Source organism: Mercenaria mercenaria, chromosome 18 (assembly GCF_021730395.1).
Source record: "Mercenaria mercenaria strain notata chromosome 18, MADL_Memer_1, whole genome shotgun sequence".
Taxonomy (NCBI): domain Eukaryota; kingdom Metazoa; phylum Mollusca; class Bivalvia; order Venerida; family Veneridae; genus Mercenaria; species Mercenaria mercenaria.
Window position 1 is genome coordinate 32,007,989 of NC_069378.1, and position 72,089 is coordinate 32,080,077.

A 72,089-nucleotide genomic window follows, 5' to 3' on the forward strand; every position below is an offset into this window, starting at 1 on the left:
AAAAATAATATAAAATTATTGTGTTCCATCTATACTCAATTTTCATCTTCAGTTTGTTGCCAAAAGTGACTTTCTTCATGCTTTGCTTTGTAACTTTGAAATGCACATACTGTTTCCAATTTAAGATAAATGTTATCTACAGTATTCTGCCAGCTTTAGATGAGTGAAAGTCACATTTTTCTGAAATATCACAATTCTCCAGACAGAATTTGAAAAAAAATAAAAACTTGCATATTTCTGTAAGAAAGTTTCTCATTATTTTATTATTGTGAAAATAAGTTTATGATTAATTTATTATTGTGCTTGATCAACAATATTTTTCTTTACATAGAAATCCAAAAAAAAAAAAAAAAAAAACCCTCGTATAACTTTAAATCTTATTAATTATTCATTAATTTAAAATAAATTACTTTGTTTCCCCTTCTCACTAATTGATACACTTGAAAGGTAGACTGACTCTCCAATAAACAATGACCCTTGTTTATTGGAACCATACTGTGATGGTCATTAGCCCCCAGCTGTGCTGGTGAAGACAGAAATCCCTTGGCCCATTGCCAAAATCTAGGCCTTTAACACTCTAGAGACCGCATTTATGACCATATCTTGTTGAAACTTGGTAGGAATATTAATCTTGATGTTCTTTAGGTTAAGTTTAAATCTGCATTAGTAGGGGTCAAAAACTAGGTCACCAGGTCAATTCAAAGGAAAGGCTTACTAGTTAACACTCTAGAGGCCTCATTTATGACCATATCTTTATGAAACTTTGTCAGAATGTTAATCTTGATGATCTTTAGGCCAAATTCAGATCTGGGTCATGTGGGTTCAAAAACAAGATCACCAGCCTGAGGTCAAAAACTCAAAGGACACGTTTGTTAACACTTTAGATGCCACATTTATGACTGTATCTTCATGAAACGTGGTCAGAATATTAACCTTGATGATCTTTAGTTCAAATTTGAATCTAGGTCAGGTGGGGTCAAAATTTAGGTCAGCTGGTAAAATCAAAAGTAACATTTTTAAAGTTTGAAACTCATGAGAATTAATCGGAATGTTTGTCTTGATGACCTCAATGTCAAGTTTGAATTTGGGTCGCGTAGGATCATAAACTAGGTCACCAGGTCAAATCAACGGAAAAACTTGTTAGCACTTTAGAGGTCGCATTTATGTTTGTATCTTCTTGAAACTTGGTCTGAATGTTAATATTGATGATCTTTAAATCAAGTTGTAATCTGGGTCTTGTGGGTTCAAAAACCAGGTCACCAGATCAAATCAAATGAGAAGCTATATAACACTTTAGAGACCAAATTTATGACCACATCATAATGATACTTGACCAGAATGTTTATCTTAAAGCCCTACTCCGAGGCTGTTCAAACTCTGTTGTAGTATGCAACCCATGATTACAATAGGTAACAGTTAACGGCCACACGCCAAACTTTAGCATCTAAATCCAAAGGTGTTTTATAAAGAATTTTATATAAAATAAACCCTATTTTGACAGGCACTGTTCATAGTCAGGACTTCCGTGCTTTTTCAATGACAAGTTAAGGTTAAAAGGTAGGACTGGAGCAGGTCTTTAACGATCTTAAGGTCAAGATCATCTGGGTCAGGTGGGGTAAAAAACAAGGCCGCCAGGTCAAATCAAAGATAAAGCTTGTTAACAATCTAGAGGCCACATTATGACCAAATCTTGAATTATCTTCATGAAACATGGTCATAATGTTAATCTTTATGATCTTTAGTTCGAATCTGGGTCACTGAATAAAATCAAAGGAAAAGCTAGTTTACACTCTAGAGGCCATATTTATGACCATATATATCATAATAAAACTTGGTCAGAATGTTAATCTTGATAATTTTTAAACCTGTCTATCTTCAATCTTGGTCAGGTGTGGTCAGAAAATAGGTCATCAGGTCAAATCAAAGATAAAGCTTGTTAACATTCTAGAGGCCACATTGGGCTATTATCACCTTGCCAGGGCCATTATCACTCAAATGCACCGCTCTCCCATTTATTAACCAATACGTAATAACAAAACTTTGCAGTTGCTTTATTTCACACTCACGACATCAAATATGTGAAAATGGCAATTTGACAAAGAATCTTACATGCATTTGACATTTGGATGGTTGGTGCATTGGAGAGGATCAAAGAAAGTACAGGGGTCAACTTTACAGTTCACGTTGTAGCAGCCCGCCGCAGATGTCACAGCTGGAAACATAGATGGAAAGCAGTCAAAATTAAGGTAAGAAGAACATCACTACAATCAGAAAGTGTTAAATGGCACCACAGAATTAAAATCCTTGATGAATTAAGAAATAATTTATAGCAAAGCGTGCTTTAACACTATGCATACACGATGGGCGGTTATACGTCGGGCGTAATAATTTCACGAGGGCATAGCCCGAGTGAAATTATTTGTACGACGTATAACAACCCGAGTGTTAAATAGTGTTAAAACATGGGTTTGCTATAAATTAGTTCGATTCTAATACGCCCGTAATCTAAAATAGTAGATAAAATAGTAGATAAAATATAGTAGCGCTCTTTCTTGGTCGCAACAAAACATTGACGTCACCGCATGTTAATGTGACGTCATTCTAGCGTAATGGTGTTTTAACAGAAAAAAAGCATATTATAATAATGATTAAAGGCTACAAGAGTATACCCTACAGCTTTAAGTGTTATGTGGCAAATTCAAGTGGCAGTTAAGCATTCAAACTATGGATGAAGGAAATATGGGCTGAGCAAAAACTGTGCGTTTACTACTTTGACATGTTTCATCTAAGACGTTTTGTTGGATTTGACTGATATTACTGGAGATTCATTGAAGGAAATGACGAAATCAATGTTGATCCACTGAAGATGTAGCGTAAGTCATGTACTTACGCCATTTACAATTGTTTCATCTCACCGTGCCTAGAAAAACCTTGACCTTTTAACCTGGATTCTGAGTTTATGTGACTCTGTAACACTACAGTGAACATTTCCACTCAGTGTCTATACATTTTCGGACCTCTTAATTAAGGACAGAGTCATGTTCTGGATACGAACAGACCCATGAAGCCTATGTGTTTTTCTTTAGGTCGGACATTGACACTGGAGTTACGGATTTGGGACTTGTTAATGGCATTCCGGCTGGGTTCTTACAATTTTAATTTCATAAACTCTTGTAAAACTACAATGGGAGTATTAGAAGTCCATAAAATTGGTAACAATGTGTACGATTACCATAAACTCGTCTACATGTAGCAACTTCAACAAATCTTAAGTTAGTGCATAATTTATATACACAATATACCATTAAACTACACCCCCCCCCCCACACACACATACAAAAAACCCGAATGACACACCAAGGTACTAGCAAACACATACTATATAAATAAGCAAACGTCAAGCTTCATTTTCATTATATTAGTAAAATCATTGTTATTTCAAAACATTAGTTAAATTATCCACGTGAGATCATTGAAGGGAAATTAGAATGTTTAAATAAAGGGAGAACAATCAATAGTGTTTGTCAATCAAACCCAGTATGCCATTATTTACTTGGTTGCGTTCTATCCTTTCAATGGATCTTCCTAACTATTCTATTAACTATCACAACAACAGTCTTTAAGTGTCGTGTAGTGGCCCGTATTAACATGATTGCTTATTCACCCCTTTAAAGTATAACTTAATTATATAATCTCCGAACTGAAATAACGTCAGATCATCATTTGAGTTAATGTTAAATAGATACTTACATGTATAACTAAACAAAAGTATAAGAATGCCAGTAAACAACGCTTATTTCATATTTTCCGTAATAAAATACACCACAACATTGCAGAAAAATAATAAGAAAGACTTGTATTGAGGTGATGATTTTCATTATCTATCGGTGAACGAGAACAAATTGATCTAATATGGAAATAAAGGGCAACATATACATGTAAATGATTGCACTTTAGTTTACCAATGTTGAAAAGTAAAATGCAATAACTTAGGCATAACAAAAAATGTTTGTTTCCGCTAACATGCAAACAAAATAAGTGTAGGTAGGTCAGTAATTTTTTATTGTTTTTTTATTTTTAAAATTATTTTTGTGTCAAAAAATGAATACAAATAAGGGGGTAACAATGCCTTTAGAGCACCAGTAAGTTGATTTTAACATCACTGCCCATATTTAAAGCATAAAAAGTGCAGTTTTGCAACTTTTTGTTAAACAAACAATTTTTAGGCCTTAGGGAAAAATCATCGGACCGATACTTGAATATAATATTCACATCTTCTGTTGGGAGTGAAGCTTTGTATGAAGTTTCACTGAATTCAAGCAAGTGGTTGCTGAAAAATATTCCGGAATGGGGTGGCACTAATTTTTAGAAATTGAATGGGCAATATTTCAGTGAAAAAAATATAATCCGAACAAAACATGAAGATAATTTTACCTTTTCCGCGTTACGTAGTATAGCGGAAAAGTTATGTCTGCAAGTTACGGTTCATTAAACCGCTTCAGTAAGAGGTATTGAAAGGGTAGCCAATGGTTCATTGTTTTGTCTAAAATTTGTCCAATAGAAATCATTTGTATCGGGTATGTGATTTGTTGATGTAAAATTGGTCAGTTCTAGCGTGCACCTCAGTAGTACGTTTAATACGGACATTAAGTTTTTGGAAATGGCTACGGGAAACGAAACAGAGAGAATGGACTATAGGAGTAGCGAGAACGCCATGATGGATCGTTTGGAGGAGTTAATGTCTTCAAAACTAGAATCGTTCGAGGAAAAATTACTGAGCAATCAGAAATCTATTGCGGACAGTCAGTTGTGCAAAATTCAACAGGATATTTTGAAAAATGACAGCTACGTTTTCAAGAGGAAAAGTTGCGAAGACCAGTTTAAATTTAACGCAAAAGTAACAAACACGTTGAAGGAAGCAGACACGAAGGTTCGGGACATGGACTTGAGCGGAGCGTCAACAAGCATTTCAGAAGGTTTGAGCTTAATTCATAATCGTCAAAAGCTTATAAGAATAGCTGATTCTTCAGACCTAGGATGGTCGGTTGTCAAAGAGTATCAAAGCAACCCACTTGCATCAGACTCCGAAGATGAAAAGAAGATCGCTCGTGCAGAAGCCAGAGCAAATCGTAAAATGAAGAGCAAACGTCCATATTCCGGTTCCAAGAGATTTTCACCGTTTGCACGTTTCACGCAAACGGAGTCGAATGCACCTAAGCCAGCGCCAACATGGGGAAGTATTCCAACGGTCACCACCAGCAGACCAAACAGACCAGAGCTGTGTTTCTCGTGTGGCAAGCCAGGACACTGGGAATTCGAGTGTAGAGTACCAAGCAGTGACAAGTCGAATGATAAGATACAGTCCCTGGCTCGCGGAATTTTCAAAGTCCGCGCTTCCCCGCGATTGGACCCTAGCGCGGACAATTTCCTGAGCCGCGGGGATGCGCGTTTTTTCATGCATCTCCGCAATACATTTAACAGCGTCCGCCGCGACCAAATGCAATAAAATCGATTGCGGTGTCCCGCGATGACGGTCGCGGCGCATCGCGATGAAGTGCCGGTGGTTCGCCGCGATTTACAGGTAAATGCAGTGGCTTGTTGTTATGTATACAATTAATTTAAAATTTCAACACTATGATGGGATAAGAAATGGAGAAATTAAACAATGTTTTATATTTTTGAATCATTTCTTTCTTTCTACTTCTCTATTTCAGGTGTTATTTCCATTAACTTACATAATTTAATAAATGAAAGGATTATATTTTTAAAACATCAGGGTTATGAAATTTAATGTCATTATGTCTTTGAACTTGTATAATACATGTATATTTACATGTACTACTGTATTATTTGTTAATTTATTTAGACAAGATGAAAATAAATAGTATTTTGTATTTTGCAAGCATTTATATATTCTAACTATTCTATTTCAAGTATAATTTCCATTAAATTCTATAATTTCATAAATGCACAAAAGACTGTCACTGCTTTTAAAATTCCGGCGTTATGTAATTTCATTGGACTCGTATACTATAATTAGCTAATTCATTTTAACCAGATGATTTTGGTTTTGAATAATATTGCAACAATATTTAATAAAACACTATTTATGTTGAAGTAATTGAATATGTTGATGGCTGAGTTGCGAAAATACATCACACATCCAAAATTCGATTTCATTCATCAACGTATTGTGGTCGATAATTGCCCCAAGTGCAATGATGCCCATTTGTTTTAATTCCGAGATATGAATTTAATTATGATTGATACTTATTTGAGTGTTTCATGCTATGTTCTAAATTTTCCACTGATCAGTTCGTTAACCAATAAAAATGTTACTAGTCAAGCATTAAGTACACGTGAAAATTAAAGACATGAAAACAGTCATTGTTCATCATAGTTGTGATATTGTGTTTAACTTAAAAGTTACAGAATTACGCTGGAATTAAAAAGTAACCTATAATGACATTTCGTCAACGGACGAATCAAATTTCGCATTTTCTTGTAAAATACATGTGTGACGACAAGAAACAGATCAGGAATTAAAGGACTTATTAGAACTAACGATGAGGTAATTGAAGATTTCACTTCGTTATCTTATATCTTATTATTTTCCAGGAGTTTTGCATAATAAGAGCCGCGCCTTGAGAAAACCAACAAAGTAGCTTTGCGACCTGCATGGATCCTGACCAGCCTGCGCATCCGCGCGGTCTGACCAGGATCTGTGTTGTTCGCTAACTGTTTCTCTTACTGCAGTAGGTTATGAAAGCGAACAGCTTGGATCCTGTCTAGACTGCGCGGTAACAAAGCCACTATGTTGATTTTCTCATGGCGCGGCTCAATTATATAGTGAATTAATTTTTATCAGATATTATCAGATTACGAGTTTAAAAATCATATATTTACAGCTTTCTGTAATATTTAGTGACCAAGTCTGCTACATGTAAATAAGGCGTTGAAGGTGTTACATAGTGAAATTAATAATATCGAAAATGATTTTATAATGTTTATAAAATATCTGCATTTAAAACGGAATTGATTTTCACCCGATAATGTTCATGAAACTTTTGCAATAAAAATGATTGATTTAATAAAAACTAGAAATATATATCATGATAACAGATAAATTTTCCATGGATGCAAAATAAATATCATAAAAATATTTTTAAGTCAGTGCTTTAAACTCCAACAGAAATACGTATGTTTTCATTATATAAACTAACTTTTACACATTTATAACAACAATGTATTTACGTCCGATACCTTCCATTCAGATTACACGCCACGTCTATATGTCATATCGATAAATATGTTACTCCATGTACTTTACTATTCGCATAATGGTTAACAATTTCGCTTTACTGTATGTTTTTAAATTGACGGCATTTTGTTATTATTAAAGATTTTTTAATTCTGTTTTTTGCCTTTCCTAGCCGAAAGTCCAAATTAAATATCCGCATTAATTTCAATTTATTGACTTTTTAGACATAATAGCTATTTACGACCGCGCTGTATGAAATTTTACCGGTAATTTTACTGAAAATAGGCCGTTTTTAAGTAATTGTGTTTAGTTTAATGTTGATATCTTAATGAAAATGCCCTGTCAATGTAGCTGTATCTATCTTTTATCGATGTGGAAAGTTGGAAGCAAATCTATTGGATAATAAAAGATCTACACGCATTTCCTGAGTACGGGACACCTCAATTTCGCGGTATAATTCTTAGCCAAAAATTACCTGTTTACCTGTTGCCTGCTTTCGGTTGCCTGTCGTCGTCTGCTTGTTTTTAATGTACTTCCTCTCTTCTGGATTTTCCTATGTCATTCCTACTGGATTTCTTAAAGTTATTTGAGCCGTGCCATGAGAAAACCAACATAGTGGGTTTGCGACCAGCATCCGCGCAGTCTGGTCAGGATCCATGCTGTTCGCTTTTAAAGCCTATTGGCATTGGAGAAACTGTAACGGAACAGCATGAATCCTGACCAGACAGATTGGATGCGCAGGCTGGTCTGGATCCATGCTGGTCGCAAACCCATTATGTTGGTTTTCTCATGGCACGGCTCATTTCTTATTAAAGTTTTATTACCTTTGTTTCTTTTCTATGTAAAACATGTAAAAATTGTGTAAATTTGGTTAAAACTGTTAAAACTAGCTACAATTGGATAAAATAAGAGTCGGCCTTTGCCGAAAACGAAAATACAAAGACTCTTAATTCTGATTTTTATTGTGCCTAAAGATTTAATAAAATTTTATTATAAAATTATATTTAAAACTAAGTTGGTAAAAACAGGTGACCATCCTTGCCGAAATGTAAAGTGGTTTACTTAGAAAGTACTTAAACAACGATTTCTTTATATATTTTATATAATATTCTATAACAAAAAGGCCTGATATAATTAATGTATGTTCATAATACATATCACATTGTGCAACTGTTTCTTTACAAAAATAGAAAAGTGTCAAGTGTCAAGTACGTGTATTATACAGTATTTGACTATGCTTAAAATATTGATGACAATAAACAGTATGAAAAGTGACACTTCCTGCAAGTGTTAAACGGGTCATTTTTTGTTTCTCCAACTTCGGTACTCCACAATGACATGAGACAGTTTATGCTATATATTGCTTATATTTCTGTTTTATTTTGCGAATGAATATAAACATTAATCCTCAACAGGAAATCATTAAATTTCAAATTAAAACTACAGAATTCCAACGCCAAGCCCTACGTGTAAATTTTGAAATTTATCCAAAAGGTAAGATAGGAATAAATTTTAATTTGTTAAATACTATAGATATTTACTAATCTAATGGAATGGCATATCAACATAAATTTTATTTATTTGTTCTTAAACCCTATTATTTGTCCAATTTAACAGAAAAAACTAATGCAATTATACATGTAACAACAGTAGAGAGTTTATATGTATTTAACCTACAAAATTTACCTGGATTTCGCGGTGATTGCCGGTGGTTCACCGCGATCCATCGCAATTCACATTATCAATCACTGCGACCCGCTGAGATTATTCCTCGTGACTCGCCGCGGGCATTTATTGATACTTCTATTGCGGTGTATTATATAATCACCGCGATTTTTTGCTCTTGTCAACAGCCGTTCAATGTGAAAAAATCATCGCAATTTTTCACTCAAGGCAAATATTTGTGCCGGTGGTAACGCGGAAAAAGCAAAATCCGCGAGCCAGGGACTGTAAGTACAGTTTCTTATTCTGTTTGTACTGAAAATGTTTGCATGAATGATGTAAAATGTAGCAATGAAACGGCTGAAAATAGTTTGGTGAGAAATAGTTCTAAAAACAGAACTGATTTTTCCACAGCGCCAGAAGGCGCGTCGCCAGTTGGGCGACTGAAAAGTTGTATACATAAGTGGGAAAATATCGAAATTGATTGTTACATGAAAAATATTATTACAGAAGGGTATAAATTACCGTTTAAAACTTTACCAACTCATTGTACGCTGAAAAATAACAAATCGGCTGGGGAAAATCCAGATTTCGTTAAAAGAGAGATTTCAAAATTATTGGAAAAAAGCTGTATTACAAAATTAAACAGAATTCCGACCGTTGTAAATCCTTTGACAGTAGCTTTCGGAAAATCAGGCAAGCCTAGGTTAGTTTTAGACTGTCGCCATATTAATCCGCATTTGGTAAAATTTAAGTATAAATATGAAGACGTTTCAGTGGCTTCAGACATTTTCAAAAAAGGAGATTTTGTTTTCACTTTTGATTTAAAGTCTGCCTACCATATAATAGAAATATTTCAAGATCAGATCATAGAGAATACTTGGGTTTCTCGTGAGAAGATGAAAGTGGCAAAAATTTCTATATTTATAACGTGCTTCCGTCCGGGATATCCACAGCAGGTTTTATTTTTTCCAAGCTTATGAGAGTACCAGTAAGGCATGTTAGATCCAGGGGTCAGAAAATAGTAATGTTTCTAGACGATGGTATGGGGGGACACGGTGACTTCACTTATGCAAAATCCCTTAGTTCGTATGTACACGACCTATTGCTTAAACTAGGTTTACTCACACTAAAGCTGTGAGTAAATCAATTATTCTCTAATCTCAATTATCAGAACAAAAACAGATTCAGTATAGGTTTAGACTATGTATTTTGACAGCAAATATCAAGTTCAACAAAGAGGGAAAAATTACCAAGAAATACCAAATAACATACGATACCATCTTATCATCTGGTGCTAATTTGAAGACTTGTAACTATAACATTCTTAACCTCAACTGCAGTTATTGTGCCCTCCTGTACATCCAGCATCCAATCCAGGTTCGTACTATTTTATATCAAATCTGCCCATTCAGTTCTAAAATATTCAAATGTCATTCAGTATGATGTCATCAGAAAGTACGAGTGTAATAAAATAATCATCAGTATATTCTAAAAGCTATAAAGAAAGCATTACTTTCATACTAATATTACTATCGAAACAAATGTATTCTTATTGTTATATCATGATACTTCTATTATTCGTACGAACAATATATCTCAAGAGAAATTAATAATTAGATATTTTAGTCTAAAACAGTTCAGTGAAAGCAAAAAGAAGCTAACTAACTGTGTACTAAACAGTTTAAGTAAAATATAGAAATATATGGATGAATAGAAGCAAAATTGTAAGACAACCGATTCAGGTATACTTTCCTCGCCACAAACAAGAAGTTAACATTACTTATCTCGAACAGTCAGCAGTGGACATGACATCACACCATAACCAAGCCACAATCACTATTCTATCGACAACATCAGATCCATGCATCTCCAAAACCCTCTTGTCAACTGGACATGTCATCAATTTGTTTTTTCCATGTAACACAGCCTGGGCACATAACCAGATGGCTATCACCCGTGTGCTCCACATAATGCAGCCTGGGCACATAACCAGATGGCTATCACCCGTGCGAACCAACTAATACAACCTGGGCACATAACCCAAAAGTTATCACCCGTGTATTAAACATAACGCAGCCTGGGCACATAACTCGAAGGATATCACCCGTGCGTAAAACATAACGCAGCCTGGGCACATAACTCGAAGGATATCACCCGTGCGCACAACAAGTTTTAATACAACGCAGCCTGGGCACATAACTCGAAGGATATCACCCGTGCGTACAACAAGTTTTAATACAACGCAGCCTGGGCACATAACTCCGAAAGATATCACCCGTGCGTTCCACATAGAGCAACCTGGGCACATAACATGAGGATATCACCCGTGCGTACAACATAATGTAAACTGGGCACATAACTCCGAAGGATATCATCCGTACGTTCCACATAAAGCAACCTGTTCCGCATTAAGTGACCGATGAACATAACACTTCATTTCCCCTTTGTATTCTACATTAAGGGAAGTATGTACCAAACATCTCATTATCACCGTGCATTCTGCATAAAACCTGTGAACATTAGATATTGCCCTGTATTCTGCATAAAATGACCTGTGAACATAACACTATCACCTTGTATTCTACATAAAGTGACCTGTAAACATAATATTGTGTTTCCACACTGTATTCTATATAAAGTATAGTGACCTGTGAACATAACATTACATTATCACTCTGTATCCTGCATAAACTGACCTCTCATATAAGACTGCAATATCGCCTTGTATTCTGCAAACAGCGACCTGTGTACATAACACTTCATTATCTCCCTGTAGTATGCATAAGTGACCTGAGAAATTAAAATTTATCACATTGTATGCGCATAAAGTGACCAATAAATTATCACCAATGTATTATGTTTGATGGTAAACCACTTCAAATCATGCAAATGCAATGAAGGTTTTACTATGCCACATATTTGTGTCCTGTTTGAATAAAACTAATTTCTTAAACTTGAATCTCATTTTAATAATTCAAACAGTAAATGACAACAAAATAGTTCTTGATAAACAAGCATAAGTATAATAATAAACCACATATACAGCATGTGTAATTATATTAACGTTCCAAAACTGTCTCTATTCATATTCGGAAATACTGTGCAGAGAAGAATCTGCGCTGATAGTACGTCACACAACTATATCACATAGTTCATTAGATAGTCTATCATATTAATAATGCAAAAACGAGTATTTGAAAAAGATTTGTATACAAGATCAAATAAAATACTTCAACGTTATATTTTCAAATACTGAAATATACATGTAAGTAAATTATAAATCTAAATTTGAAGAGACTGACAAACGATCCGGTAAAGAGTCTTTAACATATCCGTCTCTAGCAGAGACAGATTTCCACCTGCCATGCCGTTGCCAAAGTCTTTCACATGTTTTATTGTTAGCGCTTACTGATGCTGCACCGGATCTGAATGAGTGTAAACCATAAGAGCCAGGATTCAAACCTAATATTTCAAGTTTAGACTTGAACAAATCATTTACTCCAGTATAGGAGAGAGGTTTATCTTTCTTCCTTAAAACGTACTTTTTTGACTGTTTACAGTATTGAACCGATCTAAAAACATACTTTGACGACTTTGAATTTATGCCAGCTTCAGACAAGTATCTTTCGAGTAAACGAACTGGACAGGAAAATGTACCTGTCCGGGCAATTACAACAGTATTGCCGTCTCTTAAGACATCCGTTTTAGATTTTGAAACAAATATTTGACAGTACGTGTCAAAAAATGTAATGTCAGATCTCCTTAAATTTAGAACTTCACTGATCCTAAAAAATCCAGCATACATAAGAACAAACAAAGATACAATTCTTAAATCTGCCAAAGAACTGCTCTCAGAGGCAAAACGTAAAATAAGCGTTTTAATTATATCTGAAGTCATTGGTTCTTTCTTATGAACTGGTCTTGAAACCTTTCTGATACAACCGGACAAAGATAATTTCAGCCAGTCATCTTTACAAGGATTTTCCACATGAGAAATTATATGAGCCCAGTTTATAGCGTAAATTGTTCTTTTCCGCTTGAAACAGTACTTTTTACTTCTGAGAACAATTCCTCAGGCTGGTCCGAAATCAAAAAACAATGATTTTTAACATCTGTCCATCTCTGAGTACTATAGAGGCCTGTAATATTAATACACAACAATATACATAAAGTTGTCCAGTTCACGTGCTAAAATACTACAAATTTAGTAATATGATTATGTATGAAATATTACATATTACATTCAAGCCTTACAACTAAAACGTTGCTTGTAAATCTGTCAGAACCAAATATCGACTGCTTATTTCTACCTTGCACGTAAATTCCTTGTGTAGTCTTAAAAAGCAAGGTTTCAACAATATGCACATGTAAAATAGAATCTTTCCCAAATAACATAGGGTAAAACGGGCTAGACGGCCAGTTCGGTGCTACTAAAGTCCCTTTTGCGCGGCAATGAATCAAATGATTCAAAGCTTCTGGAATTAAATAAACTGGTGGAACCAACCAATTATTGTCACTTTTCCAATTAACTGTAAAAGCATCAATAGCTTCAGTGTCCGGGGTCCAGAACATTGAATTATATCGTTTTAACTTTGTGTTGTGTTCATTTGCAAAACGATCACTGTCATGAGGACCGTACAAACTGTCTATGTAACAGAAAAACTCTTTGCTTACTCCGTAATCATCGTAATCAATCACTCTACTTATTTCGTCTGCTTGTTTATTATTGTCCCTACTGATCCATTTCATTTCTAAAGAAATACAATGAGCCGCACACAGAGAAAATATTTCTAAAGCCATTTGATTTAAACACGTTTTCATGCTACCCTTTTCAATGATAGTTACACAGTTCTTACTGTCTGTATGCCAAATAACGTTTTTTCCAGAAAGCTTCTGGAGAAAACTTGAAAGCGAAAATCTTATTGCTAATAATTCCCTGTAAGTCGAACTCTGTTCTTTTTCAAATTCAGACCACGTTTTATGAGCAACAGAATTATCATATTCAATGTAAGCAGCACCAGCAACTGCTGAAGCATCAGAATAAACAAAAATAGCTGGTAAATAATCCTGAAAAAGAGGTTTACTGAAAGGCTTAGACAGTGTTTTGTCCCAAAAGTGTAAACACTGTAGACAACTTGAAATATTTTGAGCCTTATCCCAGTTTAATCTATTTTCTATCAATCGATAGAAGGGTTTTGTTTGTAACAAACAAACATTACCCAATACAGGAGAAACAGATACAATTTTCCCGGCGAGCTGTGCCAGCCTCCTTGGGGTAACATAAGGATAGAATCGAAAAATTTCCCGTAAACAATTTTGAATATTTTCGATTCTTCTACTGGGGATTTTAAAGGTTCCAGATTCTAGATCCCAAAGATAACCTAACCATTCTAACTGTTGTGTAGGAATAAAAATGGACTTTTCTATGTTCACTAAAAAACCAGCATTATCAAGAGTGCTACGTACAAAAACGGCGTCTTTTAAAGCCAGTTCATACGTTGCGTTAACACCCCACCCGCCATCAAGAAAAAGAACTATCCTTAAGCCACACGATCTCCAATATTTAACCAATGGCCTCAAGCATTTTGTAAACAAATGTGGTCCTGATGATAAACCAAAAGGTAAAACTGAGAAAACGAAATGCTTGACCTTTCCCTGTAAGCACCATGAAAATCCTAGAAAAGTATGATGTGATGGATTTATCGAAAAATGGTGGTAACCGCTAGATAAATCAAATTTAAACATGTATCCATTAGGTACAATATACTGTTTAGCTATTTTAAAATCCTCGAATTTAACACTTTCTTTTTTAACGTAAGTATTTAAAATACTCAAATCCAAAATGAGGCGCTTCTTGCCAGATGAGTTAACAGCTACAGAGAGAGGGTTAACGTTATGCGGAATAAACGGTACCTCATATATACAATGTTTTTCCAGTAATTCCGTAACTGCCGAATCAACAAATTTCTGATTTTCTATTGCTGACTTGTTATTTTTCATAACATATGTCGGCGGTTTGATAATAAATGGAATGACGTAGCCATTTTGAATGACTGACATGACATCACTGTCCGGCTGAATAACATCTGACCAAAACTTTTCTGCATTTTTAATTCTACCTTTAACTGAACAATCAGATACTTTAAAGGTGGTTTCCAAATGTTCACAAAATAAAGTTTGAAAACTATAGTCTGTGAATTCTACATAAGGATCAGATAAAAGCCAATACTTATCATGATGGTCGCAATGCAAGCTTTCACTTCTTGGATTGTTCTGCCACAGTTGTTGCCGAACCGGAAGTTGGTGCTGGCGTGGAGCCCATGGATCCTGATTGGGAAATGTCTGTTGCGCAGCCGGAAGCGAAATGTCCTCCCAATCCGCATTTGAAGCAGACGACTTCTCCTCTCTGAACGAATCTTCCCGTCATTGGAGTTCTGGCGCCGTTGTTTTTACCACGAAAGCTTCTTTCTCGTGTTTTCTGCTATCCACTCAGAATCTGCTGTCAAATCCCTCTTGAGCTGTGGAAATTTGCTGTCGAAAAGCTGCTCTAAATCTGAAACAACCTGTTTCCTCAGTTCAACACTCGATTCATCTGTCATCCTGATGTGTATTGCTGTCAAGCCTCAAGTGACGACTACACCTGTGTAACGCTTAAATACCCCCGCATTACCACGAAAACCCCGTTCTAAATTCCCGCCAAACAAAATCAATAAATTACCGTACAGCCTGATAATTTCGAAACGAGAATAATTTCACGTTTTGATAGCAGAAGAAAAATGTAGCTGGGATCCTACGCAAAACGCAGTCTGGCTTGGCCTTATTTGGTTAATGAAACAAGGCACTTTGCATGCAACAGATGAAAGAATATGTAGATTGGAGAATACAATAGATTCTTTGTTTTTTCAAATTCGAAAAGATAAGTTGAACATAGTTCCAGCTAGGTTTTTAGCTTCAGTAATCGGTCAGATTATTTCGCTACATCATGCACTAGGAAAGAACGTTTATTTTAAGACAAGATCTCTGTATTATTGTTTAGATACACGATATAGTTGGGATTCATACATAGTGGTTGATGAAAAAGCTCAAAACGAGCTAAGGTTTTGGAGACAAAATGCCAGAAAACTAAACGTAAATGGTAGAGAAATCCGCAGGGAAATCATATGTGATATAGAATGTTTTTCTGATGCCTCGGTATCTGGATACGGAGGTTATGTGGCCCTTTGTTGGGGCGCCTTAATTGAAGGCAGTGAAGTGTTGGAAAAACTGGAATGATATAGAAGCAGCACAAAGTTCTACATGGAGAGAACTTCAGTCTATAGAAAGAATTTTGAAAAGTAACACAAACCTTTTGACCGAAAAGAATGTCAAGGTTTATTGTGATAACAAAAATGTTGTATCTATATTACAGAAAGGTAGCAGAAAACAGAAGCTGCATGTAGTTGCAGAAGAAGTTCAGTTATTCTGCAACACAAATAATATGTGTCTTTTTTCAGAATGGATTCCAAGACAAAACAATTTGGTAGCGGACGATTTTAGTCGTATGTACGACAATGACGACTGGAGCATTAAGTCATGGGTTTTTATTATGTTGGATAAAGTGTGGGGGCCACACTTCGTAGACAGATTTTCATTAAACCATAACGCACAGTGTAAACGTTTTAATTGTAGGTGGTGGTGTCCGGGCTGTGAAGCAGTAGACGCTTTCGAGCAGAATTGGAAAGATGACTTAAATTGGTTGGTACCGCCGTCAAGATTAGCATGTAAAGTTTTAGACAAAATTGTAAATGAGAAAGTATCTGGTACATTGATCGTTCCCATGTGGAAATCCGCTCCATTTTGGCCAAAGTTGTGTAAAGACGATGGCAATTTCAGACATTTCGTTACACAATTCAAAATATTACCAAAAGAAAATATTATCTCAGTCGGCTTTGGAAATAACGGTATTTTTGGGAAAAATCCCTTAACATTCCAGATGCTAGCTCTTAAAATAAGACATTAAAATGTTTTCAGGTTCTTTTGCAAGATGACAGTTGCAGAACGAAATGAAAAATAGAATGATGACAATTAGCATTCGTGTTAGTTTAGCATAATGTATTAGCTGAATACAGTTTTTGTTCACCTTTATGTTATTTTTCAGGTATAGGATTGAGAAACAATATAATGGGACAGTTACGGGAGGCCGGTTGTTACGATTACACTATGGTTGACAGTATGTGCCATCGATTACTTGACTCGAAGAGTGAAAACACAAACAAAAAGTATAGTAACGGTTTTAATAGATGGAAGGGATATTGTTTAAGAAAAGGATATTTAGCGTTACCCGCACGACCAATATTGGTTGCGCAGTATTTAACTGAGCTTTTAGATTCCGGAAGTTCGTATCATACTGTGTCAACTGCCTTTTATGGAATAAAATGGCGCATGAACTAAACGGTGTAGAAGATCCAACTAAAAATGCTTTCGTGAAAAACTTACTGGAATCATCAAAACGTACCGCAAAGAAGCCTACACAGAAGAAAGAACCAGTATCAGCTGAACTTATTGTGAAACTTTGTGACAAATTCAAAATGTCAAATGACTTATGTGTTGTTAGAAATTTGTGTATGATAACATTAGCTTATGCAGGATTTTTATGTTTCGACGAACTGAGTAATATCAAATGTAAAGATATATCCATTGAAAGCAATCATATAAAAATTATTATAAGAAAGAGTAAAACAGATCAATACAGATTTGGAAATGAAGTTTTAGTAAGCAGTGGTACTACTTCAGCCTGTCCTGTTAATATGTTAAGAAGTATATAGGATTAGGAGGTATAGATATCTCTTCAGATTGTTTTTTATTCAAACCTGTGTTTAAATCTAAGTCCGGTTTAAAATTAGTACAAAAAGACAAAAAGTTAAGTTACACCAGAACAAGAGAATGTATTGTATCGCTTTTTAAGTCTGTAGCTCCAGAACTCAATATTGGTCTTCATTCTTTAAGGTCAGGTGGCGCATCCGTAGCAGCAAACAACAATGTAAATGACCGGTATCTGAAAAGGCACGGACGGTGGAAGTCAGATTTTGCTATAGATATGTACGTCGCTGATTCATTAGAGAAAAGACTTAATATTTCTAGATCTTTAAATATATAAGTACAAAATTTCAAATGTTTTGTTGTTTTTCCGTCGTATAAAAAGAACATTTTTCAAGGAGCTGAGGATTTGATGTTGGTTTAGACATACAGACATAGATTTCTTGTTTTTAAAACATGTTGATCGCATTCGTAAGCAAAGCAGATCATTTTTTTTCTCCTTTTTCTCCTTTTCTAACTTTAAAAGGTTCTAGCCAGGGTGCATCGCTACAAGGCGAAATGTATATATTTGTTGAGTTTATTTGTAGTAAAGAGAAGACTTTTACCTTTTCCGCGTTACGTAGTATAGCGGAAAAGTTATGTCTGCAAGTTACGGTTCATTAAACCGCTTCAGTAAGAGGTATTGAAAGGGTAGCCAATGGTTCATTGTTTTGTCTAAAATTTGTCCAATAGAAATCATTTGTATCGGGTATGTGATATGTTGATGTAAAATTGGTCAGTTCTAGCGTGCACCTCAGTAGTACGTTTAATACGGACATTAGGTTTTCAAACGTTAGAAATTTTAAGATTAAAATTTCATCTGTGATTTACATACATGAAAAAAGCTTTAGTTTTCAATATGCTCATGTTAGCAATTGTTTAAAAACTGTATAACATTTTTAAATACTGTTGTATTGTACTATTTAGTTGTCCTGTCGGGGCATGTTTCTGGCGTTCATGTTATTCTTATGCATGCATGAACAGAATTTGGTGGGGGCCGGGAGCAGTTTTTGTCAGGTCAAATAAATTTTACAATATATGTGTGAAGTCCACACACACCACTGAGGAAGGCACTGAACTTGTTGCTTTTTTGGACACAGGTTTTCAGAGCTAAATTCTCTGTCTTTTCCTGGACGTCGTGTTTTCCGGTGAGGTGGAAAATTGAGAGAGCCACAATGAGTTATAGTATCATTTGTATAACACTGTATAGTTGTATAATGTGTATCGTAATAAACGGCCTCTCGTAGCCAGGGTGCATCGCTACAAGGCGAAATGTATATATTTGTTGAGTTTATTTGTAGTAAAGAGAAGACTATACGCATCTTTTCTTGGGAGTGAAGCTTTCTACGAAGTTTCGTTGAATTCCAAGGAATACTCTGGACAAGAAATGGTGCTATACAATATTACAGTTGAATAATCAAAGGGCAGTAACCCGGTTAAACCCATTGGGCATCCGTAAGAGTGAAGATTCCTATGATTTTCAGCCGAATTTCAGTTAAAGTTAGTTAGGAAATACTCCTTACAAATATATCACTATGGTTTACTTATGTTGAATAATGAAAGGGAAATCACTCAGTGAAATCATCTAACCAGAACGTGAAGATAATATGCGCATTTCCCCTTTGGAGTGAAATTTCCTAACAAACATCAAAGGGCAGTTATTCAGTGAAAAATCATCCCACTGCAACATGAAGATAATATGCGGGCCTCTATATGGAAGTTAGCTTTCTTCGAAGTTTCGCTTAATTCCAGCGGGTGGTTGATACTCCAGACAAGAATTGCGACTACTGATGTGTCGGATGTTTCTTACAGTTGCCCAAAATGGTCTATAAGCAGTGAAATTAGCAGATATCATACAAAATTATCTTCTGTGATGGTATTGACAGAATGCTGTACCTGATACAACACTCGATGTGGATAGGCACTAGGAAGCGGTTCATTTACAGATACTCTGAAAAGGCTTAACTAATTATATAAACTAACCGTGTTTGTATTCGTGATGAAATGTCATGTATACATAACAAGCATTTGTAAAATAAATACAGATTTAAATGGTAGTACACATTCATCCTACACCTAACTATACCTTACATGTATTAGGTGTGTACTGTTTTAAAGGCGTACGCTAGAATTCCCTGTATATGAGATGGGCGAAAATTTTCCCAATAACAGAATATCTTTAAACTTTCGATATTGAAGGACAATCATCTAAGAAACAAAAAAAAATGCAATAAAAATCATAGGTCACTGGATTCGAAAAAGAGTTATCTGCCCTTGAAAACGTCATTTTTGGGGAAAATGCCGTTTTCAAGGGCAGATAACTCTTTTTCAATAGAGGTGACCTATGATTTTTATTGCATTTTTTGTTTCTTAGATGATTGTCCTTCAATATCCAAAGTTTGAAGAAATTCTGTTATTGGGAAAATTTTCGCACGAAATTCTAGCATACGTCCTTAAACAGAACATATGATACTGCTTAACTTGTTGAAAATTTATATCATATTTACACTGCTTCTATGTGTACGTATTAGGGTCTAATACTTCCTTAAGACAAGAAAGGGAAAGCTTGTAATTATAAACGATTTCCAAAAAAGACGATCAAGAGATAATATGAACGTACGCAACTTTTTATAGCATACAACACTAACAAAATTAGAATTTTAACAAAATGGTGAAGTTTTAAAGGAGCAGCATCAGTAAGTTCTTCCTGTCTAAACTGCTTAAAAGAGTAGACACATTTCGCTGCGTTTCTAACACTTTTGTTTTTTACTCCATGATGATATTCTAGTAAATCAATATAAATAGGCCAACGAGTTGTTACCACAATATGTTTTTCCCGAAGGTTTCTATAAAGCCGACAGCATGACAAGAAATAATATTCAGTTTCTAGATTTTGTGAATATAGATTGTATATTTGTAATATCTTTCATGTATTTGTAAATAGCCAAATGTCTTTTCTGTATGCCGATATGCCAATAGATCTAAAATCTGAAACTGATGATTAAAAACAGTATAAACAGTATATCATATAAATTACAAACTTCCGACTAATGATGTGCTCTGACGGATTTTCTATAAAATGTATAAAGTATTCAAAAGTTACATAAGTGAGCATTGTTTTCCTTGAACCCGATTTGACTCGATCCTAGACCTGCTTGTCTTTACAACTTGAGGGTTTCCCAGACCATCAAAAGTTGCTAGAAACAATGCATGACCGTTGCCAGAACGGATTGAGTACACATCAAAATTGTCATCATATATTTTCACTTCCGCATTCTTCCAGATGTCTGGCTTTTCCTGTTCAAGATGTGAAATGACAGCTTGCATAAGTCTCCTTAGGGTAGCTTTATTGGAGTCATTTTGTGTACCTTCATTTCCACAGAATTTGATGATAGCACGGCCGATCGAACGCTTATTTATCTCATCACATTTGAAGGTGATTTCTTGTTGCTGAAAAAATAAAATAAAACTCAAAGCATTGTAAATACTGGAGGACGGATTGTTTTGAAATGTATTGATTCTGTCAGGTCCGAGATCAGCAATGTCCCTTTTCTGTTGAGAGTATTGAACTAGTAAATGTCTTTTTCGCTTGGTTTTTACAACAGTGTAACCATTTCCTTGCCAAATTTCTATGTTCATTGTGAATTTAATGACTAAATATGAACAATGCAGACTATCATGATCACATTTATTAAGGTCACTATTATAGCAGGGACGATCATACTTTTAAGGAATACACATATAACTGATTACCGTGTTGCAAATTAAAATAGACTGCAATAGCCAAATCATTTGAGCATGAATTATTTTGATTTTGCTCTAGAATAGTAATAACTTTTACAGATTTACCGAAAGCTAAGTAATATTGTATTCAGCAATATAATAGATTCATTTCTCAATAAATTTCAAAGTATCATAAGTCATTGGAAAAATCTTTTACTTGTTTTGATTATCAAAAGCATCTATCAAAGTTCTATTATTCTATTTCACTTCTTTGTGTTGATTAAAAATAACAAATATCCGGGCTTTTACATCCCCTAAATTCTGAATTTCTTAGTATAGCTAATTTATTTGTGAATTCCATTGATATAAAATCTTCAATGAAAAATCCAGCGATAAGAACACTATCTTGTATAGCGTGCTTAGTTTATTGGTCAGCAGGTACATCTCTGCTCGAGTCTATACTACACTTATCCTCTGCATTCAATTAAAGCCCGCAGTGAAGCGTGGTGATTTCCGTTGTTCTATGTGCTGCCATTTGAGAACTATTTTCTTTCGGCGGAGTGTGAAATCTATGGTGGTTATCAAAAAATCGATTAAGCCGAAATTCGTACATGTATTATTGTGGTTCCCTTGGACGGAATTGTCTTCGTGGTTCCATTGGACGGAATTGTCTCCGACAATCCGTCCAATAACTTGGAAGGAAGACGTCAAGACTTATATCATGTCTCCTTTTTACAAAAGTAAAAGGTGCAAAAATGGTTAACCAACCAACCAACGAAGTTCAAGGATAGTCTCCCTAAAATCTACTTTCATTTTAAGCGAGCGGGCGTATAGACATAAACGGGTCGATATACATTTTGGGAGTATTATGTATATCATAAGTTTTTCTTTCATCACAATAAGGAAATACAATGACTGTCAAATTCATAGCCTGTCCGCTTAGCACAGTAGGTAGAGCGTTGGTCTACGGATCGCTGGGTCGCGAGTTCGATCCCCGGGCGGGGCATATGTTCTCCGTGACTATTTGATAACGACATTGTGTCTGAAATCATTAGTCCTCCACCTCTGATTCAAGTGGGGAAGTTGGCAGTTACTTGCGGAGAACAGATTTGTACTGGTACAGAATCCAGGAACACTGGTTACGTTAACTGCCCGTCGTTACATGACTGAAATACTGTTGACAAACGGTGTTAAACCCAAAACAAACAAACAAAAGACTTTCAATTTTATATAAAAAAATCTTTCTAAATATCTATTTGATTTTTTTTTTGGAGTCAAAGTCAGAAGAACCTTACATTTAGTTCTGAAACAGTTAAAGTTTTTATCAACACAAATTGAAAGTCCAATTAAGCTATAACAAAACTTACCTCAAATTCGACGGCATTTGATTCACCCTGTCTATCAGTTTTGCCAGGTGCAGTGCCTCCACCATTCCCCCTGTGCATGTCTCTTTTGTTTTGTTGTGCTGAATCTCCCTTGTTCATATTCTACCAAAATTACAATTTATCTTTGTATAAAATATTATTACTACGTTAAAACGTATTATCTAAAACATCAACCTAAATGTATTAAGTCCTCTTAAGTTATTAAAGTAAGATAATATTTAAATGCTGGTTTCCTTTTGAGTACAAATTTTAGAAATTACGGTGTGGGTAAGACGGAAAACCAATTTCCAAGATTGATTGCCAACGGGAACTTTTAGGTGATTTCCACTAACATGTTACCATATCTTGAACTATTATAGATAATTTTAACGCTAGTCGCAATCACCGATTTACATAAGTGTCAACGTTTAAACTTTAAAGACACAATACGATCTACTTTTCCCTTCATTAAAATATTTCCGATAATGCAGTTACTAAAATGGGGATATTTGTTTGTTTTTGCGTAATATGAATATTATTCATCTGGTGAGCTTCGAAATCGTTCTGTTGCTTCGCCACTTTTGAGAATACTATTTTCGAATCTAACGAAATGAAACACAATTCTTCCTACGAATAAAAACAAATATATTTTGTTGTTATGTTTTCCTTGACAAAAAGACAAAATTACATTTGCGTAAATATTTTGTTAATTTTCACTATCTTATTTAGATTTGGTTTTAAAATTCAGTAGTAATTTAATGATACTTCTGCGATATGGTATTTCAAAACCCGATTTTCATGGGAATGTGGTTAACTTGGTAAGATTTTGAGTCGTGGTAATTTTCCAACTGTATATGGTAAAATTATAAAACGTTTTATTAAATGAGAGTACGTCGCCTAACTGTTTTATGACACATGTGCACACCGCATGTTTAGTGTTCAACCCGTTTACAGTTTGTCACTATGTTTCCTACTTTGTGTCTGACGGAAGAGGTAGCGGACTCTGTGCTAAGCAGTTTGTAACTCCCACCAGGACTGAACTGTTTTAACATGATTGCATGTGTTAGAGATTCACCTGGCGGGAATTACTTTTATTACACTGTCCAGTGACTTTGGAACATGGTGGGGACAAGAATGAGACTGAAACACAATACAACAGAATTATACTGTTCTGTGTCTTTAACCATTTCGCCGTTTAAGATTTTTTGAGCATATCTTTGGCTAACAAACCATTAGTATCGTAAATGAATTGAATGGAAACACCATATTTTAAACAGAGAAATGACGAAAGAATGCACGGAAACTATAAATTTATTTGTGACCCCTGGAAACCCAACCTGATAGCGTCAGGATTTTGACTAAACATTTTGTATGTTTAACATGACTCAATTTAACTGATAATAAGGACACGTTTCTAGATTTATGTCGTGACATCTTGCTTAAAACGTATTGAAATGTATATATTCACCACTTAAAGTAATCTTTAATCAGCATCATGTATTTGACGAGAGTTTCTATGATTTATCGTGCAGATAAATTCCTTCTAATACATGGGCTAGTTTCCGTCAAACATATAATGCTTTGAAAGTTTTCTTCATATTTTACAGGCTTGATGCTTGTTTACTGACTTTGCTGAAACCTGGAGGCATGTCCCTTTAAGTGAAATTGTTTTTGTTGTAAAATATCCTTATAAGTTAAATTAAGAAAATGATGCAGGAAGTTGTAAAATAATCTGAGTGGAGTATTATATCTTTTTCATTTCTTAATTTTCTTTATCTATCAAGACTACATTGGACATTATCTTATTCATACCTGGTTTTCCACGTAACTTTGTTTGATTGGGTTTTAATATGGAAATTTAGGGGAATTTTAAGCCTGTATAACTTTGAACTTCCAAAAATGAAGATGTCCTTATTTTTAGCTTTGGCTGGAAGCCATATCTTTTGCCAGTGGAGATGACCATATTGTATATCCGGGGCGGAGAGTAAGGTCGGGACAGAGACGATCGGCGAATACAGGTAAGCTCCTTTTGTTTGAACTTTTGATTTTACACATCAGAGTATTTTGCGTTTTAATGGAAATGTACATCATGATTAAAAGTAATTTTTAAAAGTAATTGTGTATTCCTTCAGCACATTATTGATATACTAACATTTTTCAAACAAACATTAAACTTATGCAACTGGAGATACAGCGATAAAAATTAATGACAATATAGGGTGTTTTTATAAGAAAGAGACTGGTGCAAAATGACTCAAGAACGAGCTATAATGAAGATTTACGTGGCATGGGAGCGTGCTTTCGTAATGTACCAACACCTATGATTTAAAATCAAGAAAATTTGGACATTGCTCCTTATTGCCGACACATGCTATACACTCGTTTGTGTAGAATATAACTGGACCATGTTTTCATAAATATCACCCCGAGTTTTAGGAGAAAAAGCAGCTCAAAGATGAAATAGCACCATATATGCACACATACATTCTACCTGTTCTTTCCATTGAAAATTATGACATTAATTTTGCTTGGAACGCAAAATGAACTACTCTGTCGCTGTTTTAACGACGTCCGCATGTAGTCAGAGACAACGTTCGTTCGATGTCGTCGCATATGGAAGCTGAATATAATTTTAGATACACCAAAATATGTGCAATAATAAAAATTGCTTGTTAACAAATGGAACGGGCATATAATGTAAATGTAAGAAAAGTTTTAGCAATTCATAGATTTTTAAGTCATAATTATTCAGTCTACAATTTCGCAGTCTTTACAAAAAATTAACTCCTTCCTTACAGAACGCGACAAAGTTGACAGAAGACTTACGGAAATATGGGTAGCTCAAGCAGCACAGTGGTATGTAAAAGTATATTAAATATAAAATTTTGTTATATGAACGATAAATTAATCTATTCTGATTTTCCAAAAATACATTTCATTGCACGAAGTACAATAATAGAGTGACGGAGCATCGACTCTTATCAAATTAGAACACTGATAACAATTATGTCAATATAATGGATATAGTTAGTAAATCTTGGGATACCTCATTTTAATGGCCAGTAAATCTTGGGATACCTCATTTTAATGGCCAGTAAATCTTGTGATGCCTGCAAAAGACACTATTGACATGAGCAGAATTTGGCACTGCAAAAAAGCCGTACTAAATGAACCAGTATCGGCTGTATTTTTACAAAAACTGACAAACTGTAATTGATTAACAAAAGGGCCATGATGGCTCTAGATCGCTCAACTGCTTGCTTGAACAGTTTTGGTAGATATAGGTTGTGTAAGCAAAATGTCTAAATAGTGTTTTAAGACAAGAGTATTTTGGAAGTGTCTTTGAAATAAACAAATACAGGCAGGCAGGCTGGCAGTGTGTGCGTGCGTGTGAAATCATAAGCTACTAAGAGACAATATCACACAGTTTCCACTACATATATATACGAAAAAATGACTACGCCCCTGGCGGCCATGTTTTTGGACAAAACAGAATAATTTGTACAATCTCCGTAAAGAATCACCCAAGCAAAATTTGTGTAAAATTGTTTTGAAATCGAGCCTGCTGTTTCTAAAGGAAAAGTTTCCAATGTAACTATTAAAAATGACCATGACCGCGTGGCGACCCTGTTTTTAGACGAAACGAAATAAGTTGAACGTTCTTGGTAGAGGGTCAAACAATGTTAATTTGTGTGGACTTATTTTAAAATTGGGCCAGCAGTTTCATGTAAGATTTTAAAAGCAATTTCAACTATATACATATAGGGAAAGGTGACTATGTTTTTGACGAATCGGAATAATTTTAATAATAAGGACCATTTGCCTAAAATTTAGCGGTTTTAGGAGGAGATATCGTTTGAAGATTGTTCTATCTTTAGCTCTGGTGGCCCCTATGTGAAACCAAACGGAACGGTTTTAACACTTTTGGAAAAAGACTACCCAAGTAACATCAATGCCAAGTTTCTTTAACTTCCACTAGACTGTTTCAGAGGAGATGTCGTTCGAAGAAAAATGTGGACGAACGGACGACTGACAGACAGATAAAAGACGGTGAGTGATCAAAGTTGCTCAACCGGAGCACCCTGCGACATAATGGTCGAATGCATTTTGAAAAGAACAAAACTGATCTTTTAGAACGATAGTCATTCTTTCTGCGACTTATATTTTTCAGATTACCACGGATTTTCTGATCCGAGAAGTTCGAAGTGTGCGATCGAGTTTGTCGGACCGTGACAGACGACTTTTCAATCACGCAAAATTTGCCATCGCACAGGAGACAGAAAAGTGTAACGACTGTGAACTATTTATAGATTTTGAGGACCAAGATGGCATTACTATAAAAACTAACAGTAATCCATCTGGCAGAATATTTGTCGGATATGATGAGAACGATAAACCGAACTACGTTTGGGAAAGACGTGGCTTTTGGCGCGCAGCAAAGAAATTTTTTGTCGATAGCTTCCACACATTATTACATGCTGTAAAAAACGCCGTACCGGCAATCGGTGCGGCTGTTGGAATGCGAGCCATTTCATTCTACTGAAAGACGTTTCGTTTACTGAAGCCTACCATTTCCAATCGTTATATTTATGAAAATAAATTTTATATTCGGTTTCCTCTGGTCGATTTGACCAAATGCAAATGAAGACCTTACCGAGCCAAACATTCAACGAAATTAGAAACTCTATCCAAGCAATAATAAATAAATATATGCAAATCAATAACATTTGGCACGATAATTGCTGCGACAACCATACCTTCAATATGACATAAACAAAAAGATCCCATTGTAAAGGCAATGCTGAAAGAACTTGCTACAGCATGGACATATTAAAAAAATGAATATTTTGATTAATATTTTTGTTATATGATAAACTTTTACGTTTAACATTCAGTGTTAAGTTTTAAAATCATTCATGCGTGAAATAAAATAAAAGCTTTAGTGCTAACACCACGATTTCTATAATTAACAGCGTTGAATATTAATTTAAGTCTAAAGTTATTTAAAATTGTAATTTAAAAGTATTTCAGTGAGAATAGACAAAATAAACAAATTTAGAAAAACACTGGGGCGTCACCTTAGAATGACTATTGGCAAAACACCAGTTTAAATCGATTAATAGTTCACGGAGCCTCAGTCCCCACCATTGGCATTTACAGTTTTGTAAAAAGAGCGTCATATCAGCTGGAATTTTGCTCACCATAAGACGACCATCTCTGTTGCTCATATTTTAGCTCAACTGTTCGAATAATAGGTAGAGCTATTGGACTGTGAGTTGGCGTAGGCGTCCCGATTCGGTCAAGTGTTTGCGTGTAAGCGGATATCTCAGTAACCACTTGTGGAGATGGATTAAACTTCGCACATTTATTCACTGTGATAAACTGATTTAAATGCACCGAGTTCCATGACTCTACTTTGCTTTTTAAAAAGAATTTTGCCTCTTTTTCGACTTAGCCATCTTTAGCTTAGTTTTTGAACATTGTATGTAAACTGATAGCTCAGTACCCACTGATGGGAATGGATTGAAACTTTACACACTTTTCCACTGTGCTAAGCTGACGTGCATTTTAAGGGTTTATAACTCTGTTAAGCAGTTTTTACAAAATTACGCCATTTTTTTTATTTCATTATGCCCCTTTTTGACTTTTGACGAGGCTGTTGAATAGTCGAGCGTTGCTGTACTCTGAACAGCTCTTGTTAATAATTTGTTCTATATATTACGTATCCAGATACGAAAAATTTGATTGCGTAAGTTCCATTTCTTGACTTTTAGATGCAAAAACCTTTTAAAATAAATATTTGCTAAATTTTATGTCTGTGATAGTGTGTGTAATAATAATAGAGTATTTCTGTTATATGAGTGTTGTGTACTGTTACAATAGAAGTGTGTGTTTTACTTTTTTGCTGGCACATGATGTTTTTATATGAAACAGTCAATTTAATAGCTTTTAGTGGATTTAAATTCGTTCCGTAAGAGACAATAGCTTTTCTGTATTTTATATTCATTTTGTTACATCGAGTGTGCTTGTAGATAATCACGAACGTTAAAAAAACTGTCATAAATGCTGTTAGATCTATAAACATAACATACGTTTTGTGAGTACATGTTTTGATTTTTCTACTTTGAATATGAATAAGAAAACAATCTGACCAGACCAAGCCAGAAGCAAGTACAATGTATGCCTGAGGAACATTACAATATATCATGATATGAATTATTATCTATCTATATATCTGTCTGATACAGCTAGCTCTTTTACTCTCTATTTATGTAAGTTAAAGAAACTCTTTTGATTGTAAAACAGTCAGAAAATAAAATTTACATTTTTTTCATGTGTCTTTTGTATCTTTGTTGTTATATAAACTTGCTTATAAAAGAAAGAATTTAACAATGGATTGAAAGCGTCATCCCAAGATCTTTGTTTCTGATGAATATGGCATGCAAAAATGTCACGTTTTTAAAACAATGTGAAATTGAACATTTAACATAATATATCTAATTAACTTTCAGTTTAGTGCTACTTGATATATCGAAGACACTAAATTGAATATAATAATTTAAAGACGACATGGTTGAAAAAACGGGCATGCGAAATTGAACATTTAATATAATAATTTAGATCTTTGTTTCTGATGAATACGGCATGTAAAAATGTCACGTTGTTAAAACAATGTGAAATTGAACATTTAACATAATATATCTAATTAACTTTCAGTTTATTGCTACTTGATATATCTAAGACACTTAATTCAATAAATAATTCAAGGACGACATGGTTGAAAAATGGGCATGCGAAAACGAACATTTCATATAATAATTTAGATCTTTGTTTCTGATGAATACGGCATGTAAAAATGTCACGTTGTTAAAACAATGTGAAATTGAACATTTAACATAATATATCTAATTAACTTTCAGTTTAGTGCTACTTGATATATCGAAGACACTTAATTGAATAAATAATTCAAAGACGACATGGTTGAAAAAATGGGCATGCGAAATTGAACATTTAATACAACAATTTAGATCTTTGTTTCTGACGAATACGGCATGTAAAAATGTCACGTTGTTAAAACAATGTGAAATTGAACATTTAACATAATATATCTAATTAACTTTCAGTTTATTGCTACTCGATATATCGAATACACTTAATTGAATAAATATTCAAAGACGACTTGGTTGAAAAAGTGTGCATTGTGCATTTTACAATTATTATAAAATATAAGGTTATTTGTCCTGTTTCAGATTTAAGTTTTATTGATGGCATAAATCGCAACAGATAATTGATATTTATCTAACAATAGAAATTGGTTTTATTATTTCGTTGTTGAAATGTCGTGACATAATTTGGAAGAGTTGTGTCAGCTAGAATTGGAACGGAGGCACTGGTCCAGTATTAACGCACCGAATTACGAGACTAGAAGTCGCGAGTTCGAACCCCAGCTCTGCAAAGAAAAATAACTAACATTAGGATAAGAGTCTCGTGAACGAAGAAGTTTCTGGAATTGTATTCTTCATTAGCCTCCAAATATAATCACTTATATTCTTATAGAAGTGTCAAACATTACCGAAGGCGGATATTAATAACATCATACCTCCAGTCCATAATTGCCACATGACCATTCTATTTCAACGAATGTTTGGTTGGCTAAATTCAAAATTTGAAGAAAGGAAAAATGGGAAAATTTATTGTGATGTCTTGTATTGAATGATTGGCAGGCAATGCAATAACTAATGAAACGGTTTGTCGGTCAGAACCATTTGCCAGGCGTAAGACGGAAACCTTTAACATATGATTTCTCCATAAGGCACGCTATGTAGCAGACGTCCATTATGGATTTAAAGCACACACTTCCTCACATGATGTACACGAATACAGTAAAATACACAAGGAACGAGCATGAAATAATATGCAATAATCAGTTGCCACGCTAACATATTCTTAATGCCTAAAAATGTTTGTTTGCGGTATCCCGACCTACCACAAATAATTGCCGCGACCCTAAATGTTTTTATGGCGTTGGAATTGTTTTTCGATATTCTCGCTCCTTTTTTAAATACATTTCGCTTTGTGTTGCTCTGTCTTCATTGTAAAATAAATAAATAAATAAATAAAAAAAAATTCCTACCAAACCTTATTTTTTGGGGCATGTTACCGGAAACAAACAATATTTTCAACAAAAGCAACATTTCATTCTTTGCATGTATCTTTAAATCAATTAAAGTATATTTTATAATAACTTCTACTGTAGTAAAATATAGACATTTCTTGAACAACGAAAACTGTGTTTTTTCAATATACATTGTACGACATTACCCAAGTTTTTTTTAAATGTCACAAAAATACACGCAAATCGTTGCTATCCTGCCTGTCCGAAATAAAACAATTATGTCTGATAAGTAGCAACATTTTTATGAAAGTCAACTTTTCGTTTAGTAATTTTAAAAATATTGGTAAAATATCGAGTTTTTTTCGTGTACAGTGTACGTGTTTGTGTGTGTGCTCGCACGTGTGTGTGTGTGTGTTTCTTCGGACGGACGGTTATAAACGTAATTTTACGTGATTATGCCATTATTAGGGATTAAGCCATTGTCAGTATAGATATCAGATATATTAAAGAATTACGAGCTGAATATTACAACACAGACAATATCTGTAAAACAAAAAAGTACAAAAGAAACACAGCTACTCTTCCGCAACACACATACAATTTTAGACTGCGCAATGCACACGTGTTTCAAGCATGTTGTTTTTGAGTGACATTGTCACTATGAATACTTTGTTTTGTCGGCCACAATTTGGATAATATTCAGAGCATAATATTATATTTAAGGTGACATACATGAATAGCTCTCACTTGAAAAGTGACTAAAATATATCGTATCAAACGTCCTTTTCCGCATGATTTCAACAAATGAGCCGTGCCATGGGAAAACCAACATAGTGGGTTTGCGACTTGCATGGATCCAGACCAGCCTGCGCATCCGCGCAGTCTGGTCAGGATCCATGCTGTTCGCTAACAGTTTCTCTAATTGCAATAGACTTTGACAGCGAACAGCATGGATCCTGACCAGACTGCGCGGATGCGCAGGCTGGTCTGGATCCATGCTGGTCGCAAACCCACTATGTTGGTTTTCTCATGGCACGGCTCAAATTGACAATTTTAACTCTCCATAACTTACTAGATACACGCCACTTTTACACGGGAATCACAAGACGTGTTCTCCGCTCATGTTACATTTTTAGAAGTAAATGTCTGTTAAATATTACCCAACATTTGGTTTAGGATTCAACATACAAACTCCAGTGCAGATTCAAGCATAAGCATTGAAGAACTGTATCTACATCATGAACTGCTTCCCTCCCAACCGGTTAAAAGGCGGGAAAGGGTACTTAATCTGAATTTCTTTCATTCGATGGTATTGGCAACAAATCGTTCAACTATATGTTCATTAATAAATCATAACGTTTATATCACCTTTTTAAATGACCACATGATACATAACAAGTGTGTCGTCAAAATTATGAACTCCGACTTTACCTGTGTCTTCCGGGAGTTAATCGTTAACATAGTATTGATCTTTGATGTGAAAATTCAATACAAAGAAAGCTGCCATTTAGTTAAGTATGGAATATCCAATACTCCACTTTCACAGGAAAAAATCTGCCGCAATATAAATGATAGACAGTGAGAATAAAGTAGACATGCAGAGGCTATCAATTATTTTACAATATATTGGCAAGTCTGAATGACTACATGTGTCTCATGCTATAGAGCATTAATTTATTATTTTTAGTCTATTTGATTTTCTGAAGCAGTGGTTTCTGGAAAGAAATTGGAGGAATATAAATAAAGTGTAAGTAACTTCTAATTTGGATATTTTATTTTTTAAAGTCACTTAAATTTCCCTGCATTATGAAAACATATTCTCCATGGTTATTTTTGGTATCAAAAGCGTGTTTTCAGTCTGATAGTGTTTTCAACAGGTTACCACGAAAGACTGCATTTTTATAATGGTTTTTACGGTAACATGTCGTTATATTTTAAGTCATCTGGATTTATAGTGGTAAGATATACCTTAAATCAGTCATTAATAGTTTCTCGGGACTTTGTTGGAAAATAAGATAAGCACTTGATTAAATTATAAAAAAAAACATTCATCCATTTAAATCATCAAATATTTTAATATTTATAACTATAGTTTTGTTTTTAAGCGTCATATATGTACTTTTTTACGGATTCCAGATATAAATGTGTTATAGGCAGAGGTTTATGTTGTAAATAAGACAATCGTTAATGACGAAAATGTATTTTAGCATTTTATATAATTATCATACAACCTGTACTGATATTGATTCACACGCACAAATACTAGTTTTGCAACTACTTCAGTTATTGTCAAAGGTAATACTTACACACACATGCATGTACAACACAACACAATCACAACACACAACACACATACACACAACTTATGTACACAAACACGCACCCATACAACACATTCACACCACATGAACGAACACAACACAATGTCATGAGACTCGTTCCGAAAAGGCCGGTTCGTGAGCCGCGAGCAAGTTAAATGAATGGTTACCGACTTCTATCCGCCTGGCGCCTGGCATAGTGGTAGGAGTTGGGAGGTAATTGGTACGCACAATAAAGGTGTCTCATAAGTCAAATTGGCTGGCCCTTTCAATAGGGGTGACACTATAATAAACAAGACCTTTTACAATACTGATATATATATCCATCGTAGGAAATACGTAAACAATTAAAACTGTTTGTTTACCCAAATTTACAAGAATAGATTTATTGCTTGACATCACTCCTTGGATTCGTACATACTAAGTCTGACACAAAAGCGTTTAAAACAATTTTGGCAAATATAACAGTGTTATTCTATAATAAAACGATTCTCATCCTCAATGTCCTCTTATTCACATAACATGCATATAGTATTTCATGACGCTGTATTGAGTTTCAACAATTTCTACCAGTTTCTAGGCGTGGACAATATGACGATATCCTGTTCCCAATAATATTCTTAACTACTGATTTACAAACAATAACTCTTGTACATTGTTCAATACAGACTTGTTGCTAAGCATACCTGAACAAAAGATGAGGTATAATCTGAATATGCTTTGGTCAAGAAAGTCAGCAATTCATTAGAAAACACGAGAAAAAGGTTTTACTAGCGATATCATATGGATACCCAAAGATATTACATGACACAAAACCGTCCAGAAAATTAATGTAGTATTAGGTGTACATTAGATATAGATTTGATACAATATCATATATTCAACTCCTTTCACGTTCATTCTTTGGACCAGCAATTTGTGCATACCTAGATTTTCTATTTACATATTGTAGGTATCTGCCTTTTTAAGTAATTTTAAATTTTGTTAAGTTCCTAAAAGTATTTCTTTCAATATTTCCAGATCCTTTGCCTTGTTAAATCCCGCACTTGATAGAAGCGAAAGGAAACAATTGCATGTGACGAAAGAAAACAAGATAATATGTACTGAAGCTGTGAGTAAATTAATCTTTCTCTAATCTAAATTAGTTGTGACACATGTAGCCTAAATCACACTCATTTATAATCTTAACTACAAAATCAAATACAATGTAAATGAGTAGGTTCTGAGCACATAATTGGCAGCAACTATCGTGAATTATCCCTCGCAGAATAAATTAAAACTTTCAAAAATATTCGTCTTGCAAGATGGTTCACCCTCGACTTCAGTCCTGTCAGTTAAGATGGTATCAGTAGTTATTGTGCAACGATACTAACAGACATGTAAAAATTATGTTTTAACATGTTGCAAAATAGAATAAAGCCAGGAATCGAACTCGGGGCCTTCACCTCCGTAGGAAAGCGTCTTAGCTCTCTCAAAGTAGTAATTCAATATATAATTTTATAAAAATCAATGTTTTTAAAGAACAGTTTTGTTATAAAACGACAAAATCATGAACGGATTGCCCTTTAGGAGTACAAATCGTCAATGTAACATGGTGGGACGGAAGGCAGGCATAAATACTCATGACCTTACATAACTTGCATACTACTGTTTCCAGCTGATCATCAGGTTGAAAGTCCCTAAGAAATGTCCAGTGTATGTCTTCAGGACATAGTAACAAAATATTTGTTATTCATAAACCTAAATGAATGGTGCAAACTGTAAGCATATCCTATATATAATGGAAGAACATATATATATTTAAAGTTTGAGAACGTTTATCACACCTTTACAAGTAAACACATTTTATCAGTATATGTTATGAACTGATCCTGCGCTTTTAGTGTCGAACAACAACAATAACATCATTTTAGTTAAATTATGTGCCTAACCAATTTCGTAGCGGGAGTAGATAGAAATCGGCTTACTCTGTTAATTTTCTTTATAGTCACCACAGATTGTACATACGGGTGGCTCATCAGGCAGGCGGTTAATCACTTTAGGTTTAATGAGTGCAAGATACGAAAATGCTCCAATTCCAAAATATATAGCTAGTTGAATAAGGTACATGGTGTATAACACGCTACATAAAGCTATCAGTGATTTTAGTTGGAAAACTGGGGAATTTAATTCACTATCCCTGCTTTCAAAGTCCAGCGTCTTGCCACTGGACCGCTGCTTTCGCATTGAATTCACTTCAAACTTCCTATTTTATTAAGATGATTATATTTTTGCAACTTTTTCGTAGATATTTGCAATATTTCTATGAAGAAATTATCCACCTTTACATTATTTAATCTGCAAATTGACGGCACAATTAACAGTAATGTACAATGTACATGACAATTGCAGTTGATAGTAAGTGTCTCATTATTTATGTTCATTTTCAGAGACGAAAGAGGTCACATTGGACAGTCACCAGAATATTTAGAAATCACGAAATGCTTGGGAGACAATCAAGCCTGATTGTCGTTTAGATTAATCCTCTGGGAATGGCTTTCATTAAATTTTCTAGCGTTATGCTTCCTTTGTAATCAATAACTTTCGACTTAACGACGGCAGTATTAATCAGAGACCAGAAGGTAAAAGCTGTTTATAACGAAGCTAAAATTGTGATATCATGGACAGATCGAACTACAAAGAGGAGTTATTAAGATACGTGCTATAAGATCAAATTTATTTCAAAACAATATTTTAAAAGAGCCTATGCTTCTCCTTGTGGTAAATGTCGACATTTAAAAGCAATTTGCTACACACGCTAACAATTCACGAACACTAATTAAGAGAAAAGGGAGGATGGCATATTAATTTTTGCTATGTATTTATCTTCGTGCGTCATATATAATTCAACTTCCTTGTGAATTTTGGAAGCACTGCATATAACTTTGAAGCAATGAATGCTTCAAACCATACGATACCTGACCTTGAAGTATTTTTGAGTGAATTCAAGCCAAAAGCTCCCGTATTTCAAGCTTTTATTGTGAGTGTATTTTCTCTGACGATAATATTATGTAATTTCGTTCTTATAATGGCAGTTGCACGTACGCCAAATTTACACACGAAAACTAATGCTTTACTGGTTTCTGTTGCACTAAGTGAGGTCATGTTAGGAGTTTTCGTCATGCCGTTTATAGCGGCAGTTCTTTTCGTACCTTCTTTGCGATTTTCAGCGAAACTGTGTCAATTTGTAGCATTTATGACGTCGTTATCGACGTCATCAAGATCTCTGAGTATGCTTAGTGTTGCTGTGGATAGATGTATAGCAATATCACATCCGTTACAATACAGCAGTTGCATAACTAAAACGACTACAGCAGTGTTTGCAGCAGGTGTTTGGGTTATAAGCATTTTATTTGCTATCTTGCCTCAAGTACATGTAGGTAAACATGGCTTTCTTACTGTGTATGGACGATGCATGATCGATCTTTATTTGACACCAGTTTTCGCGATAGTAAAGGAACTTACGTGTTCATTAGTGCCATCTATTGGAGTGCTTGTAACATTCATCATCGTAATAACGGAAGCCCGTTCCCACAATCGAGTAACAATGATTGCCCAGCTTGCTATTGCAATGTATTCAGGACCTTTGAGGGGTATAAACTACACCAGAACTACTTTCAAGGCATTGAGGACATACCTCGTGATTTCCTGTGTTTACCTTTTGACGTGTTTTCCTCGATCTCTATATGTGATTGTTGTAGCTGCGACTAGTAATCATTCAAACTCGTTATTCACGTTCTTTTCTTTCTTAACATATTTTTGTTCAATATCTACGCCATTAGTGATAACCACCTTAAATATAAAATTTCGACAAAGTATTTCAACTATTTTTGTGCGGAAAAATAAAGTCAATCCCGTTTCTGACCATGAACCGTACACAATATCGACAGGATTACATACTATTTTGGAGCATTCTATGGTGTTTCCATGCGTTCCTTTAGCAGAACAAAAAAATACAAAAACGGAATCATTCAGGGAACCGAAAGCCGGTCCATCACGACTAGAACCAATAGTGCGATTCCAACCACGTCGAATATCAGTTTTACATGAAGCGCAAAGTTCAAGCTCTAGTGACGTTACTGTGATAAAACCTGTGCATGCCGTTTTAAGAAAGACTCTATCGTCTCCGTCATGATCATGGAGAGCCAGAAAATGTATCTCCGAGTAAATTTTTATCCAGTTTTAATTCATACATAGATACACTGTTTCCATCAGTGATTTTTTTCTAAGTAGATCTCGCTAATGGGTTTTTATATTATTAAGGAAGATAGTTTGCCTATGACGTCAACACAATATATCGCTGCATGTATTACAACACGATCACAGTGCAATGTGATCTCTGGTCTGAAATTCGGACAATATGGCGAGGACAATTAGTGAATTCCGAGAAAAACAGTCATTCTGTAACAAAATAGACAATAAAAGCTCAATCTTTAATCGCTAGTATTGCAATCACATCGGTCCATAAGATTCATGTTTTATTTACGTTATTTTAACTGTGACCAACTGTTTTTTTTACATTTTGAAATAACTTCTCTGTGATACTTGTTAAGTAAGCTGTTATAAATTTGATTATCCCAAAGAAATACGTATTTTGTGTTATATTTAACCCCGGTGTTATCATTGAATGCACCTGAATTAACTTACATGGCTGAAATAGTAGCAAATAGGCATTCAGTTTTATCTGTCATATATATAGAGACGTTGATTTCAGTAAGAATAAAGGTATTGCAACAACCCAATAATAATCAGGCAAGCTAAATTGAAGAGATGTGTAATCTATTAGGAGCAACAAACAACAACAACAACAACAACAAGAAAACAAGTAATAATCGTCATCACCATCAACAAAAAAAAACTAATACATCACAAAAGCAACCTTAAAGTACCTTGTGGCGGCTGTAAAAAGTTTCCCCTTACATGGATTCAGTGTTGTTATATTTTCTGGTCCGTTTGAATCATGGAGTCCATTCAATACATGTGTAATAAAGTTCCGCTAGCCAGTGCTAGGTGTCATAAAGTGTGTTGCAGTTTCCATTACCTCACATAAACTGACATGAACAGACTCGGTCAAACCGAGTCTGCTATTATTTTGCCTGGTTGCATTCTATGCTTCCAAAAGATCTTATTACAGATTTAATTAACACCAAATAACAGTATGATCGGCGTGACGTGTCTACGGCTGCTTTATATCCGATTTCAGTCAAGGGATTGTTCCAAATATAGAAAGACATTCATATTTTCGTGACTGTTTATATCACGGTTGCATTGTGTCTACATGACTTTCATTTTCTAAGGATCCGAAATAGATGATATTAATTTTGCATTTTTAAAAGAAAGAGACAACAACTTATTGATTTGTACTTTGTGATTTTTTTTTCTGATTAACTTTATGTAGCAATTTTTAAAATAGCTATCCTTGGATGTTTAAGAAGAAGGTCATTAGAGAATATCAATTAATTGTCTTGAGAATATTTTATAATTAGACAAGTCTGTGAATATATATATTATAATATACTATATTATATATATGTATAAGTATGCAAGTCTGTGAATATATATAAACGTATAAATGTTTTATTGTTTCGTAAACGAGCAGAATGGCATCAAATGAAAACAGCCAGTATCCTTATATGTCCTTTTTATCTTACATTATGATATTTAAAAGAAATGTTTACGTTTGATATGCTTACAAACTAGGTAGTACAATATGTAAGAAGATACTTTGAAAGAATATATTGAAACAGACAAAAAAAAAATAGCAGAAAATATTGACTATTGTCTATTCATGATGGGTAATGTGAAGTGTCACATCTCTCCCGACCCTAGTATCAACATAAGCTGAATTCTACAGTAGTACAATTGAATGTACTCCACGCTCCCAAAGAACCAGAAGATAAAACAACACGGAGTCTCGCAGAAGTTTATTCTAATTCTTAATTGGAAAGACAATTAGTGATTATAACTGTATGAGAGCAGAATCGAACTCACAACCCCGATTTCGAACGAACATTGTTGTTCTCTCTGAATTTACGCCAAAATTGCCTATTTATCATTTCATTTATAGTTTTGGCAAATACTTTTGCACCTGAAATGTCGTCTATCGGCCTGGTATTTGTTTTGAGACATAACAAATTTATCTATACAGCAATTAATCTGTGAATGGACTACATTATTAAAGAGAAATACGCACTGGACATGAAAATTCCATTAAAAACGAAAGTTTCCCATTAATTGTGTCCCTGTTCAAAGACACAACAGGTCTCATGAGACATTAGAACTCTTAAAAGGCACGTGTTATCTACCAAACAGCCAATGATAAACATACAAGACCCATTACCGGTTCAGGTAAATCATCACTGCACCTTTCAGAGGATATCAATAACAGAAATGACGGATGCACGTTACAAGAGTATACATTACATGGGAACGCTTGTTTATAACAAAGCTACAGTTCTAACATTATAAATGGATCAAATTACAGATACTTGCAATAAGAGAATATTTATTACAAAACACACAGTATTCACAGTTAATGCCCATCATGTTCTGGCCTTACACAAGACAAAGGATCAAGAGAAACACAATTAAAACACAGATATCAAACAAAGCAGCTTAGTCCCTGCGGACTGTAAGAACTGTCTATCTTGGAGTGGTCCACTTCGTTCGTCAGACACAGTCAAAGACGTTAGCAGAGCGTCACCTGCAAAAGTATGATATAAAATGAGATGTTAAAGTATCTATCATGAATAGTCATTGACAGTCATGTTACAACATCTTTTTAATAAACATTTTATAAATACAAATTACTACTGGAAAGTGGCTTTGACCCAAAAAAGTAAAAGAAGTTTGTAAACAACAGCCCGTAAAAATCAGACTTTCCTGAACAGAATTCAGCTAAAGCCGGTGCTTGGGGCATGAGTGGTGATGTACATTTCCTTCTGGAACAGACTCAGTAAAACCAAGTCTACTATTATGTTGCTTGACTGCGTTCTATGCTACTAAATAATCTTCTCTCAGGTTTCAGAAGTCTTTAAGTGTCGTGTGGCAGCCGTAATATGTCTCCCCGTACTTGGACTCAGTGTTGTTATATTCTTTTTTGGTCATTTGGGATCATAGAGAATATCAAATATTTCTCTTAAGCCGGCGTAAGGCGTAATGCACATTTCATTACCTCTCATATAATGCTTTGTTGCATTCTATGATTCAAAATGATCCTCTCGCAGATTTTACTTATTATTACATACTCGTTTCCCCGTTAAGTTACACTGGTACCGGAAACGTCAATATTTTTTCCATACACTGACGCCTGAATTTCATATTGGGTGCGTGACGTAATTCAGTGTGTGTTGTTGCATTTTTTTTCTTTTTAGTTCAGTATCAGGCTATTGAATATATTTATGATATTTACATAATATTTATACGTGTAGATGCGTATATAATAAAAATGTTATTATCTTTGCATCGGGAAATATGCACTCGTTCTTCAGCGGAAGAATATTCCTAAATACTCGTAAAATCGCGCAATATTTCCACTGAAGAACTCGTGCATATTTCCCGATACAAAGCTAATAACCTAATAATATATATCGTTTAGAAGTCAGCGCGTTCTTGAAAACCAGATTAGTTCATACCGAAGAATATTCCTCCGGCCACTAATCGATAGCGGTCAGATTTTCTATATAGAAATAAGAAGGACATGTACACATTTTACTTAATAACAAAATTACTAAAAATAAGAAACCTTAGGTGCAAAAATATTACCAAAGTTCAACATTTGATTCATCACAAGGTTTTTTTAAATTAAATTTTATCTTAATTTTTGATTCGTTCTTCGCATGAAGTTTGATGCCATCATTTCGTCATTTTTTCCCTTCTTTTTTTCCATATAAAATGTGCAAAAATCTCATACATGCGTTTCTTCAAAGCATTTTTTGTATAAAACCATTGATATGAAAGCTTAGGTGCAAGAACTTTCCTACTCTCATTGAATTTATCTTTTGAATGATATTTATTTCATTTTTGTGAAATAAAAATTTGATTCGTTCTCAAACGGTTTATTTTCACTAATTTCGAAGAAAAATTAACTTCAGCGCGAAGTTGTTGTTGTAGCGTCATAAGCAGACGATATTATAGTATGCCGTGTGAACATGCGGTATTGTGATCAAAACGTTAAAGTAATGATTTAATCATTTAATGTAATTTTACTTCGCGAGTAATTCATTTTGTGTTAATATCACAAATTAACAATATAAGAAATGCAATTAAATATTGCAATTAATATTTCGGTTCTAAAAAGAAAGAGACGCGCATTTCTTCTTATGTTGTTGTTCTCACCTTATTTCATATGCCTTTAAATATCAGTGTCAGTTATGCCAATTATGTCAATTAAACATTAAAAGAGATAGCTTTCCTAACGACCCTTGGATCACAAATGCAAACTGTCGTAAAAAAGTAAAATACAGATTTTTTTTGTATATATTTTACTTAATAATTTTTAGTAAATAAATTCAAGGTCCGCCTTAATCAAATTAAAGCTGGAATATTTAATTATGTCCGGAGCATTTTTGTGTACAAGAATGTTTTTGCAATGTGAATAATATCTGCATTTAAAACAGAATTGAACATTTTACCTGGTTTCATGATCTTTTCAGTTATCATAAATGTCGTCGTGATTAACTTACTTTCATAATTTATTGTACATGTTCAATTCAAGATAATTTTACATAAAACTAATTTCTATACTGTAATCCAATTGAATGATAGTTTATAGAAGTAATAAAATGTTATATGCATCACGCATAAATCCTTTTTATTGGACCTGTAATAAAACTTGCCAATTACCTCTAAATAAGGAACGTTAAAACAACACAGACGTTTATAACACTGATAAGGCTATAATTGCGTTTTGAATTACGGGTATTTTCTTTTTGTAATTACAAGGTATAATTATCATGCGATTTTAATCTTTCGCATATTTTTTATTTTGCAAGCAGTTTTCATATATTGGTGGAATATGTGTAGTTATATTAAAATGAATAATGTCTGCTTGAATACGGCAAAATACCTGTACCACGCTGATTGCCACTATCTTTTTTTTAATTTTACAAACTTCCTATTTTGCCAATATTTTAAGAATTACTGAATTGATATACATGTTCAACCATTTCAGAATAAAATAATTCAAAACCTACACCTGTGTAATTATAAATTGTAAACAGCTGTTTAAAAGGAAAAAAAAAATAACTTACGTATGTATTTTTGTGACATAAGAATGGACGTGGTAGTGGCAGCAGGTATAATACATATCAACCAGACAATTTTAAAATATATTCGTCAAGTTTATTTGTATTTTGTGACTTCCCTGTTTGATATTTGTCTTTGTTTTTTGTTGTTTTTTTTTCTCTTTTTTTGACAAGAATGTGTTATGGCCGTAAAAGTTATAAAATCGTATAAAACATGGTTCGATCTTCTGTTCTTTTTTTGGTGGGGGGGGGGGGGGGGGGGGGGGGTGGCGGTGGTACGTAGGTCTTTTAGGTCTTTTACACATATTATACTTAAAGACAGCGTTATTTAAAACAATGTAAAATCAGATCATATTTCTTAAATATATATGTCAGATTTTAAATTTCAACGACAGCGTATTTTATAGATGGGAGACGCCGTAAAAATATCAATGCTAGTGCTATATAAATATAAAAGGAAGTGTCTATGGGTACGAACCTCCTTTTTTCTAGAGATTAAGGGTCATTTACATTTCAGATTTGGTTGCAAATGAAAAAAAAATAAATAAATAAAAGACTTCATCGATATTTGCCTTTAACTTGAATCTAAATGGTTTACAGATAGTAATGTTCACCCGATTTGTTACATTGTTTTTCGAAAACATGTTAAAATATACATTCTTCTTATATAAGAATATGTATGAAAATAATTTTGTTTATTTTATGTTTTTCGGTGGTTTATCGAAATATAACGGTGAATTATATCCTGATAAACTCACTGGCCACTCAGTGAAAATTATCAAATCTAATACCCGGATTAACGTCAAAAAGTTTACCGAGCGTACTGAAAGCCGGAAACAATATGACGATGACGACGTCATCTTTGCGATGCTTCCTGATAAAATTTCCCGCAAATTTCGACATTTTATTGAAATAAACACAACAAAAGTAGAGTTTTAGACATAAAATAAACAGAAAAATTGTTGGTATCGATGTAATATCACGGTAATTTCACTCGTGAACACCAAAAGTTGTTATTTTCACTCGTGGCTGCGCCACTCGTGAAAATATCACTTTTGGTGCCCACTCGGTGAAATTATAACGTGATATTACACCGAAACCAACAATTATCCTCTATATGAAAATATGTTTTTTATTGCTGATAGATATGTTATATTGATATAAAAATTAATTTAATTATTATAAAATAACATGTTAAAAATGCTATGGTTCAGAAAATTACATATTAAACACCCTTTTGATAAAAATGACTTGTTTTATTTCTAATGAAAAATCCCTTTTCCATAGTTTGTAACTCCAGTGACATTTCAATTAAGCTTGTTTAATTATCTTATGAAAAACCTTCTCTTTTATTACACTTGATATTGAAAGAAACATCCAGGTGACAATACCCGGAGGCAGTAGATATCGACATCGCAATACCGGTCACCTGTTACCAATACCAAATAGCTGTTGTCTCCCCTGATATCGATTTTCTGCAATATCGGTCATGAGGTCAATTCTTCCTCATGTAATAAAAGATATTTCTCACAAGATGTGTATTTAAATGAACTATTGATGTAAGAGTCAGAGTTAGCTGAAGCAGCAAAAAGCACGTTAATAAGTATCTTTGACTGAACTTAATCCTGCGTCTTTGAGAATTTTTCCACTTAGTCAGAAAATAGAAATATTTATTTAAACATTTTTATAGGCCAGCATTGCTCATGATAGTGTCCAAGACATTTAAAAATACGCCAAAAATGCACACACGCACGCACGCACGGATGGACGGACGCACACACGCACGCACACACAGAGAAAAAAATAAAGCAGTTGAACAGGTGCCTTCCCAAATATCTAAATCGGCGAAATGTATAAAATTACAAACAACAGTAAAATCCTTTAATATATATGTTGCACTGATTCTATAAATGTTAGAAAGTTAAGACTGGTTATGTAGAAGCCTTTTCCATTAAGCTTTTGAAGGAAAGACATTCGCACCTGATGCTTAGACATATTGTTCTTTTTTTCAAAACAATCAACAGCTAATTATTCTGGGAAGTAATTTCCATTCCATACATCAGGAATGAAGAGGTAGCTTTATGATCATTATGACATGATACCAACAGCCGTCCATCAGACTTTATTCAAATTACACGTAGTACCAAATATAGAAAGATATTAATATTTTCGCTAGCAGCTATAAACTTCATATTGTGTCTTATAGGGAAGGGAGCTATTTTCAGAGAAAGTAGACGATATTCATGCTACACATTATGATACGGAGAATATATATGCTTTGTGTTTATGATCAACTTTTATTTAGCCAGTTAAGATAAATTGGATGAATGTCACTATAATGAAATCTGTGCATTTTAAGTTTCAAACGACCGAATGTCACACAAACACCGAAGTTTTTTTCAAAGCATTTAACACCATGTTTCCCTAGTAAAAATCCAAACACATAATCTAACAATATTTGACGAGAAAGTCAAAATTTGTTATATATTGAATTCAAAATTTGCGGCGCATATGTATTTCCATAGATGTTGACATTTATTTCTAGATATTCACGTGTGAAATTTAAGTAATAAAAATCTATATTAAAGAAGATTCTTAACACGCAACCAAGCAAAGAATTAGCAAACTTAGTTTGATTATGACACTTAAATGTGCAACATCCTTCAACATGCTTCATCAGCACAAACATACGTGGAGTTATATCATAAAAAGCATTGAAAGGACTCCATGATGCCAAAGAGCCGAAACAACAACATCACTGACTACAAGAGCGATGAAGCTTTTTGGTTGCCACACGGCACTGAAAATTTTGGGATGATTAATCTGATCACGTGACAAAAAATCCTGTTGAATTCCCCGATAGAACTATGCGTTATTTTCATGCACTGATGTGGCAATAAAACTACGTTGCTTACGTTTCATTAAATGGTAATACTTTTATTTAGTTGTTATTATGCATTTCAAACATTTGCGGCAAAAACTCGTGTTACTTAGTTAAGTACGTTTGTATAAGCAATCCAACAAATGTAAAAATGCAGTATGAAATTAGCTTTTGGCGTGACAGAAAACTCAGTAACAAACAAAAGAAATGCATAAAATATATAAGAAGACCCTTTTGTTAGCACATAACGCAACCAAACAAAATAATGGCACAGTCGGCTTCTTTGAGTTAGTTCAACAGAAGTAATGAAATGTGTAACACTAATCACGCCTCCTAGCACCTGCATAAGCCGCCATAATGGTATCCATCATTCCAAAGGACTACAATGCAAGTATGTGAAACTTTTAACCACATGGCATTTGAATAGCGCTATTGTGATAGTTAACACAGTCCCTTTAGAAGCATAGAAAACAACCAAGCAAAATAATAGCAGACACGTTTTAACTGACTTTGCCCAAAACGATTAATGAAATATGCAACAACCCCCACGTTTAAGCTGAATACTATTATGAAAGTAAAATTGAATGCACTCTATGATTCCCAAGGACACGAAAATATTACAACGCTGGATACAGTTACTAGTAGCACACACCAGAGGTCATTTTGTATATGAACAAGTTATAACGCATTTACTTTTTACCTTTTATTTAATAAATGATATATAAATATTATTCACGTAAAGAATTGTCAAGTTTAACTGAAGTATCTGACTGATTGTCAAGTGCCAGAACAATTTATTTACGCATTTAGAGATACAACCATGTCATATGTATTTGCTTACGTGTCGTATATTCTGCAAAGGTGTTGTAAATGAACATTCAAGGTACATAGGAAAATACACATAAAATTGTGTGGCTGTTGTTCATGCATTCGCCCGTGTCGGAAGGTAAAAACAGAATCTTGAGACAGACAACTATAAAATTGTAAGTAAGTTTCATGGATACCGAATTTAGCTGAATAAAAATGGGATGTTCAGAATGCCCTGAAAAGTGCTCTAATATTTCTATTTCTGATTCTATTTTGCTTAAATTTGAAAATATGACAGATAAGAACATACTGAATGTGGATGGTTTCACAACATGACTATTATTTAATTACTGGTTCTAAGGCAACGTCAATACCGCTAAAGCGACCCAACGTCATTATGATGCTGTCATATCACACCAAATTAATCAATACAACTCATGATTAGCAGTGGTTCGATATTTCTTGCCATTTAATGCAATTCTTTACCTTCCTAAAAACAAATAAAAACTTTTCATATAACATTCGTATGGTATTGAAATGGGACACAGAACTGTGATTCGCTCATTCATTCCAATGAGTTCTTTAACAATCAGAACAAGACTGAACGTTATTGTCTTACATCTGAACAGGAGCCGTCAGCTAATACCCTCCTGGCCACATACATTTTTTTCTTCAGGACATTGTCCTTTAATTATGTTGCTGATAAGGGTTTGTCTCTTTCATTGATTTTTATTCAAAACACAAAATGTTATCGCTTCTCTCCTTTTAATGTTAGTTTTCAGGCGATGACTAACACTAATATGCCCGCTAAACATTTCAGTGATGTCACATGTATAATTTCACGTTAAAGGCATAAGACTTTTCACGTAAATATTTATCCGATTTAAGGAAACGTAGCTTGAAAAGTAAGTAGGCGGCAAATATTTGTTAGCAGATGCAAAATAAGAAGAGGAACGAGAATTTAGCAGGGTGGTGTCACATGACGTTGCCATGAGGATAAGCATTTACTAATTATTTGTCCAAAGAAATACAGTTTTTACTAATAAAGTAAAAGTTCCTTCATCTACGGTTTATAACAGCTTCATAGATTTTTGAGAGCATTTCCGAGTTTTTGTTGAACACCGCTCGTACTGTAGCCTACTAATTTGTTTGGCAGTACAAAAGACTAACAGCAGCCTCAATGGCCGAGTGGTTAAGGTCGCTGACTTCAAATCACTTGCCCCTCACCGATGTGGGTTCTAGCCTTACTCGGGGCGTTAAATTCTTTATATGAGGAAGTCGTCCAGCTGGCTTACGAAAGGTCGGCGGTTCTACCCAGGTGCCCGCCCGTGATGAAATAATGCACGGAAGGGCACCTTGGGTCTTCCTCCAGCATCAAAGCTGGAAAGTCACCATATGACATATAATTGTGCCGGTGCGACATTAAACCCAACAAAAACAAAACCAACAAGAAATATCTTTAAAAATGATTGTCGGCGAATTGTAATAAGGAAAGAAGTTTATGAACTGTTCATCTAACATTCATCTTTCATCTAACATTTCTCAAATTGCAAAACTAAACACCGCACTTTAACAATTTAAATGGTTTTCTTTTAATTTTTCGCAAAGGTTTCGTAGGGTTGCAATTTGTTTCCTTTATCCTTAGACGAATAATTACAGCAGTAGTTTGATGAAGATTCATGAAGCGGTTCATGAGAAGAGGTCATTAAACGTGTTTATATTTTTAACTAAATTGGTCCCTATCCCCATTTGTAACAAAGTAGCAGGAGACCTTACGATATTGTTACACATCGAGTTTGATAAAAATCCATTACATTTTAGTGGTTAATTCGAAGAAAGGCATATCTACTTTTAGCTTTAGTGGTCCCTAATAGGGCCCAAGTTCCTATATAAATAAATTTGGAAGAGGACCTTATAATGATGCTCCAGACCAAGTATGACAAAGATCCACCGAGCTGTTCATGAGACGCTGTATAAAGGCATTTCTAGTTTTAGCTCTAGCAGCCCCTAAAAGGGGTCAAATGTCCCAGCTGAACAAAGTTGGCTGCGGGCCTAATAAAGATGCTACAAATCAAGTTTGATTAGAATACATGAGAAAAAATCAATTAAAGGATTTTTTTATTTATTATTTTTATTTATTTCTAAAATAGGCCAACTGCTCCCGCTTTAACAAATGCATATTCGCTATTCATGAATCTTTGGACAATGACGTCAAACCTATAAAAAGTGAAGGTCAAGCAAAACATACAATTCTAATTATTTCAATTGTTCTGTTTCAGAAGCAAAGTTTGACCGTAGTCATATCACATAGATAAACTGTATGCAAAGTAGCTTCATTTCGGTGTAATGAGATTCAGTCATTATATAGCATATACATAATAAAACAGATTTTAACTGAGTTCAATATTTGCATACCATACTAAAGAAAAATATTCATATATAATAAATCAGTTAAATAATTTATAATAAATATATCAAAGCAAACAAGTACTCATTTTAATATGCAATCTGAATAAGTCACAAAAAAGTAACAAGGAAAATCTTTTAAAGAGCACTTCTCTACATAAAAGACTCTTATCACACCCTTATTCATGTGATACGCAGACCGTATTCAGCTCTTTCTTTAGTTTGATATATGTTGGTATTTGAACAGGTTTTTATCATATTTATTAAACTTACTTATCATTTTGAGATATATCAATATTCTTGCTAAATATACTGAGCCAAAGTTAGCTTTAAAACTGTGAACAGCGTCGTTTAGGATAAACGCTTTGTCTACATTTCACTCAGCGTAGCACAATCAACAGAGTGAAAAAAATTGACACTCTCGTCCAATCAGGCAGAGTGTTGCATAAATCTTCCATTTTGATAAATTATCTATAATGCGTTATCAAGTAGTTTGATTTGCAAACTGAAGTCACGTGGCATAGGTAACGAATTCGTTCTTAGGCGGCGTTCGCCGAAAAACAAGGGACTAACGCCAACGCAAACTGATACGATATGTCTGCTTGTAAACTAGTAGAGTGCCATCATATTTCACCGAGATTAATGGAATGAAGAGCTAGGACCATTATTGAAGAAGAAAACAGGAAATGTAAAGACTGATTTATCACTAAATTAGAATGTGTAAGATCAGTCATCCAGCTAATTAAGCGTCACAATCCGCTATTAATTATCAAAGAGGACAATCACAACTTGCATCTTGCACTACAATATAACATGAAATTTTAAGCTCGCCATGACGTTCAACACTTTCACTTTGTCAACGTTAACAAAGTAATACTTGCGTGTCGCATAGTAGGCATTGAACGTTCGAGGTTATAATACAAACGTTGGATGACGTCACGTAAAACATTGAAGGAAAACAATCACTTATCGTGATCGTTTCTTCAGATTCTTTGTTTGATTAGGTGCATGATAAAAGTAGCAAACTGAACATTTTACCACCACCTTGTCTGAACATGTGCAGAGAGAACAGTATTGCCTTGTACATGGCTGGCGCGAACATGAGCTATCCAGAACAAAATGCGAAAATCGCACTGATCTGCGTATACTGTGCATTTCCATGTAAATGACTGTACACCTATACAAGAATTGATCGCATTTAAGAGGGACATGAAACCTAACTTAATACGCAGTAAAACATTTCTGACATAATCTTGAATTATTTGCGTAAAATTTATAAGTTTCTGTTTTTAAAAATGAGAATGGAAATAAACTTTATCCGAGATCTGATAAGGTACTTCTTGATCGGCCGGAGACGGGACACATAACAGGGTCTTGTCATTGACCCGCAAGAGGCCTACCCCGTCAAATTCTGTATTTTAATCAAAACGGACCAAGAACCTAAAATTTGGTCATGACAGTTAACCTTTAAACTAAATCAATATTCTTGGGAGATTTATGTAGATTTTGGGTTGTTGTTTTTTCGTACACCGACACAATTATGTCATTTGATGACTTTCCTGCTTGTGGTGGTGGAAGAAGACCCAAGATTCTGCTCCAGACATTTTTTAGGCATGGGCGGACACCCGGGTAGAATCATTGACCTTCCGTTAGCCAGCTGGATGCTTTATGAATTCCGTGTGGTTTCAAACCCTTAATGGTGAGGGAAAGGTGACTTGAGGTCACTCATCCACAGAAGCCCCGAAATTGAGGAATTTATGTTCTGTAAAATAAATTAATGTTATTTTTAGAAATACTTTTGTTTATTCTGTTATTATTTCAATTCTGTCCGTATAATATAACGTGTCTCGGTTAATGAATTTCACGCAGGAGCAGTTCACGGGTGTGGTCATTTTATATTTAAAACCAGTTCATCTCAGCAGGCAAGTTGACATTTCATGTACAGAAATACCCCAATAATAAAATGATAAAATAACAAATATTCTTCCAAAGTATTATTTCAGTTTTAAAGTGACGTCATAAATGTATAGAAGAAAACAATAATCTTTTATCATTTTAGTAACTACTTTGATAAAACCACAGAATTTAGTATGATCTCCGATGTCGGAGCTCCGTCACATTGTTCGTTATTACTAATGTAACTGCAGATTATCACTGGTCTTAGCAACCGTGTGAAGAACACTAATACATATTTCTTGGCATTTCTATCTATATTCTGCCAAAGTTTTGTTTTCCATTTGCATGTGACTCCAGAAACATTGCAGAATCGATAACTGTTACAGTTGATGGAAATTAAGGAAACTGTCTCTAGCAATAACTAATTTTTGCTCTTTTAAACGATGTTTTGTTTATTGTAGCAGATGAGCTGTTTTTCATTTCATACTAATTTTACCTCTGTTTTCCCATTATTTACCATCAATCAAAATGTCGCATGTTAAGGTGTGTTTTCCGATCATGCTTTAGAAGTCATTTCCGGCCGTCCCGAAGGGACGGTATTGCGATTGGAGTTTTGTTTCGTAAACAACGAAATAGACCGGTCATTGAATCCAATTTTTACCTTACTTTCTCTGTGAGAAATTGCAGTTGCACTGACAAGCTGAAAACCAGTGTCGTTTGAGCTGTAGTATCAGACATTTATGTCAATTTTATATAGAATAAAGAAGAACAGCTATTAAGTGTGTTGATTTCTACATGATGTCTGTGAATTATAAATGCAGAATGTAACTTGAACGAAATATTGTCCCGTTTTAGACGATTTTTTTACTTGATCTGACCAAATGAAAAATACAGAATGAATACATCTGACTAGTTTAAAACTAGAATTACTGAAATAGAGTCCAATACATTAAGCTCAATAGATTTAAAGTTAATAAAATCGTTGGCGAAACAAAACAAGATCTACTTTATCTTTATTGTAGTATACAAACCCAAAGAGACTCTTTCTAAATGAAAGTTGTTTCCAGTTTGTGTAACTGCTCGATGGTATACCAGTAATATGTACTTCACAGATCGTTCAGTCTCAATTATGTTGAGCATAATAAACGGACTGCTGATAAGCCTTTACAAAACGAAACTAATCTTTTATAAAATGATACAATTTATTTATATAAATATGTTGCTATACCCAGTAATGGCACAACTTAAATTTGCCAGTGGTATTAGATTGAATACGAAAGGAAACAACCACGACGTATTTCCGCTGAAAATAAAATGTTGTTTGTAAAATGTTGTGCACGAAAACGAAAGTACAGTTTGACAGTTGGCGGTAAAATGAGCCGACTGGTTGTAATACTGTCCGTGTAAAGTACCTTTAATGAAAAAAATAGTATGCTTATATTATAGCGTGATACTAGCTACGAACTTCCGTGACTGTTTATGAAATGCGTTTTGTGTCCACAAGGGTGCGCGTAGTAATATGACGAATGTAGCGACTTAAATCGATAATGGTAAATGAGTTCCAAGAAAAATTTCTCAATATCAACTGTTGCTTAAGTAGCATACGTGTCTATTAAGTTTTTGACACTTAATGACTACCGGTATTTCCGTTCATTTACATATATTTTTTGTATGCAATTTCAGTATTTCAGTATTTACAGTTTATTATAAAACGAATTTTTCTGTTATGGCCGAAGAGTGCCGAAGAGTACCGAAGAGTACCGAAGAGTGCCGAAATCGCATACGGGGGATACGTAATCGCACAGATTTGCCAGTTGTTATTACGGGTCCATGACAAAAGCGTTTATATGTAAAAGATATTCAGAAAACATCACCCGCCGAAAAAAAGATAAACACTGTCAAGATTTACTGGCAGTTTATTTATCCGAAACTCATTATATCATGTTGGTTATTGGATTTATCGTCCGAAACTCACTTTATCATGTCGGCTTTTGCATTTCACATCCGGAGGTCAATATCATGTCGGCTTTTGCCTTATCACCCGAAACTCACCATATTAGTTTAAAGGCTATATAAAGTCTCTGTATGTTAGATGGGAGAAATATTTCCAAATGATAGACTATCTTCAAACTTTGGATATTGAAGGACAATCATCTAAGAAACAAAGATATGCAATAAATGACACAGGTCACCAGTACTGAAAAAGAGTAATCTACCTTGAAAACGGCATTTTCCCCCACAAAACAAGTGACACGTCCTCAAAACCGGTGCAAAGATAAAAGACGCCTCGTGTTGATAGTCCGGGAAAACGATTCTCGAAACTCACTGCGATAATGCTATCATCTATGTACTTATTTCACTGGTTTAAACTAATATTCATGTCCATGTAGAACTCAAAATGCTGACATTTATCTCTCAATGGAACTGCCAAAGTCCGACAAATTTCTTCATGTGTTAAAATATGGCGCTTCCTTTTCAAGCAAGGGAGACATATTACGTGTGGAAAACACAAATTACTTTGAAATGTAAGGTACTACAGATGTAATGTCTCTAGAATTAAATATAGTTCGGAGAATGTATTTCACTCAGAAATATTCTCAATGTAATGTTTTTTTCCTTGTATAAATAAGAGAAAAATTACACATTGATTTAGAATAATAATTGTTTTATATAAAATATAAATGTTACACTCATTAAAAACCTTCGATTGATGTAAACAAATAAAATACACAAAGTAAGTATTGACGCAAGATTTACACAGAATATTTAATAATATGTTAGTTTTTCCTGGAACCTACTCATATTTTTACGAGAACTATTACGTTTTATCTCGTTTATAAGTGGAAATATGTTTAAAACAATCAAAATTAATCTTAAGAGAGTAATTTGATATAGAAGTAAAAGTTTGTGAGACAGATACAATGTACGAGTTAATATTTACAAAATGGCGTGGAGTTTCCACTTATTCTATTGCTTAAATGATGGATTGTGCTTTGAAGCAATACGCTCGGTGAATTATCACTTGAGGGAAAAACGTATTTTCTCTGGGATTTTAGACACGTTGTACAGACAAACTGGCATGTGGGACCATGTACATTAAGAAACCACTTACATTAAGAAAACAGAATTCAGTCCATTCGTGCGCTGATTTTTGACCTTCCATCAGGGTCTTTCAAAAATGAATTTTGAGTGACCCTGCTTCCATTGACTGTTGGTTGCAAATGTTGAGGTATTTTATACTTTTATAGTTGATTTAAATGCAGTAAATTTACCTATCTTTATTTTTTCTCTGTTTTGACACTCTTTGACATCGCTGATAATAAAGCTCACCACGACCGTCAACTACACCATACATAAATAGTTACACAAATTTAGTGTTCCAAGGTTCTTGTATTAAATACAAATCATCACTCAAACAGAAGTCCAATATTACGTATATAATACGTTCTTTCTACAATAATTTTGTGTGATTGTTTGATAAACGTTAATAGAGACAATATCTACTGTATCAATGTACATGTAATACTCTGTTAAATTGTAACAAAACGTTTTGGGAAACAGGGTATTACCGCTGATTTTATTGGTTGAAAAATGATAAATTTACAACTTTTATTGGTCTAATTTCAACCAGTTAATAAAAGTGCGCATGCATTTCTGTCCGTTCCCGCTTATTTTATTGGTTGAAAAATTATAAATTTACATTTTCTATTGGTTCTTTAACCCTTACTGTACTCTGCTAAATTTCTATAATGAACTTGTCCATCTTTCAATTTGGACAGTACCATTAACTGTTAAAAGGAGTGTTTACCAAAAGGATACTTAGTGAATGGCGAACAGTGTAGACCATGATCAGTCTGCACGTGCAGGACGTGCAGGCTGATCTTGGTCTGCACTGGTCGCAAAGACAGAATGACTTGCCGCGAGCACGCTGAAGGTTAAGTATGTCAAAAGTTGGCTAAGACAGCTGATTGAAATCATCTGCTTAAATTTTACCTGAGTAGGACATGTACACCATTTAGTTTAGCAATCATCCAGAATGCACTATTACATTCACTGTTGCCTTAATTGCATCAGCAAAGGTAATGATAGCTTAATTGCCAGATATCTTAATGAAATCAATTTCTATAGAATGTATTGATTTCATTCTCAATTTGTACTAGTTTTCCTCTGCTTTTCAATCAGAATGCAACATTGTATAGCGTGTTGCCAAGGGAATGCTAATACTATAAATATATATATTTGATGGAGAGAATGAGAGTGATTGTGTTTAATGAAAACGTTTATTTCGAAACATTTGTATAAGGCTATGACTGACAAATGTAGTAGTTTAATAAAGATCCGTACAAGTGTATGTGTGCGTGTGTATGTGTTTGGGTTTAGCCTCTTTATCCTACCCTCATACAAGATATAGCACAAAATCAGCCTGCCTAATAAACTTTGCTTTATCTAGTCAGTGTCAAGGTATGACTTTTGCGGGAATTTTTTAAATCACATATTTTATCAAATTTTTGCATTGAAACCGTCACCATTGTATTTGAAATGTTTGAACTTAGAAAATGAGTGGTCAAATCATAGGTTTTTATCCAGAAACAAAAAACGTTATTGCTATTTTTTTGCAGCACTTCAGCCGGAAATTTTAAAAACACATTTTTTCCGATTTTTTTTTTCAATGAAACCGTTATCATTGTATTGGAAATGTTCTAACTAAGAAAAGTGGTAATATCAAAAGATTTTATCCAGAAACAAAAAAGTTATTGCAATTTTTCAATTTTATCCAAAAAGGAGCCTCGCCTAATATATTTTCTTCAGCTCGCCTAATAAATTAAAATTTATCAGACAGTAACCTAATATTTTCTATTTCTCAGACCGCAGGCCGGTATTGATTTCACCATTACTTCTTGTAAATATCTGGGGTGAATGTCATTTAAACAGCTGACAAAAACTGTGCATTTTGATTGGTGGATGAAAAATTCCACAGGTTTTTGAATGGAATAGATAATATTTTCTTACGGGTGCTCTGAGCTGTATTGTTAGATAGTATAATCCTTTGCAAGACTACAGTAGAAACGGCTTACGTCATAAACCCGAATCCTCCCGGTAGTGAAACTGTGACTTATATAGCAGTAATTCGGTCAAAAATTGCTTCATTGGCGAAAAAAGTCCCTAATAAATAGATCCTATTTCCCCCCCCCCCCCCCCCCCCCCCCATTTTTCGCGCAGTTTTGAGTAAACCGGGGGCCATGTGGACATTATTTCACTTGTGTTACATAAGATAAAACACTTTTCATGCTTATATTCGCTGTAAGGATACTTCTTGTTTCAACTACTGTTCAGTCATATACGACAGGCCATTATGAATTAATTGCTAGATTTTCATCCATTTTTTTTCCTAAATGTGTGTGTGTCGGGCGGGGGGGGGGGGTGACAGTTTATTTTTTATTTTTTATTTTTCTTAGCCGACGCTTTTATAATTGAATATGTATCTATACTCTTTATATCTTGCTATAGGGACTGTACAGATCAATTTTTTTGATTAAAGAAGCAAAAATCATGTGTTAAATGTACATGTCACATTTGGATACTTAGCTGGTAGATTCGAGGCATTCCTAAATGCCGCCATAAGAAATGGAAAAGTGTCCGTTTTGGCACTTTTCTCAGCGTCTGCACTGGACTCATTGTCATTTATCACAAATTTTATATACGGTCCAAGAAATGAAACCACATCTGAAAGACTAGTCAATAGGTTACACACTGTTTGGTCATGTTTACTTCCACCAGAAAACACGGATATAACTGTTGAAATCGTCTGCAACAGACGTCTTTCTATCTAATATTCTCAATAAAAAATCGTTGAATAGATCAAGCAACGTATTGTCGTCGCTAAAACGGCAGGCATACCAATCTTTTAAAACTTTCTGGCATTTTAAGGCCTGAACAATTAAGAAAACCATTGTTATTTTTGCCGATTCCCATCTCCAGCTGTTTTTGTTTACTAATACACCGCCGGATACTATTGGTAAGTATAAACGCCGTACTGGTACTCTTACAGATACGGAATTCAGTTGAACATTTTCGTTTTTTGGTTCAATAAATTTAGGGGGCGGGGGTTTGAAGAGGGGGCGGGCGGGGATGAAAATCTAGTAATTATTTTATTGTCGCCTTATAGTGATGTTTCACTGGAATGTCACGCCGTAAACACTTGGCACGTTATCCCCCACCACCATCCAGTTACATGATACTGACACCGGGCTGACCAGTCCTAGTACTATCCTCTTAATGATGAGTGCCCAGCAAGGAAACTACTGGTACCATTTTCACGTCTTTGGTATGACGCGGCCACGGAGCTAACCCCATGATCTCCCGCATTCGAAGCGTGTGCTCCACCATAAGACTACCAAGGCGGTTAAAGATCCGTACAAGGAATTTGAAAATAGATTGCAGAGAACGAGCCACACAGAGGTGGCATGACTGAAGTATGCCGACGGTAAAAAAGAGCCTCATAATGACATCTAGCCCTCTTCCAAGTGTATTAACGTAAAAACGAAATTAAGTAATAGATAGTAAAAACAGTGGCAAAATACAACAGGCAAGTTAAATTGTAATCATGCCAAATTTCATACATTTCACAGAAAGTGCACAATTATTTTACCAATTTCTTGGACTATTATGCAAGGCCTCTACGTTTTGCACTGCATAAACAGTCTATAACATTTTCATTTATGTTGTGTTTGGCAATGTGTACTTTTACAATTTTTCTATTTTCTCAATGTGAACTAATAGCCGAGTAGTGTGAATATGTTATTCTTCATGTCCAGAAATATTTTATAATGATATTTACAAAATGACCATCTAAACATATCTGATTCAAAAAGGACAACTTATGTATTCACACTCTTTCAATAATTTTGGATTTCACCAATTATGGCCCATATTAAAAGTACTTACAGGTATATCCATTCAACGCTTAGCTTGACAGAGCCCACATTAACATTTCTTCTGTCTTTTAGTAAATTAAGAAACAAGACTAGGGAAGACTGTAAACCTCAGAAAGTAATTCAGGGTGAAGAGGGACCATATTCTCTGGAAGAAACCTACCCAAACCATACAAAAAATTAACCCGACAGAAGTTATAAAATGTTTATAATGTACATAAAGCCTTTGAACATTTTACCATCAACATTGTTTACACTCATGAATGAATTCAATTTTATGTTCAACAACTTGATTGCCTGGATATATATAATTCTAAATGAGAGGCCCCAACTAATGTATGTCTTTGTTTGTCTGTTGTAAAACGGCGTTTTCAGTATCTCTTTCACTTATGACAACCACTTTTCTTGGCTTCAGTTGATTGGTCTATTTACAATTGTTTCCGATTAATGTTACTTTATAGGTACCATATCTGCAATGATAATCAACGAGAGAAGTTTGGCTGCCATTCTTAGATGAATTTATCATGTAACTCAATATCGAACATTCGAATACTTTACTAGTTGCTCAGAGTGGCAGCAAATTTGAGTTTGCCGAGTACAGAACATTGTAGAAGTCATGTGTGTTTTCCTTTTCATAGCCACTATGTTCAGGATGTGAACAATGAAATACTTGCAAAGGACGGAGAAATTATGTGGATATTATCACTCCCTCTTCCTCTAAAAAACAAATAGCTATTCAATGTTTAACCCTTGGCTTGATGGACACGGCTGATTCTGCCTTTGCGACCAGTGTAGATCATGATCAACCTACGTCTTTGTCTGACTGTGATCAGGCGTCTGTCAACACAACCTTGAATGTTTTGTCGGTTTATTAGAGAACTTCTTAATGAAACACGACCGGAATGTTAGATTTTCAGACAAGTTTGATCTCGGATAAGAAAACATTTGAGGTCATGACAATTGTGCCAGAATCTGTACTGCGTTGCAGAAGTATTTCATCTAGTATTTTGAATGGAGGAAAATTCTAAATTATAGTAAATCTACCGTTTTATGTAAAACTGTGAGCTCCAAATAGAAAATTGTTCTAAAAAGTTGTCAGACAGGATAGCTCGTGACAGACATTGTGATCTTTTTAGAACTTCCATTTGCTCGTTAGATGAATGTTATTGTCAACTGAGGAGTGAAATGCTCTACATAAAGATGGTTGCGTCGTTTATCAACAAAAGCGCTTAATTGCATTGACATTTTACTCTAGATCTAATTACATTGCATCACGATATTAAATCAAGCGCATTGCTTTCCAAGTACAGTAAAGGTTAATATCTTATAATAATTTACTAAATTATTTCGCTTTTGTCTCCTGTCTATATTTATAGCTATATATACACCTGTTCAATAGTAAGGAAAAATGAAGCCTTCGTTAAGTGTCTTTAATGTCATTGACCATACAGCAAACAATATGTTTTATGCTGTTTAAAGGCACTGACCTCCAGATCGTAGGACGACAAAAAAGATTTTAGATATCAGAAAAATGTTGCTATATTTCTTATGAAGGCTTTCAAACTTAGTTACTGACAGATTAAATGTAATTGAAACATATAAGAATTAGTTGGGTATTTTTACTAATTTTTCAATTCAAAGTTGAAAGGTACCGGAAGTAAACTGCCTTACAAAGCTTTATATAATTATATGTATACTGACCGACAATTACGTATTCCTCCGTTGTGCATTGGTCAAGACCGCAGGAAAATGTCAATTGTCGCGGCGGCCCGGGTTCAATTCCTGACTCGAACATGTTTTTATTTTTGACTTGGCATTTTTAAAAATTTTGAAACAAAAACTAATGTTCTAATGTTCATATTTTGACCACGAAATGTCACTTTCAGCCAGAATCTGGATGGCATATTGTCTCCTTGCAAAAAATACGTGTTCAATAGTAAGAAAAAATATTCCTTCATTACGTGTCTTTAATGTCATTGACAAGGCTAAACGATGTTTAAAAGCGATGAACATCCTTTTAACTCGGTTAAACTCTACTATTATCATTATTTAATTACGTTACAATCTTCATTAGCTGGCAAAGGTTTTAATGCTGAACCACGGTTAACTTATACGCTGAAGAAAATGAATTCGTTTACCACTGTGTGCATTGAAGAAATTCCAACAAATCACGTGCAAGCGTATAAACAAAATGAAGATGACTTGCTTATTACGGATGTCTAATAGAGAATGGGGATAAACGTATTTAATGACGTCAGCACGAAAAATCACTAAGTGTATCACCACATGATCTCTGGCTTGGCGTTGATAATTCTAAGAACTAAAGTGAAGCCATTGCAAAAATATAAAATAACAGCCCTTACAATTTGTTAAAAATACGAAATGCTGGTAATGTAATATCTACGGATATCGGTCACACTATACAAAGGTTTCGGACGAGCCTTGTTAAAGGATTAATGAGTAAAGTATCTGGAATTTTAGGACGATTTAGAACTGTAATATTTCTCGTCATTAGAAACGAAAATATGTTGGCATTTCATAGAATTGACATGTATGTTCAACATTTAACAAAGTGTTATTTAGTGACTATCATGTAACAACCATGAGTTAGATGGACTTTGAATTAAACAGGGATAGCCCTACAGACCTCCGTTTCCTGACTCAACCTCTGAAAACAACGCTTTCAGTTTATCAACTATGAGGCATAGCTTACCTGGTTCCACACCTCAATGTTGCTGCCGGTAAAATTCCTCAAGTAGACATTTACTAACGAGCGTAGTGAAATGACGTTTCTTTAGTCTGAAAGCAGACTTGTTTAAAAGCGTTGTTTCAAAATATTACAACGCATTTTGCCGAGAAGACAACTTGAACAAGAATTTGTTTTGGAACGTTATAAGATTTAGCTTAATTGATAACGTTTAAAGGTCCATAATGCTTTCATTTGTTTTTATCTTGTAAACAAATGAAACAGCTTTCTAAATAGACGTTATGCGTACTAACATGTAGTTTTTATGAATGTTTCTCATTGCAGAGTTGGTGCAGCCGTTCTGCGCATGCGCGGAATTATTATCAAATGGACCGCACGGCAAAAATACTCATTTTTTTGCATGTCCGCACGCATTTAGTGTATAATGTGAATAATATACTGACTAAAGGTTAGGGTTAGAGTCACCATGGTTACAAAATATATACATTTAAGGTATTTTTGTTCAAATTTAGTTAATCCGGTATATACCGGAGTCTGTAATATATCACGGGCGCACCAACTCTGTATTTACTCACAGCCAGTTTTTATTCCTCAGTTTAAAACTAAAACAGGAACATAGAACATGTCATTTTGGACAAAAAATTCAAACTAATATACATGGCCTGTGAAATATATTTTGCGTAGGGTAAATTGTTTTAGACGATAATAGAATTCATTCTTATACGACTCTAAACAAGTGAGATTTGTGCAGGAAATCATCACAAGAGAACAATTATTTGCCCTTGGCTGGCCACAATGGAAATGGTTACGCGGAAAATAGTTTCTCTGTTTGATGGTGAATACTGATGCAGTTTTGAGTGAAAGGCCTGCAGTAATAGCATAATTGAATAAAAGAGATATGAAATATTAGGTACATGTACCATTTGACAGAATGGGAATGTCAGAATATGCATAACATGACTTTCTGATAGAGCAAGTTTTGCCTGTTTGCGGGCATTTAAGGAGTATTCTTCATACATATGTGATTTGGTTCAAGATGGTGGAAAAGTAGACGGTCAACTTCATGTTTATTGTGGTTGGAATGTTTCTGTTGCGTTAAGGTAGTTTTGAGGGCTTTGGAATGCAGGAAGAATTGCGATAGTGGCAAGTGTCTATATAGAACATATAAGAAAAAAATGTGGTCTTAGGCCTGATTTTACAAAGCTTGGAAATATCATTCTACCCTGACTTAAGTGTTTGCCGGTCTATTTGCAATACGAATATACCTGTGTATTAAGCTTATGAACTACAATTTAAGGTGCTCGCTGTTTTAAACTTAGCTCAGATGTTATCAAGACCATTATTCTGAAAAATGTTTAATCAGGAATGTGGGCTCTATATGATACTTTCAAGCTAAATGATGAGGAAGGGCTAAGATGTATAATGAATGAAACACAACAAACATCATTTTATCCCGCTTAGGGGCGTAAAAATCACAGTTTAAAAGGAACAAGAAAAATATAACCAAAGTGTTATATGTTGACGATTACGTTGGTGTATTTACTTAGAGGGTGTTGTTGTTGTTGTTGTTTTCTTGAGCTCCTCCTTAGGAGAACAGCTTCTGAATACGCAGCAATGAATATTGACTGAACAGTTCACTATAATTATGAACACCTTTGCTACTATATACAGTCATATACTGATCAACTGGCATTTTGGAAGGACAAACAGTCAATGTTGTGCAATCAATCACCTCTCAAGAAAGACCATTGTTCTGAAATCGCTAAAGGTCAGCCTGTAAGAAACCCACATTGAGATAATAGAGCAAGGATACTTTAAAATGCAAGTCACCTTGGTTTAAAGGCCAGTTTTTGCCTTATTGTTAGGTGACATTTGTAAAAAAAATGACTATAATTATGCACATCAAACATTAAACACATAAATACTTAACTTACAAAAAATTATAATAAAGTATATTAAAACTAAAGATATAAGACTGTTTATTGATGTTTGTTCCAGACATACGTACTGTGTAGTACTTTTGGTGTTAGTTACCGGATGAGGAATGGGCATAATCATTTAAGATGACAAGCATTGTACCTTTAAGAAGTTGCAGTTAGTTACACTTACATACATAGTAACAACACGATACACAACATACAACCATCCTTAACAAATGCACAACAATTCTTAACAAGTGCTTATACAGAAGTAGTAGTATAAAATGTACTTATATACATACCAGTAAAAGTTACACAATACAGTGGGTTTAAAAACTAGCATAAAATAACTTTATAAATCAATATCCGGAATTTTGGTTGGAATAAAATGAAATAAATGTGGCAAATAACAATGCCTATGAAAGAATAAATCAATATTGAAAATAAAATAAAAGATAACATTATTACACATGAAAAAGGTAACTTTCTTTCTGGCGTATTCATTAAACTGAAAACGGAAAGAATTTTCCACGTGATGTCCGCCACAAATTGCTTTCTTTTCTGCTCTTTGATTTATTTCCTGCTTATTTTGTTCTAGTGAAACTTCTCGTTTGTGTTGTTAAATCTGATGTCATTATTATGGGCCAGATCAGACATTAATTTTGTTTTAGAAATGTTGCAAATCGAAAGAAAAAAAATCGTCATTTACGACGTACACTGCACTGCACTCACAAAAAGCCATCACAAATACTCCGCGTGAATAACATAAGAGACCATTTTTCTGTAGCAAGCACTTGTATAATAGTTCATGTTCCTATCTGGTATTCATGACGGACACACCTGTCAATTTGCTAGATCCCTTAAAGAGCACTCTTATCGGAAATTCTACGGTCAATGAATGAGTTCCAAAAATAAAGATTTACATGGTTTGCACTTGCTTATAAAAAGTAAGCATTTGTTTTGACAGGCAACCGAATTAGCATTTCTCATGAAATAACTGTTACTGTCAATATGAACAATAAAATACTAAATTTAACGTTCACTGCGAAATATCTACTAAGGACTTGCTGGGTTGAAAACTTAATGACACTGTCCATTAACCTGATACATGTACCACCTGATTATATTTCTTGACCTTAGACACAGATTTCTAAATATGAAATAAATCAAGGCATCATACTTTTGCATTGATGTAGACACTCACGCTAAACAGGGAACAATCTATTTGATAGAAATGTTAATGAATGTCTTTCAATAAAAATAAATCAAAGATAGAGATCAAAGAACTCATTTATTAAGATCCTATAACAGAGAATCTTTAAATTATTTTTGACATTTTCCGTTATCACTTTGAACACTTACTATATATATATAGTGTTATATTTGGTGTTAGTTACCGGATGAGGAATGGGCATAATCATTTAAGATGACAAGCATTGTATATACACATATAGTCCGTCTTTCTGTTTCTGAATGAATTAAGCACTAAAAACCTTCGTTTGTCCACAATACTTGATATATATGGAAAAGTTGTCATTGACGTAGGGACTGATTCTCAGTCTAGGAATAGATGCGAGGTAATTGACATTTTGATATGTGGCGCTCGCTGTTTGATTCACGCACGGGAGTTTCAACGGTATTGTCCTTTCTTTAAAGAGAAAATTTTGTTTACTGATCTTGTTACGTGCAGTCAATGTTTGTATTTTAAGCCAAATTTTTATCATTATAATATTTGTATGCGTAGCAAACTAAAGGCAGCAAGAATTCGAGACTTCTCTAATTTACTGACAGACACACAAACACTGATCACCGAGTCCACGCCAATGTCCATATGCCAATGTTTAGTACTGCTTAGGAAGATAGTTTTGTCACTGGCCACTTACATCGATGGTGCTGCAATTGCGCGACGTGCAGGCTGATCTTGGTCTGCACTGGTCGCAAAGACAGAATCCCATGCCGCCAGCATGCTAAAGGTTAATGTCCGTATATTTTAGATTCCTCATGAAATTGACAGAACATACTGTATAAGTAAATAAAACTATTGATATGTACTGTTATTTAAGGCAATAGATGGCCACAGATAAATGAATATCATCTAAAAATAATGTTACAATGTCAACTAATGTAGAAAAGTAGTATCATGTTTGGGAATGTAATATTTCCCGCCCGGCTCCTTTATATTGTAGGACAAATAAGCTGGTAAAAAATATTGCTTTTCAGCTCCACTATTCAAAAACTAAATTGAGCTGTTGCACTCATTATTTCGCCGACGTCCACGTCCAGATCACTGGTAGTTTTATCATCTTTCCAGCAGTGTTGCAGCTTGTATAGTTTTCCATAATATTATGCTATTTATCTAGAACGTTCACAATGATATACAAAATATTGTTAAAATCTTAATCAGTTCAAATAAATGACACAAACGTTTGTGTACGAGGGGTGTTCAATAAATACCCGGAAAAGGACTGTAATTTCTTCATGTATCATTAAAATTCAATGAAACTGTTACATACCGTAGATAAGGGAATACTTATTTGACATGTCAAAATCACATTTCCAGTGGACAATTAATTTGTGAATGCTAGTCCCCATGGCAACGTCATGTGACGTCATCCGGCCCAATTTTATGTCATTTTCTATTTTACATTCACTAAAACATAACTTGCCATTTGGCTATATTTTCAAGCTACATTTTCTCAAATCGGGTGAATATTAACGTGAAATATAAGCATTATGCTGATAACGTTAATTATAAATGTGATATCATTGAAATGACGTCAAAAGGCAATAGCGTTCGGTCACATTTTGAAAATTAAAGAGCTCCTTGAAATGCATCAGTGCATCACAGTGCAATGTCCCATTTCATCAATACGATAGTAATATTATATGAACAGATTTATTCGTTCGTTGGAAGGTATAGGAAGTGCAGTTAATGGCAAGAAAAACATAACTACTTATAATTACAAGTTGTATAATTGATTAATTATGTGTGATATGACAGTGTCATAATTATGTTGGGCCACTTTAGAGATAGTGGCGATGCCATAGAGACGATAAATAAATAATGTGAATCTTTATTTAAATATTCACATTTAAAATGTTCTTATCAATGATATTTATAAAACTGAGCAAGAAAAAGAAATAAAGATATTAGAGCATTTTACCATGTATTTTTGAATACCCCTTGCAATACTAGCCATAGTGTGTATGCAGAAACGATTTTCAAGCTGAAGACAGGCAAAACAAAAACAATGACGTTTTTCATTAATTTCAGTCTGACACCACATGATAGAGAAAATAATTGGACGCCGTAATAAAGGAATTTTGCAAAAGATGGAAAACCGGAAATATGAAGACTAGTGGTTTCTTAATCAAAATATAAATAAACAATATTCGTACTTAGTAAATTGTCATCAAGTCTGCTTTAGCGGAAATTACCAATATTACTGACAGGAACAAAATCGGCAAATCCTCTTCCATTCCTGTTTCTTGTTGCTTGGCTGCGTTCTGTGGGATCTTCTTACAGATTTTATTTCAGCAGTACATTATATGACCTTGACGTGCTTAGAATTTTAATAGACCATATTGTGTTGGTTATGCGTCAAGTTGTTTTTAAAGAGCTCATATAGAAGAATATGCAGTAATATTGTTTGTTTATGACGCATGTATTAAGAAAAATTGCTGAATCAGTCACTTCTGAAACAATTTTAGCAAAACACGTTTTTGTGATAACTAATTTTCTGCAGTTTGGAATGAAGATTTTTACACTAATAATAGCTAGCTCGATGATAATGCACAAAGGGAAATAATTGATAGGGTTCCTTAATTTTAGACACTTTGCATTAGTGTATCTTAATCGCTGCGTTTATAAGCATATTTCCATTTTTATATGACGATTTGGGTTTTAAATTTTGTACTACTTTTAAATCGCCTTTTTTATAAGCGAATCAGTACAAATATGAATAAATTGGTTTATATACGTACGTTATGTGCATTTGTAAATAAAAACTGCTAGTGAGAACAGTTCGTATAAATAAATATATCTTTCCGGACGGTGCGCCTATCCAAGAGGCGGAATTTACCTGTAATACAATACAATATGGACATTGTTGTTTTTATTCCAAAATCTACTTTTAAATTGATAGGGAATCAATCCTACGCCTAACGACGAAAATCGGGATCGATTACTCTACGGTAACATGCGGTATACCGAATGAGATATTTACTATCGAATTAAAAAATGTGTACTTCCGTGCTGTCATTAGACATTTCTTTTCAAATGTTATGGAATGAGTTGAAGTCGGATCGATTCCCGATTGAGGCAGTGCCTTATTTCATATTATTTACTATTACTATATAGAATACATGATAAGCGCATTATATTTCAAGCTAGACGCGTACATTTACAAGCTCGGTGTGTAAATTTACACGATAAGCGTCCGTTTCAAATATGATGGCGAAGCGCGAAGCTACGATTGTAAATCATGACGCTTTTGTCATCGTTTTTTCACGCTTCGCCATCTTACCTTCACAGTTCTCACTTCCAAGCTATAATGGGACACACGAAGTTCGAAGGTATGCACATATGTATGTTACATTTCGGCGTAACTTTTATTTTTAACTGGTCCTACTCCGTCTGGCATCCTCTGTATTTCTAATTGATAGCTTTTACTGGAAAAGTACATTAGGAGTCGAATATTAATCTGGGTTTCTTTCAAATAAACACTCACAGCATGATTTCATTAAAAGTCATTTTCACATATACCCTCATACAAATATTTCTATCGTATTGACTTGAATAAATATTGACGTTACTATGGCAACATACCTTACCATGCTGCATTTTGATTGATTATAAAAAATCTAGGAGACTGAGGTTGATGCAGAACCATAACGAAGTCAACACATGGAAAATTGACTTCATTACCAAAATAATTAACATAAAGAATACAAATTGTGTATATCTCTCCAGAAAATTATGCGGTTATTTATTCACATTTTGAAAAGCACAAATTAACGCTCTGATTTGTCCGCTACTAACCAATGTGTCTGACATTCAGAATAGAGGCATTGACCCTTTGCTTTGCCAATACGGAATAATTGCATTCTTTGTCTTGTTTTCTTTAATGACAGTATCACATGCAATAGACATTAGATCTGACAGGTAATCGAATTGCTTCTCGTGCCATACGGACAAGAAAATGCTCCAATCAAAGCAGACCATTATCATTATGTTTTAGAAAATTAAACATGCAAATTTAGGCTTTCATTAAACGCATTAAGAATTCCATCTGATATACGTTAATTGTATGAACTAACATTTATATTGACGTTGCCATGGAAACATTTTAACATTTCGTTAATGACATAGAATAAGTAATCATTAAATAGAACTGAACATTTATTTATTCAAATAATAATAAAATACAAAAGGAGCCTAAAATTCCTATAGAAAATGTATCAATCCTTACGCTTTGTTTTAATTCGCGAATCGGATTACAAATCAGAATATATCATTAAAAGCTGAACATAGCTACGTTACGCAACACCTTTTCGCTAAATATCTATCCCATCAGCGTTTTCGAATACATTCTGGCGGATCTAAGATTTTCACACACTAGCACCCGTGTTCGAATCTGCATATCGCCCTATCGCTAGAGCAGGAGCTGTAGTTCTAAAAGTATAACTTCTAATCTTCTCATTTTTAGCATGCACATGCGCATCGGAAGGCGATGGTGCGATAATGATAACGCGACAGTACGATGGTGATAACGCGACAATACGATGGTGATAACGCGACAGTACGATGATGATAATGCGACAGTACGATGGTGATAACGCGACAGTACGATGGTGATAACGCGACAGTACGATGGTGATAACGCGATAGTACAATAATGATATTGCGAAATCACGATACTACGATAACGAAATCGCGATAATACGACAGTACGATGGTGAAAACGCGACAGTACGATGGTGAAAACGCGATAGTATATCGCATTATCATCATCGTACTATCGTATTATCGCGTTTTCGTTATCGTAGTATCGCGTTATCATCATCGTGTTGTCGCGTTTTCGTTATCGTAGTTTCGTGATTTCGCGTTTTCATCATCGTACTATCGAGTATCGCGTTTCAGATCAACACATACAAAGGCGATGGCCCTAACGGAATTCCGTAATATTTTGCTTCTTTTATGTAGTGATATTGAAACGTTATGCGGATTGTAAGAAAATGGATGATGGTAACCAATGTTATTTGGAATATAGTTGGATGAAAGGTTACTTGTAACGGCCATTTTCAAATAAAAAATCTGGCAGTTTGATTTGTAATACCTATTATTCAGGTTCCGTTGATAATTTGTTACTTATATACTAAAACTAAGATCTAAAATTGTTCAAATTTTAGTAGAAAAATGTGGTTTCTTGAATTTAATTGATGTTACCATGGAAACGAAGCCCGTGACCTATGTATCTAAATGTAAAATTCAAAAGCGTTGACACTGGTCTATTTAAGAAACATAGCTTTGGCTTTTTATTTTCATTTCAATAATATCCATGAGAATAATAGCAGCATGCTGAACGTTTTTTCCATGAAAAATGCCAGACGAGGGGTACTGCCGTATGTATTCTAAGCTGTGAAGTTTGTTTGGATCAATGCAAATAACAAGAAAATATAACTTACGTTAAAAATAATATGTTTTAAAGCTACATTAACTAGAAAGATAATCTTATTCAATATTTTTTATAAGAAATTACGACAAAAAGCAAGATATAAGCTATTTTAAACATCTCTGTTGCCATCGTTACTGTAAACATGAAGAAAAAAAGGGGAACCATGTAAAGTGCTTGGTATTTTGCTTATAATATTTCCCAAATATTCCATGTTGGTCATTAACAGAATGCCACTTAAGCCGTCGAAAACCCCTATTTTTATACATAGTTGTTTAAAAATGAGAGAAAATGCGTTACCATGGAAACACGAGCCCCGCGACATATACATTTAAAGCTTATGTTAGAAAGCTAACGTGCATACTAGTAAAATTATCAATTATGCAGACTTCTACGGATATCAATGAAACTAAGATACACTGAAAAGAGTTAAATATTCGTATTTTCCTTCTTCTTTCAATATGAAATACCTTTAGAGGGTCATGTTCTTCAAACCTGGATAAAAATTGAATTTGAAGGGACAGAGACAAACAAAGTTGAGAATGTAGCAGGTAAAACTTCATATTACACGAAATACAAACAAATGCTGCGGTTAAACTAACTTGAATTTACCCTTGTAACAAGGTAACCTACCTCCTTAAGGTATCCGATCCACAATAGGTAATATTTCGATGCCTAGTGACCCCATGCTTTTTGTATCATTTGAAAGAGTTTTGTCTGCTGAACAAGAATTAGTAAATAAGATGACCATAAATAATATGCAAGAATCACTTGTGTTTTTGACTGCGAAATGATAAATCTTACACGGTAATAACTGGATTTCTGTTGAAATACCATAGAAGACTATAAAGTAAACAAATAATAATTCTGAAACATATTTTGTCATGTAATTTATATTTTCTTTTGCGTAGACAATACACTTTCAAATGTTACCAAAAATATATGAGCTTACCAGGTATCAAGATTTGATATATTTTAATAGCACTGTTATATAGAACATGTTTATTTGTTGATCTGATACGTTTGTTCAAGGGGGTCAACTCCGTTAAGAATATTTGTTTGTTGTTGTATTATTTTGTAATTTTGAATGACATTTTTAAGTTTTACAATTTCTTCGTCCTTAACCGATATTACTTCGTTAAGTTCGTTGATTTTGATTTCTTACTCTGCAATTCTGTTTGCAGCCGTTGCATGTCGGTTGCCAGTAATAAACTGTCCATACCACTCATCCCCATAAGAAGAAGAAGAATATAACAAAATGATGAAAAACATTGCAAATCAGTTAGATACATAACCGAATTTTAAAAATCGTATTTATGAAATAATCGCATATTTTGCGTATTTTTTCAGTTGAGAAATGCACAAGACTTAAATATTCTTGTACAAGCGGGCGGCTGTGGGGATATCAATATACAGACGGAATATAAAGTGGAGCTGCCACAAGAATTCATGCAACTCAACAACTTTCTCTCAAATGATGACCCTGTCATAATAGAAGCGATGACTAGAGATCAGTCAAATTTAGATGCTTGGTACTTTGAGAGATCGAAACGTCTGACTGCATCAAGTTTCAATGCAGTTTTAAACAGAAAGGCGGAACCAACAGACAAATTTCTTGAACAACTCTTTAGACCAAAATCTTTCATTGCTGCTGTAACCAAATACGGAAAAAGGAAGGAGCCGATCGCAAAATCGGTTTACTTACAAAATTACACAGATAGACATATTCACGAATGCGGACTGATTGTGTGCCAGAAATATACATTCTTAGGTGCGACTCCCGACGGAAAAGTGTGTGACAACGGCGAAACTGGTCTCATTGAAATTAAGTCACCCTACACGGCGAGAAATATGACATTATCACAGGCATGTTGCGAACTTGATCATTTTTGCGTTACACATGGCGGAAATGGATATTCTCTGAAACGTAATCACTCCTATTATTCCCAGATACAAAGAAAATTGATGATTACCGACAGCAGTTTCTGTGATTTCATCCTCTACTTATCGAAAGACATATTCGTTAAAAGAATACAGCCAGATCTTTCAGATATGGGAACTATGTTGAGAAAGCTGTCTGTGTTTTACCAGAAAAATGCAGTGCCTTTCCTTATTAGAAACGGACTACTGACAGAATAATAGAATGAATGATATCGAGCTGGGAATATTTAATATTACTTAATGAATTCCTCTGTCTGTGTTCCTCTATTCATACTATCATCTCGGAGATTATCGCAGCAAAAATTCCTGTGGAATACTCATTGTAAATAATGTAAATAACATATACAAGAGTAAGTAATTAAATAATTTTTTGGTTTATTGAAATGTGTCATCTTTCCATGTATTTCATATAATACTGTATTAACTGGTAAATAATTGTGCCATGAAAAAAATCCATGTAATTTTATATGTAATAAGGAGAGGACAACTGTAAGCTAATATAGCTTTCTGTCCAATTCCTGAAATGTTGTATTGTAAATTTTTTCATGCTTTTCGGAATAAAAATATGTTTACACTAAGTAATTAAAAAAAAACAACGGAAATCGGACAACAGTTTTATGTTTTGAAGTGTAACTTCAATCTATACGTAATTGTTAGACAAGAAACACAATAAATACGCACAGTTCAGTTGATTTTCGATATATCGTGTTGCTGAAATGATATATTTCATAAACGTTTTACTAAATCAAAGATATATACACTATTTCCAAATGTGTGTCTGTTGTATTATCAATAGATTCAAGAATACGTCGTCTTTTAGGTGGGGGTCGAACTGGTGTTGCACACGAACCATCAGCCGGTATGGGATCAGGATATTCCTTACTTGGTCCGGCGCCCCAACGAAGTGCTTCAATAAGAAAATGGTCGCTTGTTTAAATAGTATATTTAATTTTCAACTGCGAAAATATATCGCTGAACAAGGTTAGCTGTTTCTTTTGTATGAAATTATTAATAAGATATAAATCATTAAATGAACCTTGAACTGAATGATTCCGTGATCGGCCCGGATCAAAATAAATTGAGCTAATTCAAATTAAAATCCCGGTCACTGACGAATGAGTAAAAGCAGACAGACGATACATAATGTTTGTTATTTCATTATACCATATACAATACTGACGCCCAAGATTTATATTAATAATTTAAAGATTATAAGAATTACCTTTGTGTTTATTGATCCGTTCCAACGCTTGCATTTCTCTAAACCTGCCTTCAGTTTAGGGAACAAAATAAATCTTCCCCCCGTTTAGTATTTCCGGGTACCGCTCGTCGGCATTACATATCCCCCAAGCACACCTCA

At 34.4% G+C, this 72,089-nt stretch overlaps 2 protein-coding genes and 1 long non-coding RNA gene across 3 annotated transcripts; 2 read left to right on the forward strand and 1 right to left on the reverse strand.

Moving 5' to 3' along the window:
• Window positions 1–20,372: 20,372 nt before the first annotated feature.
• On the reverse strand, window positions 20,373–23,169 carry LOC123538449 (uncharacterized). The gene is made up of 2 exons (XM_045322555.2): window positions 22,852–23,169; window positions 20,373–21,211 (listed from the first exon to the last, which is right to left on the reverse strand). The coding sequence occupies exons 1-2, from the start codon at window positions 22,966–22,968 to the stop codon at window positions 20,861–20,863; spliced, it is 468 nt and encodes a 155-aa protein (XP_045178490.2). The 5' UTR covers window positions 22,969–23,169; the 3' UTR covers window positions 20,373–20,860.
• Window positions 23,170–24,714: 1,545 nt separating this feature from the next.
• On the forward strand, window positions 24,715–29,182 carry LOC123538755 (uncharacterized). Its single transcript, XR_006683823.2, has 3 exons — window positions 24,715–24,866; window positions 25,647–25,704; window positions 27,020–29,182. It is a non-coding gene; the product is annotated as an uncharacterized LOC123538755 (long non-coding RNA).
• A 3,315-nt stretch (window positions 29,183–32,497) lies between these two features.
• Window positions 32,498–37,896, forward strand: LOC123538644 (beta-4C adrenergic receptor-like). The gene is made up of 3 exons (XM_045322879.2): window positions 32,498–32,711; window positions 34,303–34,393; window positions 35,712–37,896. Exon 3 carries the CDS (start codon window positions 36,215–36,217, stop codon window positions 37,454–37,456), a length of 1,242 nt encoding a protein of 413 aa, XP_045178814.2. The 5' UTR covers window positions 32,498–32,711; window positions 34,303–34,393; window positions 35,712–36,214; the 3' UTR covers window positions 37,457–37,896.
• The last annotated feature ends 34,193 nt before the right edge of the window (window positions 37,897–72,089 follow it).

Bases quoted from the DNA above. Each gene is read 5' to 3' on its own strand.
- LOC123538449 (XM_045322555.2), bottom strand. From the start codon at position 22,968: ATGAACAAGGGAGATTCAGCACAACAAAACAAAAGAGACATGCACAGG. The intron at 21,212-22,851 runs GTAAGTTTTGTT...TTATTTTTTCAG, and splicing joins CAAATGCCGTCGAATTTGAG to CAACAAGAAATCACCTTCAA.
- LOC123538644 (XM_045322879.2), top strand. From the start codon at position 36,215: ATGAATGCTTCAAACCATACGATACCTGACCTTGAAGTATTTTTGAGT.